A 60330-nucleotide genomic window follows, 5' to 3' on the forward strand; every position below is an offset into this window, starting at 1 on the left:
CCAAGCAGGAACATAGAAAAAAATCAAATAAAATTCTTAGACATAATACCCTAATACATTTTAAGTAGATTGTCATAAATTAGAACCAAATTTTTAAACTTGGTATGTTTCAGGAAATGACTATTTCCTAATTGAAAATAAATGTTAAGTATATTCACATCTGGTTTTTATTCTGATAATATTTTTCTATGTAGTTAATAACTAAGAAAATTTTGATGGTGTTGTTCTTATCATTGAGTTAAACACGTTTGTAATAGAATACTTTCAGTCTGAATATGTGGTTTTATTTTCTTGAGTTGCCCAACTTTAGTAATACCAATCCTTCCTTCAGATTAAAAAATAATTACCACCAAGGGATTCAGTTCACTGCTATAAGTACAAGCGACACTGAATGAATTCAAATAGGGGTGAAATTTCAAAGAAAACTCAGAGAGGAAATGGTGCTGCAATATCAACATCATAAGAAGAAAAAAAAACTCTTTATTTCCAGTCTATGAGGAAATTAGGTTTGAGTGAATTTAGAATTAGAAAAAGGGCATAAAAACGGTTACTTAACCTAGAATTGTTTAGTGAAGTGAAGCAATTAATGTTTTAGAATGGCTAGTGGTGTTTAAATGATGGTTACAAACATGGGGGAAAAGGGTGTTGAGAGAAAATGACAGATAGTTTCAGATCCCAAAAGGTTGAATATATACTTTTGACACAAGTGTGAACATCGACCAAAAGAAGTTTTGTTTACAAATGATTAGGAATTAGTATATTCTGAATAAATGCTAACAAGAGATTTACATGGCCTAAAGATGTTTTTTGACAAATTTTCTCAACTGCCTTGCAGGACAACTTTTGTCTCCTTTTTGTTTTTTGTTAGCATGTGACTATATAGCACTCTGGTTGCCGTTTTATCAATAGTGTAGCATGGATGAGTTGCAAGTATTAATGTGAAAATGTGCACATGTAGAACTTCAAAACATCAAAATAAAACATCATAAAGTCCTGCATTTTACAGAAAACTGACCAAGAATTTTAAAAGAAGTTAATTCAAAATTTTCCTTTTTCTTGATCACTCGTATTCATTCAATAGAATTTAAGTATTTTTTGACCACATGATTATAATTTCTGTTCAATTATTTTCTAGAAAAGAATGCTATCAATATATCAGATTTTATGGAACAGGTTTGAGTGACTAAGGTATTAGTCAATATTTCTATAATAAATAACTTCCTAGATTTTCAACCAAGATTCGAAATTTAGCATAAATTTATCTACCAGTTATTGGTCTTGGCTTTCGCACAACTTTTACCCTCTCTACTAGTCAACACAGAGAAGTAGATTCTCTTACTCTTTCTCTCTCTCCTTTTTCCATCCATCTTCCAGCGGTCATTCACAGATGATGTTGACTACTTACAAAATGCATTATAGAGCTAAAAATAATCTGTGTGCAACAACAACTCAAAGAAGTTGAATTTTACATTGTAACAATGAAAATAAAGGGCCATTTCAACTAGTGATTATTATTTTTCTTCCCCACATAGAGGAATTTTTTCTGTTTGGTTGCCAAGATTTCAAAATCAAAGTTTATCAAAAATTTTTTAATTTGATACATTAATGTAGTTTTTCAAGCTGAATTGCTGGAGGTATTTAACTTTTACCAGAAAAATTTGATAATATTCACCCATGTCAAGAAACAGGATTTAGATGCCGTCATTTAGTGCGTGACTGCACATTTTGTCAATGTCCTGAAAATGGCACATGTGTATTTATATGGTTTATTTTTATAAACTGTAAACAAATTACGCTCGACATTTAACTCCTCATAGTCATTTTATTTTTTGGAATTTTCAGAAAATTTTTGCCAATTTGTATTATGCACGCGGAAATTCATATGATTATGGAAAAAAGAATTATGGGGATGCGTGATTTAAGGCCTATTTAGTTGTCTTTTAGCTGTTATTTTTAGTACACCTCACAACCACCTCAATGGCGTAAAAAAAAAAACGAGTAGACATGTATTTTGTAGTTTTATGCATTCAATATACATTTAATGCAATAAACAGTGCATTATAAATTGAATATTTCTTAAGATAAGAAACTTATAACACAAACTTATATATAGGCGCAGGAGTGGCTGTGTGGTAAGTAGCTTGTCTACCAACCACATGGTTCCGGGTTCAGTCCCACTGCATGACACCTTGGGCAAGTGTCTTCTACTATAACCTCGGGCTGACCAAAGCCTTGTGAGTGGATTTGGTAGACGGAAACTGAAAGAAGCCTGTCGTATATATATATATATACATGTGTGTGTGTGTTTGTGTGTCTGTGTTTGTCCCCCTAGCATTGCTTGACAACCGATGCTAGTGTGTTTATGTCCCCGTTACTTAGTGGTTTGGCAAAAGAGACTGATAGAATAAGTGCTGGGCTTACAAAAGAATAAATCCCGGGGTCGATTTGCTCGATTAAAGGCGGTGCTCCAGCATGGCCGCAGTCAAATGACTGAAACAAGTAAAATAGTATGTATTCCAGCAGTGTGTCACGATTCCAACAAGGCACCACATAAAGAAAAACTAGTCTAGTTTCACGACACACTAGTGTGCTCAGTTATACTTACATCTTGAGAAAACTATTTCGTCTTCTCAACAATCTTCCCAGAACCACCATCCTTAACTAGTTGACGGAGCAGGTTCTCCGCACACACTTCCCTAACATAGCTGTTATGATCAACAGCTGTGCAATGACTCATCTCCAGTTTTTCAGCACAAAACTGGACTGAAGTCAATTCCTTAACCCATGAGTAAAGGAAAAGTACTACAATCCTAAGAGGAAGGAAGCCACCTTCAAACCACGTTTCTTTCCATACTGACACAGACTCCATGGATCCTCGGCATGAATATTGCTTATACATATTCCCACCACGTTCTTTTGTACTCATAAAATGTTTCTTCATTTTGCATAATTTTCTTTTAGGTATAACGCCCTTTTCTTGAAAGTACAAAACCGCATCCTCCTCTGGTGTGTGATTTAGGGCCTATTTGGCTGCTATTTTTAGCACATATGACAATCACCTCAATGACTGAACTATATTTGTTAATATGTCCTTTCTCGCAGACAAAAGAGTTCTCATGTTTGGCTTGTTACTATGGAAATAGGCATAAATGTGTGTATGGCTTGAGATTGATTAAAACTACCCCAAATTTTCAAACTTTAATAGTTAATAACTTTTTATTTATTGACTTATGGCGAAAATGATTTTCATGGCATTGATTAGTATATAAAAGTATATTGTTACACTGAATGAGAAATAAATTCGAATAGAAATTAAAGAGACAAAAAGAAAAGAAATTGGCAGACAAACAGGAAAGATCTCAGGGAGAATGACAATTATGAAAGCAACATCAGATACATTGAAAAGGAGAATTTCTTGGACTGTATGGCTGGGCAGGAAGCTGGTGGTGCCTTGCTGTCTGGTTAGTCTTTGAAGGGATTTTCGGTTAGCAGTGGAAAGTTTGAAGGGGACGTTGAAGAAAAGTGGGAGGATAATGGGTTCATTAGGTAAAATTTTATTTGTAAAATACAGATAGTGGGTTCATTAGGTAAAATTTTATTTGTAAAATACAGTTGCTTTGAATTTGCTTCAGAATGAGGTCTATGTTTGTGATGGTTAGTTAGGGGTGGGGGCACTAGGAATGCAGCTTGGGTGTCCAGAGGCGGCAGCCCGAAAAAGTCTGGGAACCACTGGTGTAAACAAACATGAGGTATATGTGTTTACTGTGTATGTGTTAGTGCCTTCTGTATACGGGTGTGTGAACGTATGTATATTCGTGTATTTATGTGTGCATTTGCCTGGAAAAAGATATGCGTACGTATTTTTATCTGGTGTATGCGTGTGTGTACACACACATACACAATAGAGTCAATGCTATCTTCATAAATATTTTCTCATGAATTATTTACCTCCCCCCCCCCACACACATCATTATTTCACGGATATTAAAGGTATGTCAGCATCCAAGTTCCCCAGTTTTATCCAGTGTATCAGTGAAATACTAAAAGATGTTAGCTTCACATTGATGGATATTGGTATGTTACCATTTATGTATAATAAAAAGAACATGGAGAAATTGACATATAAACATCAATTTATTAAAACAAATCCAATTTCGAACAATATCAAACTCATCATCATCATCGTTTAACGTCCGCTTTCCATGCTAGCATGGGTTGGATGGTTCAACTGGGGTCTGAAGGCTGCACCAGGCCAGTCAGATCTGGTGGTGTTTCTACAGCTGGATGCCCTTCCTAACGCCAACCACTCCGTGAGTGTAGAGGGTGCTTTTTATGTGCCACTGACACAGGTGCCAGACGAGGCTGGCGAACAGCCACGCTCGGATGGTGTTTTTACGTGCCACCGGCACGGAAGCCAGGCGAGGCTGGCACGGCCACGATCGGATGGTGTTTGTTACGTGCCACCAGCACGGAGGCCAGTTGATGCGGTGCTGGCTATGGCCACGTTCGGATGGTTCTCTTATGTGTCACCAGCACTGGTACCACAAACTACAAATTCTATTGATGTGGATCGATTTCGATTTGATTCTTTGATTTTCATTTTCACTTACCTCAGCAGGTCTTCACAAGTAGAGTTATGTGTCTCAAGAAGGAAGGTATGCACAGGTGGACTGTGCACAGGTAGGAGCCATGGGTTATGGCCTCACTTGCCCTCCTACAATTGTTTCCATGTCCAATCAATACAAATTAGAAAAATTAAATTAAAGATTCATATTGAAAAATAATTGATTGAACACTTCATCAGGGTCAGAACTTGATTGAAAAAGGAACTACATCCTAATGTGTTGATGTATCCTTGGTAAACTCGGCATTAAATTCAGATATGCACACTTCTGAATTCTAATGTATTAACCCTCCTCCCCCGTTAATTGTGTATATGCAACTTTGTTTTAATTTATTTTTACACCTGCGTTTGTTAAAGTGCTGAAAAACAAAGGAGCCGTTGGGTTGCCTAAACGATATCTTAATACAGTTAATTGTAATTAAAAACTTTTATTCCAAATTTTCAATACTACTTCTGAGCCAAGCAGCTACTATGTGTTGATGAAGAGCAATAATCCTGAAACTAGTCCACAGATGTTGTTTTGCGCTGGAGCGGGGATACTGAATTCCTGGTTCGAAAATATAAAGACAGATAATGGGTCAAATAGCCAGCTAGAAACGATGTTTTCTGGGGTCAATAAACAGTAACAACGTCCCTTACAAGACAGCCATTAAATTTTACTTTATATATATATGTATATAGTCATGCTTTTGGTATTTATGCGTGCAAACATGACAGATGTGTGTTACTGTGGTTGCAACAACGTCGCAGGGAAGGCGGGGTCGAGTGGAAATTTTACATTGGATCGAGGTTCAGTGGTGTTAGGAGGATAAAAAAGGAAAAGTATACTTACGTAGACGGATGTGTGTGTGCACACAACCATGTATATGGACGAGCGTAGGGAGTTACAGGGGATGCATAAGGCTGGAAACTCAGCCTATGTTCTGCATAAGCATCAGAAACCCTATCCTTGGTTGTGGGGCAGCCAGTGATTTGAAGTTTACAAGGAGGGTGTACCTCTGATGGCAGCAATAAGATAGTTCATATTTCCTGTTGAAAGGCAGGATGTGCCTAGAGGGCAGCTTGTAGGGTTTTAGCAATTACAGAGTGGAACGGAAATTGTAGGTGCATGTTCATGCAGTGGGACTGAACTTGAAACCTCATGGTAGGGAAGCAAACTTCCTACCACACAGCCACACCAACAAATTTTAGTAAATTTACTAAAATTATGAAAATTAAAATGTAGAAAACATATTTGAGTGAAATGTCTTTATTAATGCTTTAAATGAAAGTTTAGAAAAATAGAAATATTGACAGGAAGGAACAATATGTAAGTAATAGTGTTATAATATCACTACCAAGATAGCCAGTTAGACTTGCTGCAACATGAGTTTGTAATTATCATAAGAAAAATTCTTTTTCTGATAATATAGTAAATGTATTTTGAACACTATCAATGCAGTGAAATGTATATAAATAGCAATGGTAAAACAGCTGGGTATAATTGGAAGCCTCTTGAATGTATGCACATTTCTCCTTTCAATTTATATATATATATATATTTTAATAATTAGAACAGTTCAAGGCAGAAAATTAGCAGACTCATTAGCATATTTAGTAAAATGGTTAGCTTTATTTTGTCCGTCTTTATGTTCTGAGTTCAAATGCTGCTGAGACTGACTTTGCCTTTCATCCTTTCAGGGTTGTTAAAATAAGTACTAGTTTAGTACTGGGGTCAACAGTACTAAAGAGAGACTTACCCTCTCCCCCTAACTTGCTGGCTGTATGCCAAAACTGGAAATCAATAATGAAATTAGTTATAAATCTTAGCTATAATAATTTATTATAATTATTACTTCACTCATTTCACGAATCTTGAAAAGATAAAAGGCTAAACTGAATCATTTAATAGTCATGGAAATATATACACACACACACACAACATTAAAGGCCTAAATTTTACATAATCCATAGTTTAATTGTTTCATTATGATAAGCATCATGCAATGCATGACTGAATTAAATAAAATTCAATCAAGTCATGTTATGTTACTGGGTTAAATACATTGAGGCAGAAAAAAAAAAACTCTGAGGTAATTCAGTGCTTTGTGATACTAGAGAAAAAAAAGAAAACTTCTTATTTAACCTCAATAATTATGAGTTTTCTATATCCCCAATACTCCTTAAGAAAGTCCTTATCTTCACTAGAAAGATCTCCCCTTTAAGCATGACAGACTGGTATTATTTTAGCTGTTAAGAGTGCAATTCTATCCTGCAATGTTAATTATTGGAATTGAAAATTTGGATATAATTTTGATATCACTCACTATGAGCTAACCAAACTCAGCTCAGATAATTTAGATGGATTATTTATCTTATTTGAACTAGAAGCAAATTTTTGTGATTAGGCAGCAACTACATGATGACTCTCTCTCTCTTCACAATCACCAACTAATCTCTTTCTGAATTAGAAAATCTTTACTTAAATTTTTTTTTTTAAAATTATGATTTATGTATCATCATTGAAAAAAGTATTAAAATTGAAAAGTTCCTTGATCTGACAGTTTAAAATTTTATTTTTATTACCCCTCTCATAAATATAACGAAACTTTATATTACATATATATATATAAACATCTATTTATCCTAGATCCACAATAACTAGTTTAGCTAGAAAAATTTTAGAATGTTTTTAATCTTTTAGCTAAGGAAAAAAAAAGGTGGAGGCACATGGCTTAGTGGTTAGGGTGTTGGACTCATGATTGTAAGATTATGGTTTCAGTTCTTGGACTAAGTGATGCATTGTGTTCTTGAGTAAAATATTTCATTTCATGTTGTTTCAGTCCACTCAAAAATGAGTATTTCCTGGGATGGATTGACATCCCATACAGGGGGAGAAATATATGCACCATGAGTCTCTATGACTCAGGAAAATTTTTTATCCTTTATCCTAATGAAAAAAATCTTTAATGATAACTCAACTTACTATTAATGTTCTAATACAAAGTGGAGATGACAAAGTTAATAAAATATATCTGTAATGCAAAATTTCCAACAAAAATACAGTAAAGATTTCTTATTCGACTTACTCTTTTACTTGTTTCAGTCATTTGACTGCAGCCATGCTGGAGCACCGCCTTTAATCGAGCAACTCAACCCCGGGACTTATTCTTTGTAAGCCCAGTACTTATTCTATCAGTCTCTTTTGCTGAACCGCTAAGTGACGGGGACATAAACACAGACACACAAACATACACGCACACATATATACGACGGGCTTCTTTCAGTTTCCATCTACCAAATCCACTCACAAGGCTTTGGTTGACCCGAGGCTATAGTAGAAGACACTTGCCCAATGTGCCATGCAGTGGGACTGAACCCGGAACCATGTGGTTGGTAAACAAGCTACTTACCACACAGCCACTCCTGTGCCTAATTTCAAACAGATTATTGCTTCTTCTAATGCACACAAGCTAAATAAACTAGTGAACACCTTTCTACCAAGAACAGCAATCTCAGTAACATCAATAATTTACCACTCAACAAGAACTGTTTAGCTAGTACAGTCTATAAATTTACTGTTGACAAATCTTTATCCAGAGTCTATATTGGTATGACTTCAAACTTGTTCATATATAATCTAATTTGCACAGCAATTCCTTTAGACATTGCAACAGAGCTATCCAAACATCACTAGCTAAATATATCCATGCCATAAAAAGTAAATCTTTTCCTTATAACATCTAGTGGAATATCCTCACCAGAGCTAGACCCAATTCTGAAAAACCATGTGATTTTTGCGTATATGAAAGCTTGGAAATATTCTCTAAAAACAATTTTTTAAATAAAATAAACTCCATCTTGCATTCATAGAAAGCACCACAACCACTGCCCCTTGTCCTTGAGATCACTCTTTAATTGGCATGATTTCCATTACCATTTTTGCCAACAATCATCCATGCTTTCATTACTAACATTTGTTGCTTTTTACTGACATCCATCACACTCTTATCGCTGACAATTCCAACAGTTACTCTCACCACTTGCACTTAATTTTTGACTGGCAAATATGTAGCTGCCATTTACACCATGCCATCTTTATTTCCCTTTTTACAAATTTTCTTTATTACTACTCATTATTCTCTAGCACTAGCTCTCCAGTTTCTCACCCCTATTGTCAATGCTTTCCTTCTCTCCCTCTCATTCAAGTCAATGTAGAGCAGTGAAGATCCTGGTACAAGTACAAATATTACAATAAAGTACATTCAGAAAACTGTGAAGTGGTGGATGAACAACGGAGACATTGTATAGCAAAGAAGATAGTCTTGTCTTGTCAAGAGCTTAACAGCTTTTCTAGTGTTAGTGCCAGGAAAAAATGCACCTGGTACATTCAGTAAAGTGTCTGGTAAGGGCGGCAAGCTGGCAGAAACGTTAGCATGCCGGGCGAAGTGCTTAGCGGTATTTCGTCTGTCGTTACGCTGTGAGTTCAAATTCCGCCAAGGTCGACTTTGCCTTTCATCCTTTCGGGGTCGATAAATTAAGCACCAGTTACGCACTGGGGTCAATGTAATCGACTTAATAACTATGTCTGTCCTTGTTTGTCCCCTCTGTGTTTAGCCCCTTGTTGGTAATAAAGAAATAGGTATTAAATAAAGCATCCAATAGAAATGCTCAAATGAAAATGAATGAGTGAAGCATAGTTTTTGGTCATTCCTTGGAGAGAAGTAACTCCAAATAAGGGCTGACACAAACATTGATAACCTGTTCAACCCATGCCAGCATGGAAAGCAGATATAAAAAGGATGATGATGATGGTATATTTTATATGTCCCAGATTCTTGATTAAGCATTTTCCCAAGCTATTCTTCCCCAGGGTTGAAGCTTCCATTTACTGCCTTAATGTTTTCAGTTTGAGTGAGCTATTAAATAAAGTCTTAGGCACTGTCCTTACTCCCACGACTAATTGTTACAAAATAAATAATAAATACATATTTTTTTAGACGTGAGAACTGACGAATAAGTTGAAATCCATATTTTTTCAAAGTTAGAACCATTTTGTTCAAATAGGCTATTAATGCTTTTGCAAGAAGACAAGAACATTACTGAATCATGTTTCCTTCTTGTAAACATTGCAAGAAACAATCATTACTTGTGAGAAATTATTGTCATTATTATTATTATCACTGAGTTCTGATATAAGCACAAAGCTTATTATTACTATTGTTATAGTGGTTATATGTTGATATTTTCATGTTGATTTACCTTTGGTTCATTATAAGCATAAATTTTTGTATCAATGCAGAATAGCTTGAAAAGTTAACAAAAAATGTAAGGTTCATACTTCATACACTCAATCCCAATATCCAGCTGTTACTTATTAACTAACAGAGAAGATGAATGATTACAAAGAAGAAATTCTTTCTACTATAGGCATAAGGCCAGAAATATCGGGAGACAGGGCAAGACAATTACACTGACCCCAGTACTCAACTGGTACTTATTTTACGCTGGGCGAAATGCGTAGCCATATTTCGACTGCTGCTATGTTCTGAGTTCAAATTCCGCCAAGGTCGACTTTGCCTTTCATCCTTTTGGGGTCGATAAATTAAGTACCAGTTATGCACTGGGGTCGATGTAATCGACTTGATCCGTTTGTCTGTCCTTGTTTGTCCCTTCTGTGTTTAGCCCCTTGTGGGTAGTAAAGAAATAGGTACTTATTTTATCAATCCTGAAAGGAAGAAAGGCAAAGTTGACCTCGGCAGAATTTAAACTCAATGCTAAGATGGATGATATGCTGCTGAGCAATTCGCCTGGTGTGCTAACGATTCTGCCAGCTCAATGCCACCTTAGGATAACTAATAAAATATGACAAGTGTGGTGCTGGCAAACAACAGTTACAACCCCTTTACTTTTAATCACTTTGTGAAAGCTTTTACAAATGTCCAGAGATAGAGTGTTTTAAAAAGAAACAAAATTATTAAAAAATTGTTTCACTTCTCCTTTTTGAACACCTTCACATAGCATGGAGACAAGGATATTGATGTTGTCTTTCAGCTTGTAATTTCTTCTCACACTAAATCAGAGTCCATGAATGAATATTGGGGAAGGTTACAGCTTCTTTTGTATCTTATTACTTTTGAGAACTTCTTTCAAAGGTTTGTTGTTGTTGTTGTTTAATCCCAGCGCAAACCTTACTGTGTTGATCAATGATCAAAGATATTCTAGCCTTAATCAGTGTCTCAGGACACTATGCGATGTGTTTCTTCACTATCCATAATTCAAAACTTGTTTTTTTTCAAACTAAGCATTTCCAGTTTGTTCCTGATATTTTTATTTTGATTGTTATGCAAAATTAATAGAGTACTCAGAAAAATGTTGTGAGTACAAATTTTCTGAAAGCCAACTTGCTTTCCATCACTTCCAGGTTTATACAGGAGTTGAGAAATATATTAGGAAATCTCTCAAGGTGACTGTACTCTCATATATAAATTTGCAGTCTTTTCTGAAGTAAGGTATTAATATTTTAGTTGCTATCGCTTTAACTGTTGTAAATAGTTCTATGTAATAGGAAGAGAAAAAATATTGAAATATCTCAATGCTCTTTTTTTAAAATTTAATGATGCATAATATTAGGTTAAACATATGATCAATGAGGTTCCATCTGTGACCATCTGTCTGAATATTTAAGACGACAATGTAGTCAATATAAATAATCCCTGATGGTATCCTTTTTCATTTCAGGTGGTAGGATATGATGTAAGGGCAATTTGAGTATAATTTCAAGCAATGAATACATAGATGTTCCTCTCGCTGGTTGGCACAATATAATGAAGTAATGTGTGAAGGTGATTAGTATAGTGTAAGAGTGGAGAAATGTAGTAAAATACATTTTAGTATGTGCTTAGAATAATCAAAATAATTTCAGACTTGAATGGATATTTGAATTGAATGAAACAAATGAAAAAAAACCAAGTTACTAATATTAATTATTTCCTCATTTCTGGGACAAGGTCCAACATTAGTTGATAGAATCAAACTTAGCACATGCTTGGTATTTATTTTGTTGATGCTAGAAATATAAAGTTAACACTGCTACACTCTCGGAGTGGTTGGTGTTAGGAAGGGCATCCAGCTGTAGAAACTCTGCCAAATCAAGACTGGAGCCTGGTGCAGCCATCTGGTTCGCCAGTCCTCAGTCAAAATCGTCCAACCCATGCTAGCATGGAAAGCGGGCGTTAAACGATGATGATGATGATGGCTGACAGCTCAGAATCAAGGGTTGAAGGAAGAACAGCAACAGCTGAGAAGAGCTCAGTGTGGTTATGGGTGAAAAGGAATGGAATACAGAAAGCTGCTAACTGTAGGCGGAAAGAAAGTGCAAGTCTGTGTGGTGTTCTTTGCCGCTTAGCAATAAGCTCACTCAACGGTTCCGAGTTTAATCCCCATTAAAGGTGCATTTCAAAACAGTAGGACATTGAGGAGTCATGACAGGAATGAATGGGCCAACGGAGTTCTTTCTCTGAAGATTTCTCCTGTTAGCCCCATAAGTTTCCATTTACTAAACTCATAAACTTCTTTTCCCTATGTCACATCAAAATCCATAAATGAATACTGTGGAAGATTTTAACTTCTTTTGTAGCCAATTACATGCAAAGACATTTTGGTTGTTGTTCTTTAACACACTTCAGTCTTGGTTGCATAGACTAATGACCAAAGACATTCTAGCCTTAACTATTGTGCTTTTTCAAGGTTATTTAGGACTGTATCATCAAATGCCTTCTTTCTTTTTGAAGACAGTAGAAGTATTGTTTAAAGGAATTTAGCTGCTATTTTAAGCAGATTAAGTGACCATGAAGAGGCTGGCTCCCTCGTGTCTGTACTTGTGAGAAGAGAAACGGCATAAGCCATCTCAGCATTGAGAAATAGAAAATATCCATATTTTTACAATTTGGACCATGGTGCCCTATATTCTTGCTGTCACAAACCATAATTCAGATTGCTATCTTTCTTCATAAAAACATACAAATCAATACACAGGTTTTTATTTTTAGACTTTAATTTTATGCCAGATTGGTTGATGAATACTTTCCTGTTGTTATATAGTGCTTTGTCTACTCCTTTTCTGCAGTCAAAAAGGTAGCATACTGGACTAAAAACTTTACAGAAAATAATTTCATCATTGGGGGTAATCTTCTATCTGGACAGCTCCTGTCAACTGTCCTACCCATGCATGCATGGAAGACTGACATTAAAAGGAGATGACGATGATGATGATGATGATGATGCTGATGATGATATGCTATAAGTTCAAGTGCTGCTAAAACTGATTTTGTCTTTCATTCTTAAGAAATGATGAAATAAGTGCTAAGCATGAAATGAGATCATGAAAATCAATTACACTCCTTCCTATACTCTTTCACTTGTGCCAATGTATTAAAACTGATAAAAATAAGTGAAACCTTGATGCCAAATTCAGAACTTGGCACAAGGATAATTTTAAAATGTATACACAGAAAATGAGACAGTAACGCAAGAATAGTTAAGTGAAGGCACTTGCTTTGTAAAACTGCAAGCAATGTTCATCATCATACAGCTGACTTGCACAGAATCAATATTCAGGTGGTTTTTTTACCAAAACTATCGTAAGGATAAATTTATATCTAAAAATGACCTGTCTAAGTGTGTGTAAAGAGAGATAAAGAAAAGATGCTGGACATTTTGTATTCTGGTAAATGGTGAAATATAACTTGAAGTTGGTGGTAGTGCTTTTGAACAATGATTGCCATCACTAACAGCACCAACATGCCATTGAAAACATCTGTTTCACAGAAGAGTGAAAGTCAAAATGCACCCAATATTTTCAAGGTTGTGTGATAGTCACGTATTCATTATCCCGATTCCTGAAAGCAAAAGAAAAAAATATTTTAATATGCAGTAAGTTGAAAAAAGTATAAGAAAAAGACAATTTTGCTGTTATTTTAAAAGTTTATCACCATTTTTATTTTTAGAAAATTGAAGCTGAGCGTGATCATTACCAACGTCGCTTCATGCACCATTTGTGCATGATCGTTACCAACGTTGCTTCACTGGCACCTGTGCTGGTGACACGTATAAAAAGATTCGAGAGAGGTCATTGCCAGTACTGCCTGACTGGACCCCGGGCCGGTGGCACATAAAAGGCACCCACTACACTCTTGGAGTGGTTGGCATTAGGAAGGGCATCCAGCAGAAGAAACTCTGCCAGATCAAGATTGGAGACTGGTGCAGCCATCTGGTTTGCCAGCCCTCAGTCAAAATCGTCCAACCCATGCTAGCATGGAAAGCGGACATTAAACGATGATGATGATGATGATATACATACAAGATATTATTTAACTATCCTTGTTTTAGTTTCCTAATTTTATCAGTGAAACTATTATTTACTAGTGTATCCATGCCATCAGAAATGATGGCATGAAAATGATATGGAAAATAAAATTAAAATAAAAACATTACAATCTTTATCCCAGTAACTGCTTCAACACCATGTTTCTAGTGAAAACCCTACCAGCAATGAGTTCGCATTGTTTTCGATGGTCCTTTACCAACATTTTAATGTTATTATAACTTCTACTTCTATTCAATGCAACATAAAGTTGTCCATGGCTGAATACTGGTGATGGTAGGATGATACCAACATTATTGAAGTTCTGCCCTTGTGATTTGTTTATAGTCATTGCAAATGCTGGGATAACAGGAAGCTGTTGTCTACTCATACTAAAGGGAAGGATTGTCTCACTGTCATTGTCTGCGCTTCCATACAGTAGCCTGCTTATCGAATACATAACTGTACAGAATATCCGAATAATGCAAGTTCCATGCATTTTCATTTGTTTGATTCAGAAGATACCAAGCTGTTAGTGGTGTGTTCTTCTATGTTGTTCTCTCAAGTGCCTGTTTCTCTTGACCCTCCTCAAATTATTTAAGTTGCTCTTTTGGCTGATGGACAGGCAGACAAATAACTGAATGAGATCTGTCATGCATTTTATTCTCAAGCAGGTGCCACATAATTTCAGGAGCACTCACATACCTACCATTTACATAGTTGCATACTTCATCATGCTCAATATTTCAACATAAATGTGAGCAATGAATTTATGGCAGAGATATTTATTGTAGGGCACCACATATCAGTTGTCTATTGCATGGTTGTGAACTCAAACTAATGCCCCTCAACATCGTCTGTACAATGGATAACCATTTGGGTTTATCCATGTCTCTTGTTGATACTCCTTTGGAAATTCTTTAATTTCTTGTTATTTTCTATGCAGGGAGCAATAGGGTTGAGATCATAGGGCCCATGGATCATGCACCTTTTCACTGTTTCATGAAGTAATGGTTCAGTGACAGGATCCGGAATCTTGTCACAGACAATTTGATCAATTTTTTTTAAGATCATCCAATTTATCATCAGGGTGCAAAATGATCAACAGATGGGCATGTGGTAAGCCCTTCATTTGAAATTCAATGGTGTAGCAGTAAGCAATGACTCGTCCAAATATATGTTTCTTAGTGATGTCATTCAAGAGTTCATGCAGCTTTATACTGAATATATGGGCCACCAAGTCCGGTCTGTGTGATGAAGTTTGGCTGGGAAGTAAATTCTCTAATTTCTTGCCAATTAGGATTGCATGTTATTGTGAGGAAGATATCAGGAGGACCATATATGCGCACAATTGCCATGGCGTCTTGATAGCGCTCATGCATATTCCTAGGAGAACCTTGAAATGATGAAGGTAAGATAACTGTGTATCCTACTAGAGCATTTGCAGCATTCCGTAAATGATCAGCAAGACCATGGTACTGTTCAACTTTCAACCTGTGTTGATGGTTCTTCACAAAATTTATATTGTTACTTTAGACTTGCAGGTAAGAGTCTATTGCCCATTGCTGGAAGAGCTTCATGGATAACTGGGTTGAACTAACCATCTCTAACTGCTGCAAGAGATACTTTATGTTGAAGCATTGTAACATCTTGCCTTGAGTTTGCTCTATTTTATTATCAATAATATGTGGTTGCCAGCCTGGCTCTCTTTATGGAAAGAACAATACATACGTTATTGGGTTGAGGTTGGGGCTAAGAATGTTCAGACTGATCACAGGGACTTCACTGTTTCTTGGATAAATCTTGAAATCTCTGTTGAATGGTGACTTGCCGTCAGTATTGCTGAAGACCATAGCTATTTCATTAACTGTTGGTCTATTATATTCCCGCTCATAATAAATAGATTCAGCTCAGAACACATCTGTAACAAAATTAAGCCATTGCTGTTACGATTTCCCACGCCGTGTCTTCCAATCACACCCCATGTCTCATGATCTTTACCAACTCTAGCATTAAAATCGCCTAATATGATAATTTTATCCTTGTGTGGAATTTTGTCGATATTTTTTCATAGATGCATACTCACATATACACACACACAAATACATATTCACAAACATATATCTATACACACACACACACACACACAATTGATAATGCAATATGCAAACTACTATATACTTAAATGTATATTTATATACACAAGTCAACATGTGCACACACACACAAATATATACATGCATACACACACACATGGGTGCTGGTACCATGTAAAAAGCATCCAGTACACTCTGTAAAATAGTTAGCATTAGGAATGGCATGGCATCCAGCTGTAGAAACCACGCCAAAACAGACAATTAGAGCCCTGTACAGCTCTCTGGCTCGCCAGTTCCTGTCAAACTGTCCAACCCATGCCAGCATGGAAAACAGGTGATGATGACGATGGCACCTATACATAAACACACATAGCTTAACTGGCATTTTGTAGGTTATGACAATGAATGTTCCAGTTGATCTGATCGACAGAACAAGCTGGTCGTGAAATTGATGTGCAAGTGGATGAGCATCAGCCGGACATGTGTTCCCTTAATGTAGTTCCCAGGGAGATTCAGTATGACACGATGTGAAAAGGCTGGCCCTTCAAAATACAGGTACTACTAATTTTTGCCAGTTCAGTGAAATGGAACAATGTGAAATAAAGTGTCTTACTCAAAGACACAATGTGCCACCAGGAAATGAACTCATGACCTTTGGATCATGAGCTGAATACCATATCCATTAAGCCATAATTCATCATCATCGTTTAATGTCCGCTTTCCATGCTAGCATGGGTGAACAAACACATAGATATATACATACACCCACATAAATATACATACATACATTTATATGTATTCTCTTTTTCTCTTTTTACTTGTTTCAGTCATTTTGACTGCAGCCATGCTGGAGCACCACCTTTAATCGAGCAATTCGACCCCGGGACTTATTCTTTGTAAGCCCAGTACTTATTCTATCGGTCCCTTTTGCCGAACCGCTAAGTTACGGGGACATAACCACACCAGCATCGGTTGTCAAGCAATGTTAGGGGGACAAACACAGACACACAAACATACACGCACATACATATATATATACATGTATACGACGGGCTTCTTTCAGTTTCCGTCTACCAAATCCACTCACAAGGCTTTGGTCGGCCCGCGGCTATAGTAGAAGACACTTGCCCAAGGTGCCACGCAGTGGGACTGAAGCCGGAACCATGTGGTTGGTAAAAAAGCTACTTACCACACAGCCACTCCTGGGATTACCCTAGTTTCCACATTCTTAAAGTGCTTACACACATCCATGTACCCATGCAACTATACTCACACATAAATATACATAGAAAAAAAATTTACCATTCATTTAGTTGTATGCATATACACATACACAAGTGTGAGTGCATGTATGTATAAACATAATGTACCAGGTGTGTGTTATTTATTCATATTGTACTTATATCTCTTCTTATAGGATGTGATTGTTCTGGATAGTTTGTGTAAACAATTTGTGACTGTTTCTTTTTTGTTATTATGGTTTTTTTTTTTAAATTTTAGATCATTAAAATATTCAGAAAGCAATATCGTATGAGTGCCTCTTGAGTCAGAGATAGAATTTTTATGTGAACTGATTTTCTTTTTTATTCAATTCACACATGGATGCACATGTCAATTGAATAGATATGTGCATTTTGACTGCGGCCATGCTGGAGCACCACCTTTAATCGAGCAACTCGACCCCGGGACTTATTCTTAGTAAGCCCAGTACTTATTCTATCGGTCTCTTTTGCCGAACCGCTAAGTTACGAGGACATAACCACACCAGCATCGGTTGTCAAGCAATGTTAGGGGGACAAACACAGACACACAACACACACACACACACATACACATATATATATATATTATATATATATATATATATATATATATATATATATATATATATACATATATACGACGGGCTTCTTTCAGTTTCCATCTACCAAATCCACTCACAAGGCTTTGGTCGGCCCGAGGCTATAGTAGAAGACACTTGCCCAAGGTGCCACGCATTTTTATGTGAACTGATTTTCTTTTTTATTCACTTCACACATAGATGCACATGTCAATTGAATAGATATGATTGTGAAACAGAGATGTCATAAGTGTGTGTAGGCACTAGGAATTGTAGGTGCGTTTATGTTTTCTCATGACTGTATATGTTCATATGGGTAGCATGTGGAACTTTAATTGAAGTGTGTGTGTGTGTGTGTGTGTGTGTTAGTATGCATGATGTAGATAAGTGTGTCCATGTGTTAGCAGAGTGTATGTGTACACTGCTTAATGTGCTGGTGCGTACTCTGATGTGTATAAATATATATATATGCACGTATATATGTTCTTGACATCATAAAAATTTTATGAACTTTTGAGTGAATGTGACATAATTCTTATTTAGAATAATATATTTCAAAGCACACACATAAAGCTATAAATAATAGCATGTGAATAATGGGTTGAAAAACCCTTTTGAATAGAAAAAGGTGGACAGCTGCACACATGCTAATATTCTTTTATTCTTTTACTTGTTTCAGTCATCTGACTGTGGCCAAGCTGGAGCACTGCCTTAAGAGGTTTTAGTTGAAGAAATCGACCTCAGGACTAACCTTTTTTAAAACCTAGAACTTATTCTATCAGTCTCTTTTGCTGCACAGCTAAGTTACGGGGGATGTAAATACACCAATGCTGGTTGTTAAGTGGTGATGGGGAAACAAACACAGAAACAAAGACACACACACACACACATACATATATATCTCTATATATATAAATGGCAAAATGTCTGTGTGTGTGTGTGTGTGTGTATCCTTTATACAAATCCACAAATTTTCAGTTAGAGGGCTCGCACTTTCTATGGTCATTCAAAACTGTCCAAGGGTGGTCATGCACATCTTTACATTTCCCCAGTCACCCCACAAATCCATTAAAAAATCAATAGAAGTGACTTTTTTGTGAATTTTCTATCCAAAACCCAATCAAAATGCCTGAAACTTGATACGCCAATTGAATGCCAGCTAGCTGTATGTGATTGGTCGGAGATTTGGACAGTACTCGCGTGTATGTGCGCACACATGCAGCTGTATATGCATGCACTAGCACTATGACCTGGCTTTGCCGGGTCATAGTGCTAGTTGTATATACACCTGATGGACTTCTTTCAGTTTCAGTCTACCAAATCCACTCACAAGGCTTTGGTCGGCCCGAGGCTATAGTAGAAGACACTTGCCCAAGGTGCCACGCATTTTTATGTGAACTGATTTTCTTTTTTATTCACTTCACACATAGATGCACATGTCAATTGAATAGATATGATTGTGAAACAGAGATGTCATAAGTGTGTGTAGGCACTAGGAATTGTAGGTGCGTTATGTTTTCTCATGACTGTATATGTTCATATGGGTAGCATGTGGAACTTTAATTGAAGTGTGTGTGTGTGTGTGTGTGTTAGTATGCATGATGTAGATAAGTGTGTCCATGTGTTAGCAGAGTGTATGTGTACACTGCTTAATGTGCTGGTGCGTACTCTGATGTGTATAAATATATATATATGCACGTATATATGTTCTTGACATCATAAAAATTTTATGAACTTTTGAGTGAATGTGACATAATTCTTATTTAGAATAATATATTTCAAAGCACACACATAAAGCTATAAATAATAGCATGTGAATAATGGGTTGAAAAACCCTTTTGAATAGAAAAAGGTGGACAGCTGCACACATGCTAATATTCTTTTATTCTTTTACTTGTTTCAGTCATCTGACTGTGGCCATGCTGGAGCACTGCCTTAAGAGGTTTTAGTTGAAGAAATCGACCTCAGGACTAACCTTTTTTAAAACCTAGAACTTATTCTATCAGTCTCTTTTGCTGCACAGCTAAGTTACGGGGGATGTAAATACACCAATGCTGGTTGTTAAGTGGTGATGGGGAAACAAACACAGAAACAAAGACACACACACACACACATACATATATATCTCTATATATATAAATGGCAAAATGTCTGTGTGTGTGTGTGTGTGTATCCTTTATACAAATCCACAAATTTTCAGTTAGAGGGCTCGCACTTTCTATGGTCATTCAAAACTGTCCAAGGGTGGTCATGCACATCTTTACATTTCCCCAGTCACCCCACAAATCCATTAAAAAATCAATAGAAGTGACTTTTTTGTGAATTTTCTATCCAAAACCCAATCAAAATGCCTGAAACTTGATACGCCAATTGAATGCCAGCTAGCTGTATGTGATTGGTCGGAGATTTGGACAGTACTCGCATGTATGTGCGCACACATGCAGCTGTATATGCATGCACTAGCACTATGACCTGGCTTTGCCGGGTCATAGTGCTAGTTGTATATACACCTGATGGACTTCTTTCAGTTTCAGTCTACTAAATCCACTCACAAGGGTTTGGTTGGCCCAGGGATATAAAAGAATACACTAGCCCAAAGTGCCATGAAGTGGGATTGAACCTGGAACAAGCTTCTTACCACACAACAATGCCTGTGCCTATACATATAAACATATGTACATGCATGATCGTTGCCAGAGTGGCTATCTGGCCTCTGTGCTGGTGGCACGTAAAAGACACCATTCGAGCATGATCGTTACCAGCATCGCCTTACTGGCACCTATGCCAATGGCATGTGTAAAGGATTCGAGCGAGGTCGTTGCCAGTACCGCCTGACTGGCCCTGTGCTGGTGGCACGTAAAAGCACCCTCTACACTCTCGGAGTGGTTGGCATTAGGAAGGGCATCCAGCTGTAGAAATTCTGCCAGATCAAGATTGAAGCCTGGTGCAGCCATCTGGTTTGCCAGCCCTCAGTCATTCGTCCAACCCATGCTAGCATGATGATGATGCATATATACACATGCTCACCACACATAATGATGATGACCATTAACATTTTAATGTCTACATTGCCATGATTGCAAGGGTCAGATGGAAATCGTTTGAGCAAATTTTCTATGAAGCCTTACCTATTTCCATGCTATTATTAGACATGTTTTCACGGAAAAATTGGAATGAGCAACACTGCTTTGAAGACAGTGAATCTCATTTACAAATATCACAGTCAAAACAGTGAGAGAAACACACACACACATATGACAGGCTTTCAGGTATTGTCCACCAAATCCCCTTATAAGGCTTTCATTAACCTGGGCTTTAGTAGAAAACATTTGTCAAAGGTGCCACATAGTACGACTGAAGCCAAAACGATGTGGTTGAGAAGCAAACTTCTCAATCATACAACCTTGGCTGCACCTACCATTATGCCTCCTTCTGTGTGTGTGTGCATATGCATGCGTGCATGCATGTAACTGCATATATGTAATCAGGTACTGTAATACTATGTTCCTGTCACTGCTGATGATCTGTTAGATATTTTAATGAAGAAAATTAAAAGAGTAATTATTTTTTTTATACTCTAATAAAGTAGGATCATTTTCCATTTATCATTATCATTTCCACTAACCAATACTCTATATATTATGTTGTGTCTGGGGAGAGCCATTTTCTTTTTGTGCCTTATTATTTAACACACTCACTGGTAAAATTTCCACTTTTTTCCTTATTTTTATTGTCCTAAAATTTTTATTGCGTCTTGCAAACTTTTCAATAGTTTTGACTCTCAAAAATATAGAAAGGTTTGCAAGACGCAATGAAAATTTTAGGACAATAAAAATAAGAAAACAAGTGGAAATTTTACCGGTGAGTGTGTTAAATAATAAGGCACAAAAAGAAAATGACTCTCCCCAGACACAACAGAATATGCTTCATATAAAGAATCTTGCAAACCAAATCCAAACAAGAAATATATGATATTACTTATTTCAAGTATTATGTCAGATGTATTATTTTCTGAATTAACTAAGACTATTAAAACAAATCACAAACCAAGTGCATTGTTTAACTTACTTCACCTTCATCAAGTACATTGCAGGTGATGTGGGAGTAGTTGGTAAACTATCATTTGTTTCATACTTCTCAATCAGTTCTTTCAGATCTTCCAAAAGTTTAAATCCATCAGTTGCTAGATAGGGGAAAAGAAATATCATTTTGTTACTATTTTTTTGTTTCAATCTTCTGAGAAGATTTAGAGTGATGTTGAATAAGATTTGATATCTCACTGTAAATATTTTATTCATTATTTTATTTTCCTAAATGAAATTATTTTATTCTTAAAATCATTTTCCTAAGAGAAGAAAATGAAGCTTGCATAATAAAAATTAAAGAAAGATCTGTACATTAGATATCAGCTAAAGTTAAAGATATAATATAGCAATGATTTGATTAGGCAATTAGTAAATATAGAAAATTCAGAAGCAGAATAAGTTATTTTGCTGTGAGGAAGAAAAGTGACTGAGATTTTGGGCAGGCCTCACTCAGCAGAGAAGTGACAATGAAAGGCCCTGATATATCTTTCTTCTTTCAATAAAATAACTTATTCCACTTTGTGAACTAAAAATAATACAAATAATGGGTATTTATCAGAATAAAACTAATGTAGCTAAACAAGAATTCCCTCAATAAATGAGAAATATTTAAGAATATTAAGAATATATTTAACAAAATATAAGAATGTAAAAGCGTCTTTCTTTTTACCATGTCGTAACTGTAGGATCTCTAATTTTAAAGATGTATTCTCTTGGCGTAACTTCTTGAGTTCTGCTTGGCAGCTGCCATCACAAGTCAATTGATAGCTGCTATTATTGGTATTCTGAACTTCAGTTTTGCAGTTTGGTATGTTATCACCATTGCCAACACTATTAACAACACTATCAACGTCATGATTCAATATACCTTGAGTTACAGGTTTACACTGAAATGAGTTTTCATAGCAAGAAAAAATATATATTGTAAAAATAAATAATAGAATATTGTCCCAGTTTTAGAAATTCAAGATTGATTACCATATGCTTTTTTTCAGCATTAGTGCACATCGGTTATTTTGAACACAATGCATTTGCTCATTCTTATCTTGGAAACTGAAAGGGATTATGATCTTTTGAGCACTCAAGTGAATAAGCTATACCTTCTTAAAAACAAGATATGTAAAATACTAAAATTACCCTATTATTTTAAACAGGAACATCATCTTTTAACTTAAAAATGCAAATATGACAGAGAATGGAAGTTTTTTTCTTTCTATAAAATTGCAAATAGCAACTGTTTTCTAACTTGTATATAAATAGATTCTTTATAAAAATGATTTATTTACTAGATATATACTGTGGTTTTTATGGCATGGTAAACTGAAGGAATGAATCCTTGCATGATGTACATTAGTTGCGATGAAATCCTCCTAACCAAAGTAGTCTAGATGAGTCAGTTACATAGTAGGCAAAAAGAGAAAAATATTGAGAATACTTAAGTAAATTTTGTATTGGAAAATACCAGATCTTTGAGAGGCAGGACCTTATCCTGTTCCATGAAAAACCTGAAAGAGCACCTAATGCACATTCAGATCAACATGAAGCTTTAGATTCACATCTACAAGTCATGACTTTCGGGAGGGGGGGACATTTCTATTTCAAAAGATTTGCAAACACCCAATTGAAAGTGTTCAAGGAAAACAGAATAAGTAGTATTGAAGACAAACTAATGGAGAAGAATTTACAGGATTATGTGATAGTTGATAATGAAATCCTTCAAGTCAATCTACTCATGGGATTAAGCTCTTGTTGTATCTTGTAAACAAGGTTTCTGCTGCACACTCTTACAAACAGTGGCATTTTGTAAAGGAAAATTATTATGAGAATTGGTACATCAATGGATCATGTTATCTTTCGATTGGACGCCTGCTTCGAATGCTTAGAATAGAGTGAATTTAGCTAAAATTACCCAAGAGCAAGGTAGTGGTATTAAATGGGGTGATTCTTGAAAAAAAAGCTATGGTGGTTTATTGTAACAACAGCACTAAAGAAATTATATCATTGAACAAAGATCACAATCAGTACTGTTGACTAGAATTCAGGAGTAACTTGGACTTTTAGACGGGTTTTTTTTTCAATGTTGGGGTAGAAGTTATACCCCTCACAAGATGATTGTAAGTTTAGTAAGAGAAACTTCAATGTTAGTTATTTAAAAATTTATTGACTAAGTGATGATAAACTAAAGGTGATTGTGGTGGTATAGTTGCTGAAAGAAGAGTTGGTGTCAGTGTTGTGATGAGAGGTCAGCATACTGATTTGTATACTGAATCCATCTAATTAGGAGGGAAGATGAGATGTAAAAATTGACTATATTAAGTTTGGTAAAATAATGAAGGCATTTCCTGATCTGAAATAGTGCCATGTAAAAAGCATTGGTGCTGGTGCCACATAAAAAGCACTGGTGATGGTGCCATGTAAAAAGCATCCAGTACACTCTATAAAGTGGTTGGCATCAGGAAGAGCATCCAGCTGTAGAAACCAAGCCAAATCAGACTATGAAACCTGGTGTGATCCCTGGCCTGCCAGCTCCTGTCAAGCCATACAACCCATGCCAGCATGGAAAATGGATGTTAAATGATGATGATGATTAACATATTAAATGAATGGACAGCAAGGCTCACCAATGGAGAAGTTCTTAAGCAGATCAGGCCGAAAATATTGCTAGAAGCTAGGATCACCAAGCATAGATTGGCATATTTCGGTCATATTATGCGGAAAAAATCCCTGGAGAAGGACATCATGGTCAGTGGCAAGAGAGGAAGAGACCGACCAAGAACCCGCTGGCTCGACACCATCAAGAGGGATACCGGAATGGACATAGCCAATCTGAAAGAAGCGGCCCAGGATAGAACTGACTGGAGGACACTGATCCGAGTGACCAAGAGTCGACTTCGACTGAGCAGATAAAGAGAGAGTGAATTATATTCAAAATATTAGCTGTTATCATACCATGGACTTTTAGCTATAGAATAAAATATATTTACTGATATTCCAGACATAAATATGTCAGGTTCCTGCTCTCGTGGTTTATATTTACTTAAAATAAAAAGCAAAAAGTTCTGGTTAACTTACATCAGGTTTCAAGTATACAGATTCTGGGATAGCATCTGCTTGTGAAGTTATCAAGTCATTTCCAGAACTGTTAACAGAATGAGTAGCATCGAGACTAAAAAAATCCAGATTTCTGTTACCCACTTCATCTTTATGGTTGATTGGGTTCTTCCAGGCGACTACTGGTCCATTGTGACTGCCTTGTACTTTTACCCTCCACGTACCAATGGATGCAGAATACATGGACAGTTTCACTTGAAAAAAACATGAATGTCCACCAGTTACTCTTTCTGATTTTCTGGTACAGCCTAAATGGATAGATAGAGAGAAAGTGTGACAAACATATAGCTGGGTAGATAGACAGACATTCAGACAAATAGACAGGTGAGGGTTTTTGACAGGAAGAGCATTGGGCCAAAGAAAATTTGCATCAATAACTTTTGTCTGATCTATGCCAGAATGGAAAAGTGATGTTAAGACAAGAATGGTGATGATATATAACTTTATTTACTTTATTGGTCACTCACCTTATAAGGTATATAAGTTCTAAATTTCTGCTATCTTTCACTATCTCATCATAATTATAAACTATTTCAATTAGATCCATTATTTCTGTTACTATGATGTATCCTGAGTGTTCCATTTATTTTATATTGTTAATACATTATTTATGTGTTACAGAATACATATAAAAGCCTAAGTTACTCTCCCAGTAATTTACAAACCATGCAACGCCTATCCTTTTAGTGGTATTTCATTTACTCAATCTTCTACTTTCTTCCTCCTCAAACTTGAAGGCATCATCTTATTTAAGATAATTGCAGGAAAAAGGACAGCTCTTATACCTCCAATCTGAAACTCAAGCTGCAACTGCTAGAAAGACAGTAAAATATTGTCACAGTATCATTCAAAAGGAGAAAACGACAAACACACGCTGGAACAGCCCTCCATAATGTATAGTGTGGTATCCAATGTATACTTAGGGCAAGGCAGTTCTGCACAGAGTAGGTCCAATGTAAGACTAGGTTATAGCAATTCAACACTCAGTAATTACCCACCACAGTGATGACTTTGTTCTCTTCCCTACCTATTTGGAAATGACAATGTGGTTAACAATACAGGACGTCCTACCAAAGCTGGGTCTCTAGTGGATCCTAACTTGCATAGTGTTGGAAGGAAACGATACCCTGTTGGACAGAAAGAGAACAAGAAGGAAAAAACTAGTTTGAGACTAGATTAGAGGTCCTTTTCCAAAAAATCCTGAACATCTGGAAAAGATTCCATGTCTCATCCCTCTGCTAAATGAAACAGAGCTGCAAGTAACTGTGGAAGGCTGAGATGCCACTGTGTGGAAGAATCAACCATCTGATAGCCTATTTACCAAACAATGAAAACAGAAAAGGTGGAGTGGGGGTGGTGGAAATGGCTATCCTGCTGCTGACACCATAACAACAACAACATGAGTCATACGCAGAACGTGATTACTACTTTTTAGCACCCAAAAAACACCTTTTCTAGATAGCACCAACACAAGATCTATGTCCATACACTGTGAGCTAGGGAGGCTATGGCCCCCTTTCTAGTTGTAGTGATACCTGTAGACCACTGGTTTCTGGGTAATTTTCCTTCTTTGGTACAGGACAACTGCCAGATTGTCCTGAATTGGACTGCTACATTGTGATGGCAAATAGAATTTACTGTATGGTACTGTTACTACATATTTCTTGCTCAGAGATTTAAAACTAGTTGTCTTACTCTTTACAAGATCAGCGACTGTGTGTCACTGAGCAAGAACGAGTGACTGCTATCACTAGCTGGCAGTTGTCCTGTACCAAGGAAGGGAAATTACCCAGAAACCATTGGTCTATAGGTATTGCTACAGCAAGAAAGTGAGCAGTAAACACACCCATGTGCACTGTATATGGACATAGATCATGTATCAGTAGCCAGTGGAAGAGATGTTTTCTTGGGGCTAAAATGTTGTAACATCGTCCTGTATAGGACTGCGACATTGCATTGGCAAATTGACTTTACTGTACGGTACTGTTACATATTTCTCGTTCAGAGATTTAAACTAGCTACTTTTCTCTTTACAAGATCAGCAACTGTGTGTCACTTTAAAAGTATATGCTGTGAGGAAGAGCATGTGACTGCTCTCTCTAGCTGGCATTTCTCCTGTATTGAGGGAGGCAAATTATTCGGAAACAATTTGTCTACACATATTGCTTTGGCTACGAAGGGAGTGGTAGACACCCTTGCTCACAATATATGGATAAAGATCATGTGTTGGTAATCAGCTGTAGTAACATCATCCTGTGCAGGAGTACCATGTTGCTTTGGCAAATACTTTATTGTATAGTACTATTACTACAAATTTCTCACTCACAAGCTCAGTGAGACTGTGTCATATTATTAAAAGTATATACTGTGAGCAAGAGTGACTGACCGTTATCTCTATACCGAGGAAGGGAAATTACCCAGAAACCATTCAGTTATAGGTCTTGCTACGGCTAGAAAGGAAGTGGCAGAATCCCTTGCTCACAGTATATGGATCATGTGTTGGTAGCCAGAGGAAAAACATGTTTTCCTGAGGCAAAAAAAGTAGTAACACTGTCCTGTGCAAGTCTGCCATGTTGCATTGGCAAATAAACTTTACTGTGTGGTACTGTTACTGCATATTTCTCGCTCAGAGGTTTAAAACTAGTTGTTTTTCTCTTTATGAGATCAGCATGTATCACATTAAAAGTATATACTGTGACAAGAGTGAGTGACTGCTATTTCTAGCTGGTGGTTGTGCTGTACTGAGGAAGGGAAATTACCCAGAAACCATTGGTCTACATGTATCACTACAGGTAGAAAGGGAGCAGTAGACTCCTTTGCTCACAGTGTACAGACACAGATTATGTGTTGGTAGCCAGAGGGAAAAGATGTTTTGCTGGGGCGAAAAAGTAGGAACATCGCCCTGCGCAGGAGTGCCATGTTGGATTGGCAAATAGACTTTATTGTACAGTACTGTTACTACATATTTCTTGCTCAGAGATTTAATACTAGTTGTTTTTCCCTTTACGAGATTAGTGACTGTGTGTCTCTTTAAACATTTAATGTGATGTGACCAAGAGCGAGTGACTGTTATCCTTAGCCAGCAGTTATACTGAGCTGAGGAAGGGAAATTTCCCTGAAACCATTGGTCAGCAGCAGTGGTTCTCAACCGTTTTTTCTAACAGCACGCTTTGGAACACATGAAAAAATAGCGGCACACCTAACTAAATATATATAAAAAATATTTGAATTTTGCAAAATAAGAACATCGCAAGTCATAGACGGCATACAACCGTAGACACAGACTAATCATAGACACATAGAATGACTCAAACTTAATAAAGAAAAGCACAGCTATGAACTTACTTTATTGCAGTGTTTCAAATTTCATGAGTCAAATAAATAACTGGCTTCTTTAGTGAGAAATTTGTGTCTGGCTTTTATTCTTAATTTTCTCAATGCTTGGTTGAATATGAGATAGACATACCCTCATTTCTTCTTCTGTTGTACATAATCTCTCACACTTCTTGTTTTTGAAGTTGTTTAATGTTGAGAAGCCTAATTCACATATATAAGAAGTTGAAAAGTGTAATAAAATTACAAAAGCTCTTTTACAGAATATGTGATACTCCTCTTGAATTGAAATCCAAAATGAATCAATGGGCAGACTCAAATGTTTTAATTTTAACCCTCGGTCACTAGAAGGTGGCCAATTCTTCTTCTTCTTCCTGTAAATCAAGTTCTATGTTGGAAGAATGGTTTATGAAAAGATCTCTAATCCCATACTTTTCTGTCTTTAATTTTAGAAAGTAATTGTTGATGCTTTTGTCCAGGGCAGCCAGATGATTAAACACAATAGGGATCATTTCTCTAATGTAGGTAGAATGCAATAAAGGGACTATATCAAGATTACCAGTTATTGCTTTTTTTTTTTCTAAATCGCAATTTTCTTTTTGAGGGCAAGTTGAAGTCAGAACATTTCATTTTTACCTTGCATTCTACTGTTTGTTTTATTTAGTTCACTGAATATTTCTGTTAGGTATTCCATTTTAGACATCTAAAATTCAGAACTAAGGTATTCACAGAATTTCTCCTGCTTTTCCTTGAGAGAAAATGATAGTAATTCCATGTGCAGTTCGTGAACACGATTTAGTATTTTGCCTTTCAACAGATAGTGAACCTTTGTGTGCATTAATAACTTAACATACTGACAGTCCATCTCTTTGCACAGTTGTTCTAATAACCATGACTTCAACAGCCTACTTTTTATAAAATTGACCATTCCAACAACTTGATGTGACACAACCTTTAAATCTTCCTGCGGTATTTTTGAAACAAGAACTTCTCTATGTAGAAAGCGATGAGTACGAATGAGATTTGGATTTTCTTTCTCTATGAAGGATACAAATCCTGTAATACAGCCTGTTATGCATGGGAGCTCCATTGGTGCAAATGCCAACACAGGACCTCCGAGACAAATTCATTTCTTTGAGGTAGCCTGTTATCAAATCAAAAATATCTTGACATCTTGTAGTTGTGGACATTCCTTTACAGCACAAAAATTGATTACTCTTTTACTCTTTACTCTTTTACTTGTTTCAGTCATTTGACTGCGGCCATGCTGGAGCACCGCCTTTAGTCGAGCAAATCGACCCCGGGACTTATTCTTTGTAAGCCCAGTACTTATTCTATCGGTCTCTTTTGCCGAACTGCTAAGTTACGGGGACGTAAACACACCAGCATCGGTTGTCAAACACAGACACGCAAACACACACATACATATATATATACATATATACGACAGGCTTCTTTCAGTTTCCGTCTCCCAAATCCACTCACAAGGCATTGGTCGGCCCGGGGCTATAGCAGAAGACACTTGCCCAAGATGCCACACAGTGGGACTGAACCCGGAACCATGTGGTTGGTTAGCAAGCTACTTACCACACAGCCACTGTCAATAAAACGTACAAATGCAAGCAATTGACTATTATTACTGATGTCAATGGATTCATCCAAGGTTAAAGCAAAATTAGAATTCGTAAGCTTTTTCTGAATATTGTCTTCAATATTTTTCAATATATCTAGAATTCTTCTATGTATTGCATCATCTGAAGGCAGGATATTGTTCAATTCTTAACTATGTTAGATTATACACTCTTCACTCAGGAAACACTTTGCATTTTTAAGCATCTACCTATCTCGTTGCCTGGAGAGGAGGTACTCAACCTGGCTGGTAAGTGATTAGGTGGCTGGCTCATTTTTCTGAAGTTAGTGTTGCAGATCATGAGATCACTTGCATCACAGAACTCCAGCAGCCATGTTCCCTCCTTATTTCTAGGTCCAAAACCATAACACCCATGCCCTCCCTGGAATCCATAGGAATGCTGTCCAACATGTCCATTGAAGTCACCAGCCATAATAACAAAGTCTCTGTCATTTGTCGTTGAGGTGGTCTGCAAAGGGACCTCATAGAATTGATCCTTCTGCTCATCAGTCAGCCCAGGCTGAGGAGCATAGATAAATGTAACTGTTAATTTACTCATAATAATATATATATATATATATAAATAAAGAGAAAAGCAACTAGTTTTAAATCTCTGAGCGAGAAATACGTAGTAACAGTACCATACAGCTTATTTGCTATATATATATATATATATATATACACACACAAAAGGGATTCTTTTAGTCTCTACCTACTGAATCCACTCTCAAGGGTTTGGTTTGGTTTGGTTGGTCCAGGGTGATAGTAGAAGACATTTGCTCAATATATCACACAGTAGAATTGACCAGTGGTTGGGAAGCAAAGTTACAGCCACACAGCTATATATATATAGAAATTCAACATCAATGGAAATTGCAGTTGTGATACCAGTGCCGGTGGCACGTAAGACAACCATCCGAACGTGGCCGTTGCCAGCGCCGCCCCGACTGGCCTCATGCTGGTGGCACGTAAAAAGCACCATCCGATCGTGGCTGTTTGCCAGCCTCGTCTGGCACCTGTGCCGGTGGCACGTAAAAAGCACCCACTACACTCACGGAGTGGTTGGTGTTAGGAAGGGCATCCGGCTGTAGAAACATTGCCATATCATCAGACTGGGCCTGGTGCAGCCTTCTGGCTTCCCAGACCCCAGTTGAACCGTCCAACCCATGCTAGCATGGAAAGCAGACGCTAAACGATGATGATGATGATGATATATATATACAGTAATCCTTCACCACGTCGCAGTTCACTATTTAAGCTTGTGTTAATATTTTCATGGTGTTGTTTTGCATTTATAATAAAATAAATATATACAAATTATAAAAAAAAAGAAAATATACAGTACAATATTGTCTCTACTTCTTGAATTTTCACTTACTGCAAGGAGGTTTGGAACATAACATCCACGATAGCTGAGGGATTACTATGTACATGGCTGTGTGGTAGGAAGTTTTTTATATATATATACTTTATTTAAAAGCAGCAGAAATATAAATAACAAAAGCTGTTACTCACAGTTTGGACAGTTTTGTTAAAATACACACACACACATATATATATATATATATATATATACACACACACACACACAGTTGATCGTTACCAACGTCGCTTCACTGGCACCTGTGCCGGTGGCATGTGTAAAAAGATTCAAGCGAGGTCATTGCCAGTACCGCCTGACTGGCCCCTGTGCTGGTGGCACGTAAAAAGTACCCACTACACTCTCGGGGTGGCTGGCGTTAGGAAGGGCATCCAGCCGTAGAAACTCTGCCAGATCAAGATTGGAGCCTGGTGCAGCCATCTGGTTCGCTGGCCCTCAGTCAAAATCGTCCAACCCATGCTAGTATGGAAAGCAGACGTTAAACGATGAATGATGATGACACACACACACACGTATATATATATATATATATATATATATAATATATATATATATATATATAAATATAAAGGAACACAAATGGGGTTTAAAATTTACAAGAGCTGTTTTGGTAGAATTTTATAGATTATTTATAGACTACATCATAGCACATAATCTTCCATCTTTAGGTAAGATGTTAAACAAGTACAAATATAATATCTTGACAAATTGAACCAACATTTCTGGATAAGTGCTATCTTAAAAAATTACATTTGAATTTATAGGGAAATTAGGAGTGGCTATAACAGGCATGCAAGAAGCAAAGAGATGAAACTACTCAAATTTCAAAAGAGTTATCTTAATTACTTTATAGCCAAAAATGACTGTGTGGACATACAAGAAACACAGGCATGTTTGTTACTGTATTTATTTTGTGATGCTCTGTGTTTCTTTCAATTACTTTAAATATAACAAAGAATTTAGTAAAATAACTTAGTTATCATTCAGCTAGTGTTAGGAACATAAATTGTGACTAAGGTTTGGTGGAAGATTTTAATATAAAATTTATGAAAACAAGACATTTGTACTACAGAGCCAGAGCCGGTTTCAGCCGGGTTGGTAATGAAAGGGTTAAAGCCAGGAAGATACTGTGTCCATTAAGTGAGATAAAAGAATGCAAGCCTCAGTGCAGCAGAAAGTCACAAAACTATCATCACCTTTTCATGCATACACACACACACACAAATATGTGTACCTACATACATACATGTACATATACATATAAGAACAGGAATGGGCTGAAGTTCACTACAACTGTTTTAGACATGTTTTTATTCTTATTGATGCCTTTAGCTAGGCAACTTGCCTAATCATAATCTAAGATCCAAAAACACTGACTATATAATCATTCAATGTGTGTACACATTTTGTTAAGGGCACCCTGTATGTGTACATATACAGACACAACTTTCATTTCACCCACTCTTTGACCAAACAGCACAAAAAAAAAACAAAACAAAACATTTACTTCAGGTGAATAAGAAATTTAAACCTGAAATTTAACACTTAAGATTAAGTTCACAATAGGTATAATTTTTGTGATGATCAGAAAAAGAAAAATTATTTCTCTGTTATAAGCTGAATCTTAAATGCTAAATTTTAGATTTAAATTTTTATTCATCTGAAGAAAATAGTTTTTATTTCGTGATGTTATTGATTTGTTCATCAACAAAACACGTATCTGAAACCCATTTGTGTTCTTATTTTACACCAAACTTGGAACCTTTCCCACATTAGGATTTGGAATTTAAAGTGGACTGTGAAACCACATACCAGAGTATGTCAGTATGTGATTTTACATATACACGTACAGTTATATTGATAAGTATATTGATCTGTTCATGTGCATGTGTATGTAAGTGGTAAGGCAAGTCCATATATACATTATTAAATACATGAGTGTCCATATATATACTGTTGATACATGGATAAGCTATTCTTGACCCAAATTTCAGATTGTTCACTTATTACACATTTTTGTTCTTGAACATTACATTTGCTTATTTTCATGTAGCATTTACTATTGAATGCATTTTTGTTCATCATGAACACTGTCTTGTTTTGATACCACAAATTAAACATTTTGTATAACTATACTGAAGTTTGTTTCAGGCATGGCTGTATAGTAAGAAGTTTCCTTCTCCACTACATGGTTCTGGGTTCAGTCCCACTGCGTGACACTTTGGGCCTTTATAAACCTCTGACCATTGTCATACCTATCTCTATTTGTCTCTCACTTTTCCTTAGCCTCATCTCCACATCACCCATCCCTTCATTGTTCCCCAACTACTGTATCAATCTGCAGCTTATTACTCTAACTGTATCACCAGTCAGCACCTCCACTTCCCCGAGCCACTTCTGCTGATATCCTTCAGTTTTACCACACACCCCTTACTTATATTTACCATTTATTGCCCTTGTTCACCATTCACTATATTCATCCCACTGTGAGCTGGCAGAAATGTTAGCACGCCGGGCGAAATGCGTAGCCATATTTCGTCTGTCGTTTCGTTCCGAGTTCAAATTCCGCCGAGGTCGACTTTGCCTTTCATCCTCTCAGGGTCGATAAATTAAGTACCAGTTACGCACTGGGGTTGATATAATTGACTTAATCCCTTTGTCTGTCCTTGTTTGTCCCCTCTGTGTTTAGCCCTTTGTGGGTAGTAATGAAATATATATTCATCCCATCCTTATTTCTAACCATTTCCCACTTTCCCCTAACACTTTTGCAATCTTTGCCTGCTCTGTCTTTCGGTCTCCATTCTCTCTTCTAATCATCTTCTACTTTGAGGATACACGCTCACACCTCATCCCCAGTCTTCCCTCTAAGCCATATGCTTGTGTGCATGCATGTTTTACAACTAGTACAGAGTGGAAAACTTGTGCACACAGAGTTTTTGAGATGAAATTGAATTTTTTTTAATTGAAGATTACTTATACTTTGCAAAGAAAGACAAAATTTGCTCACAAGCAAATTTCCATAGTAAGATACCAACTAAAAACCAAGACAAAAGATGGTTTTCTGATCCGTTGGATCCTGCCAAATCATCCAACCCATGCTAGCATGGAATATTGATGTCAGGTGATGATGATATCTTTTGACAATTTGTCTCAGCAAAGGAAGAAAACATGAGCAACTGAACAAAATAAAATGAATTGGACTCTGAGCAAAGTCTCGGGTAATATTTGTTTCACAAGTTAAACATTCCTTGTTTATGTTGCCATTGGAAATGCTGTAAATCAATGACTGGCCTACTGGAAACCTGTAGATAATGATTCAACTGCAATACAAATTAAGTTGCACTTAGGATAAAAATATATTGATGTTCAAATTAGATGTAGGCATATTTCGTTAGAACTAAGGAAACTACCTACCAAACAAGAGGTCAAAACAGTTTTATATCAAACTTTCTGATATCATTCAAAACAAGTTTATCTCAAGAAATCTCAAACAGAGTTATTTCTAAAACAATTTCTAATACATTCATATTATCAAATCATTTTTATCTTGTTAATTTCAAATTGTAGGGAGTTTAATGTAGCGAAATCAGCTAAGTAACTTGTAAAGGTTATCACTAATAAATTATATTTTCAGTTATTTATTTAGATAAATTTGTTTACCTCTTTCCTTATAGAAGGTCATATAATATTTGTATAGCATATTTGCATTATTTAGATGAGATATTAGAGATCCTAGAATTTTATGTGTCATGGGTTAAATAATTTGACTTTTTTTCTTTAAATAATAGAAATTTTTTACATTTTGTTTTTGTCAACAAAGTAACCCTTTAACATAAATTTGATCTAGATGAACATTCAGGAACCTAGCTCAGCAACCTTGGTCATGACTAGTTAAACATAAGCCTTTAGCATTTAAACTGGCCCTTGTTTTAAGTTCAAACTGGCCTAACCCTCTCACACCTACCCTACAATGTCATCCTAAAAATAGATAACACCATTGAAATCTCAAAGCTATGATCAATTCAAAGCAATGTGAGTAAATAAGCTTTACATTTGGCAGAGTAATTTGAATGCTAAAGAGCTAAAAGTTAGCATAGCAAATATCAAAGTACTTATTAGTAACTGAGAACAGAAAAACCCACTGTCACCTGGAAAGTGACCTTGCTCATAACAAAATGCAATGTCATCTTGCCTGAAAGGCAGAGCACAAGTATTTGAGAGAACAATTTATTATTAAATACATCCGTACCCGTGGCACATAAAAGAGCACCATTCGAGCGTGACTGTTACCAATATCCCTTCACTGGCACCTGTGCTGGTGGCACGTGTAAAAAGATTTGAGCGAGGTCATTGCCAGTACCGCCTGACTGGCCCCCGTGCCGGTGGCATGTAAAAAGCACCTACTACACTCTCGGAGTGGTTGGCGTTAGGAAGGGCATCCAGCTGTAGAAACTCTGCCAGATCAAGATTGGAGCCTGGTGCAGCCATCTGGTTTGCCAGTCCTCAGTCAAAATCGTCCAACCCATGCTAGCATGAAAAGCGGACGTTAAACGATGATGATGATGATGATGATGGTATGCATGTATATATACATGTAGATGTACGTACGTACATATATGTATGTATATATGCATCTGCTTTATTTTTTAATTTGTTGTTATACGACAGAACGCACGCATCCATTTCTAAGTAAGTTTGTTCTATATATATATATATATATATGAAGTAGTGCAGACTTTGTGTCTTGCTGAGAGTGTAGTTTAGTTTCAGAAATGAAATACAAATTCATAACACTTCAGTCTTACACATTATCACATGATAACTATGATAATATACTTAAGTATATCTCTACATGTACATATACATGCATATATGGGTACAGGACACCAAAAAAAAGTCGAACACAATGAGAAATGAAAACATAAACACAAAACCAAGGAAATGGACATTTTCCTTGTATTCTATGTCCTGTACTCTATTTTATCATTGTTTAAGAAAAATGTCCATTTCCTTGGTTTTGTGTTTATGTTTTCGTTTCTCATTGAGTTCGACGTTTTTTTGGTGTCCTGTACCCATATATGCATGTATATATATACATGTAGATGTAGGTACATACATATATGTATGTATACATGCATGTTTTATTTTTTAATTTGTATGTATATATATGGGTTTTTTCTTTGTGTTAATTGTCCTGTACTCTATTTTTTTGTTGTTTAAAAAAATGTCCAGTTCCTTTGGTTTGTGTCTATGTTTTCGTTTCTCATTGTGTTCGACGTCCTTTTGGTGTCCTGTACTCATATATGCGTGTATATGTACATGTAGAGGTAGGTACGTACATATATATTATATATATGCATATGTTTTATTTTATTTATTAATATATATATATATAATATATATATATATATATATATATAGAGAGAGAGAGAGAGAGAGAGAGAGAGAGAAGAGAGTGAGGGGGGTGGGGCACAGAGATCAGAACTAATTTAACAGAAAATGGATAGGTAATTTGTTGATTTATTGCAGTGATTACCATCTTATCTCAAATGCCAATGCTGCCTAGACTGGCTTCCATGCCAGTGGCACATAAAAAGCACCAATCTGATCGTGGCCGTTGCCAGCTTCGCCTGGCACCTGTGCCGGTGGCACGTAAAAAGCACCCACTACACTCACGGAGTGGTTGGAGTTAGGAAGGGCATCCAGCTGTAGAAACACTGCCAGATCAGACTGGAGCCTGGTGCAGCCTTCTGGCTTCCCAGATTCCCAGTCAGACCGTCCAACCCATGCTAGCATGGAGAACGGACGTTAAACGATGATGATGATTGAACAGGGTAAACTGAAGCAACTAGATAAAACATTGTTTAATAATGAAATATAACTTACCTTCTACACAATGTCCTCTACCTCCACAGGCACGCAAACAGTTTCCACGCCCATTACAATAAAGAGTTTCTCTTACAACAATTATGTTTCGTTGTGGAGTTGTTGCTGTGTTATAAAACATGTCTCTTAAGTAATTTTCACCTTTGACAACATGAACGTAACCTGATTTAACACAACGACCACCTCTGACAATATTAGTATGATGAAAGTCTGGAATCGACTCGAGGAACAACTGTAAGTCCTCTTGCTTCACTTGCCCTATATCTACATCTCTAGGAGAAGATTGCATTTGATAGTCATCGGGCAATATTGGAACTTCGGATGTAAGTAATCTTGATGGTGATTGATCTGTTTTTGAAGATGAATACACATTTGAGTTTAAATTTGAATGATTAGAATTTGCCATTTCTGCTGCAACTGCAGCTGATGCTGCAGCCGTGGCTGCTTCAACATGAGCTTCTAAGGTTGCAGGGTCCATACATTCATCATGAAATTCAGATGACTTTTGTTTTTTAGAAGTTCTTTTATAGATATGAGGATCGACATACGGTTGATTCTGATGGTAATACTGACCATGTTGTTTCAGTTTCATTTTGGATTTCCGACCTTGCCCTTTACTTTTAGCAGGAGACATTGATTTGTAAAATAAAAGTCACAAAAATTTTGTATTCTATTGACACCATTAAAGCTTAACTTCTTTTTGACATCATATTTTGTATTACATTTCTAAGATTTTTATTTTGAATTAAAATAATATTTAAGGAAAATCCGTTATGTTGCCTTTATAATTTATTGTATATCTGCATTCATTCAGTGTGACTGGCAACAGAGCATGTAATCACAATAAGGAATCTGAAAGAAATACAAATATATCATTAAGTATGTATTTTAAAAGCACAAAGTATAGAATATTTTGTCAGATAAAAGTCTCTCATTTTCACAAAATTAACACTAACATTTGCAAGTTAAAACATAATCTTGGATATACATGTTACTCTTTTACTTGTTTCAGTCATTTGACTGCGGCCATGCTGGAGCACCGCCTTTAGTCGAGCAATTCGACCCTGGGACTTATTCTTTGTAAGCCCAGTACTTATTCTATCAGTCTCTTTTGCCGAACCGCTAAGTGATGGGGACGTAAACACACCAGCATTGGTTGTCAAGCGATGTTGGGGGGGACAAACACAGACACACATATATATATATATATATATATATATGTATATATATATATATATATATATATATATACATATATACGACAGGCTTCTTTCAGTTTCCGTCTACCAAATCCACTCACAAGGCATTGGTCGGCCCGGGGCTATAGTAGAAGACGCTTGCCCAAGATGCCACGCAGTGGGACTGAACCCGGAACCATGTGGTTAGTTAGCAAGCTACTTAACACACAGCCACTCCGGAAATAGATGTTTTTCTACGATGTTACGAGTTTTACAGTGTCAAACAAGAGCTTTCTTAATCTTTTTGTTACCATATTTATGTTGAAATACACTGCCTTTGTTTCACTTGATTTTGAAAATAATGAGGAATTCTGTAAAATAAGTTTATTATTAATGTGGCATTTGGAAGATGTATTGAAACATTTTGAAGGGAGGTTTTAATTTAGATATTTTTATAACATGAAATTGGGATATGAAATGTTAAGTGAAAGCATAACACTTGGCACAGCTTGGCTGACCAAATACTGTTAAGAATGCAAATGTCCAATTCTATCACATTATTATTATTATGAGGGTACCCATTAAACGATGTGTAGTTTAACGTCCTGTTTTTTCTCATGTATACCGAAAAGTAATTGAAAGTATCAATAACCAGTTTTACATATATTTACTTAAATATATATATATATATATATATATATATACATAGAAAAATATATTGTACATTTAAACACAAAAGAGATGACCATAATAGGACATCTGACTCACTAGAAAGAGCAGTTCAACTCCAAACCACTAATAGTTGTAATTCTGAAAGGGAATGAGAAATAAAAACGTTTACCCTATCTTTCCTGGACTATGGAGTTTAACTGCTTTTTCTAGTGAGTCAGATGCCCTATTATGGTCATCTCTTATGTGTTTAAATGTACACTGTATTTTTCTATGAATAATATATAGTCTATTGACTAATTTTTCCTTCTTGCTAGACCGTGAATAGCAAAGAATTTTTCTAAAATTTTTTTTTGCTACCCTAAGATTTATTAAATATATAGGAGTGGCTGTGTGGTAAGTAGCTTGTTTACCATCCACATGGTTCCGGGTTCAGTCCCACTGTATGGAACCTTGGGCAAGTGTCTTCTACTATAGCCTCGGGCCGACCAAAGCCTTGTGAATGGATTTGGTAGACAGAAACTGAAAGAAGCCCGTCATATATATATGCATGTGTGTGTTTGTGTTTGTCCCCCGAGCATTGCTTGACAACCGATGCTGGTGTGTTTATGTCCCCGTTACTTAGCGGTTCGGCAAAAGAGACCGATAGAGTAAGTACTGGGCTTACAAAAGAATAAGTCCCAGGGTCGAGTTGCTCGATTAAAGGTGGTGCTCCAGCATGGCCGCAGTCAAATAACTGAAACATGTAAAAGAGTATATATTTATATATATATGTATTATACAATTTTATTAAAAATTTTATACACACAGGATAAATCCATGATAAAAATTAAATAACAAATATAAATAATAATCAGCAGCTGCTCAAGAACAACTGAGTGCATTTGCAGCCAGTGCAAAAATTGCTAATGCATACCTGGCTTTGATACGACACTCTCCTGATTCCAAGCAGTTACATTTGAAAATAAAATGGAAATAGAATGTGTATTTATTAAAACTCATCTTTAAACTGCTTGCTTTGAATAATTAATCTGAAAATCTCCATATAACAAATAAATATTACAATATCTATACACTGAACGTGTACAATTTATACAGGGAGGTTTTTACAATTAGACAACTTCAGTATATACAACATTTCTAGTTAGATTTTGTATATCATGATGGTCCCGATGTCTTGGATTTGAATTGTAACTGAGGAACTCATTTTGGTCAGCATAAATTCTTATCTTGTTTGGGTCTCTGACCCTGCTTATAGCAATGTATAATTGACTGTGAGTGAAAACTGGGTTTGGTAAGTAAATGCTGCATTTTCACAGACTCTGTTCTTGGCTTTAATTTATGGAAATTGCAAAAGCCTGTCTTATTGGAAATTGGCGTTTTTGTAATGTGAAGCGTAAGTCAGAACCAGAAGGCATTAAACTGATCCAATTTGTCCCACATCAACTGCAGTCAATTTTTTTGCAGTTACAATTTTATACCTTGTGCCATAGCATGGTACTTATTCTATCAGTGTCTTCTTGTCAAACCAGTAACTTATGGGGATGTAAATAAACAAACAGCAGTTGTGAAGCAGTGATGAGGGAAAAACACAGAGACAAAGACAGACACATACATTTAGATATATACATACATATATATACCATTGATTTCTTTCAGTTTCTGTCTATGAAATCCATATATATATATATATATATATAAGTAAATAAATGGAGTTGAACGCAGGTGTTGTTGCTACATCCTTGTTACCTGTGTAAATTTTGCTACCCTGGTAACTGTTTATTGAATTTTCCATATTAACTGGAAACAAAGGATAATTCATTCATCCATTTATTTATATATATATATATATATATATATATCATCATCATCATTTAACGTCCGCTTTCCATGCTGGCATGGGTTGGACGGTTCAACTGGGGTCTGGGAAGCCAGAAGGCTGCACCAGGCCCAGTCTGATCTGGCAATGTTTCTACAGCTGGATGCCCTTCCTAACGCCAACCACTCCGTGAGTGTAGTGGGTGCTTTTTACATGCAACCGGCACAGGTGCCAGACGAGGCTGGCAAACGGCCACGATCGGATGGTGCTTTTTACGTGCCACCGGTACGGGGGCCAGGCGAGGCTGGCAACGGCCACGAACGGATGGTGCTTTTTACGTGCCACATAAAATCCGTTCTGTCTGTGTCTTCTAGGATCTTGGGCGTCCTCCATCTGATTGTGCTCAAATTTGATATATAGATACCAACGGTATCAGGGCATGTATAAGTCTTGATAAAATTACAAAAATCAATTCCAGGTGAGAATGTGATCGATAAAGCTGTGGGAACGTGCATTTGTACAAGCAAGTACATCAGTTGTTGCAATCGATACTACGCATACGCGAGAAAAATGCATGTGCAGTTTGCGCAAAAAAGCCGGCTGGCTTGAAATAATGCCACAAAATGCAGTATATTTAAGAGACCAAAAAAGTAATTCTTTGGTGTTGGCAGCAAGGGACTGCGTTATTGATATTTTATTATAGAAGGCAAGTAGAAGAGGCTGGGCAACAATTGTGAACAGTGCAGTGGCAGCCAAAAGAAACTGGTAGATGACCATGAAAAGTATGGTGACATCCAAGAGAGACAGCTACATCAGGGAAGGCAAATCTGATGGCTATGGTGAGCAAAAACCAGCTCCTTTGAGGTACTGGTTATAAGCATCGTTTAGGGTAGTATGAAGTTGTGTAATAGAGCTTAGAGAGACGGCATAGTTTTTTTTATTGTTTTATTTGTTTCAGTTATGTGACTACAGCCATGCTGGAGCACCACTGCTGGGCAAAGAAATTGACCACAGGATTTGTTCTATTTAAGTCTAAGTACTTATTCTATCAGTAGCTTTTGCCGAACCACTAAGTTATGGGAACATAAACGCAGCAACATCGGTTGTCAAGCAATGGTGGGTACAAACTCAGACACACACACACAAACAAATATACACATATATATACGACAGTTATCTTTCAGTTTCTGTATATGAAATCCATTCACAAGGCTATGTTGTCTAAGAATTGTGTACAGGCTACTCCACACAATTCTTAGACACCATAAACATATGCACCTTACTTTATACCATAGCCAATCCTTAAAACCCCACCTACCTCACTCTATCTACCTCTTTTCCTATTTATTTTATATTCTTTACTTTTACCAATTCATAGTCACCTCCACTACCATTCTGTTATTAAACATTGATATGTTTGCGTCTTTTTCTTGGGATCTCTACCATATCAGGATTTTAACCAGCATGCATATACACAGGATTGCACCCAAGGACTCATGCTCTGGTGTCTATAACTTTGGAAAGTTGAACTATGAACTTTTAGGCTTCTTTTCTCTTCTTTCTTTCAATCTCTTTATTCTTTTACTCCCTTCCTCTATGTTATCATCTTATTAATATATAGCATTCTCATTTTCCTTATTTTCCCCCTATTTATCTCTGACAACGGAATATCCCATACTCGGGGATGTCTCAGAAACAGCTATAAGATTTTGAATTTCTTCCTGTAATAATATTGTATATGAATTGAGATATTTGCCTTGCCTTAATGTTTGATGTCCCGTTTAACAATTGCTTATCCACTGCATCGGAAATCTACAATGGCTCCATAACTACCATCTCGGCTATAACCTTGGAGCCCCAGTAATCCATTACAGCACTTACCTAGCATACCTTATCACCTGTGAACTAACCCCCCATACTTTATATATCTATCTATCTATCTATCTATACACACACACACACTCACACATATATATACATATGCATTAAATAGATATATGTATATATATGTACGCATTATATATACATATGTATACACATTATATATATATAGATATGTAGACTTAATATTTATATATACACACATTATATACATGAATTATATATATGAATTATATATATTTATATGCATTATATATATATATACACACATACACACACACACATATATATATATATATAAATTAACACAATAAATATCAAATTAATAATATCTGTTATCATGATTGTGTGCTGCTGGTGGGTGATAATAATTCACTATTCTAAAAGCTCTGTGGCGGGAATATTTAAACGTTAAGAGAGTGAAATGTATTTTCGACACAATATAATTAATTACTATTCTATTCCTCATTTGATTTGGTTGTTATTTCTAGAACATAGAGGAAAACTGGCAGCTGCCATTGCTTTCTCTCTATAGATACAGACCGACGTACAGAGAGAGAGAGTGGAAGCTGTCAGATGCTGTTGTAGAGGCAGAGTGAAGGGAAGAGAGGCTGATAGGTAGAAAGTGAGGACAAACAAGTCAAAGTCCATTTTAAAGATGAGGAATTTTGCCCTAGCGGCCACACCTTTCAAGTGAGCAAACTCAAAGTTGCCACGCATATGCCCCACACTTTTAACATAGGTGAGCAAATTTTCAGGTCAATCCGACCACATTTACTAACACTTTTGCCTGCACAACTGCTTATGAGACAATGTCCGCCCTTTTTACAAATATATATTAGATTATTACATTTCATACCCTGTAGTCTGGCTGACTGTTGGGGCACCATTGATGACTTTGCAATCAGATCCCTCCACCCGTCTCTCTTCTACCTCTCTCATCTTTAGGCCTGTCCACTCACATATTTTCCCACCTCTTTCTCTGTCTTCCACCTTTGCCTGTTCCCTGTATGATTGTTTTGGTCATCCCTGATGAGCAAGTGACATGTCCAAACCACCTGAGCTTGTGTTTATATACTGTGGTAAGAAGTTCCTCATAAGGCCCTATTGCCTGCTTTATTCTTCTTTTCACTTCCTCATTTGTGACATGATCTCTATATGATATTCCTAAAAGTCTCCTGAAACATTTCATCTCTGTCACCTGGATTCTTCTTTCGTTTTCTGCTGTCAGTATCCATATCTCATAGTGTACAGGAATATCAAGATCACTAGTGATCTCATTAACCTAATTTTGGAGCTCAGTGAGATATTTCTGTCTTTCCACAATGCTCAAAATTTGGTCATTGATGTTGTTATTTTGGCAATGTAGGATATCACTTCAGGCTTGGAGCCTTGGCCACTCACTACCACCCAAGATGTTTTAAGTTTTCAACTTGTTCAAGCTCAACTCCATTGATGCTTATGTTGGTACAGATTCCGTTTGTCATAACTTTTGTTTTCTCTGTACTTATCTCCATGCCAAATTCATTGGTGATCTTATCTAGGCGCCTTACCAGTCGTTTCAATTCTTGTTCTGAGTCTGCCAGTCCGACAATGCCATCATATATATATATACTCTTTTACTTGTTTCAGTCATTTTGACTGCGGCCATGCTGGAGCACCGCCTTTAATCGAGCAACTCGACCCCGGGACTTATTCTTTTGAAAGCCCAGTACTTATTCTATCGGTCTCTTTTGCCGAACGGCTAAGTAACGGGGGACATAAACACACCAGCATCGGTTGTCAAGCAATGCTAGGGGGACAAACACACACACGCATATATATATATATACATATATATATACGACGGGCTTCTTTCAGTTTCCGTCTACCAAATCCACTCACAAGGCTTTGGTCGGCCCGAGGCTATAGTAGAAGACACTTACCCAAGGTGTCACACAGTGGGACTGAACCCGGAACCATGTGGTTGGTAAACAAGCTACTTACCACACAGCCACTCCTATATATATATATGTACAGAGAGAGAGAGAGAGACACATGTATTTAAAAAGGTACAGTATGTTTATGTGTGTACATATTTATCTTGCTTATTTCCTGCTAAAGAGTCAGGTAAAATGCTTTTGTAGTAAATCTTTCGACTTAACATTCTGACAGCAACATCTACTACGACACGAGAGCTAAGCCGTATCAGCCAAGCCTGTCGACTTTCTCTTGGAAAACATTGGTAGCAAGAAGGTAGACTAGCATGCATGAGCAACTACCAATTTTCCAAAAGATCATCTTGCCCAGGCCAGTGACGTTCATGAGATGTATGGTGAATCTTGCACGGTTTATATCTGAGTGAATTATTCACTAAGTTTATTTAGGACGATTTACACCATATATTTAATATATTCGTAACATATACCCATCTATGTATAAACAGAATCTCTATAAACAGAATAATTCGAATGAATGCTTATAACTTTTGGTAAAACAGAAGTTTATACAATATTAGCATATGTCAATTACATATGGGATAACTGTGCCTCAAAGGGGGAAAAAACGATACGGAAGTGGGAGAGAGGGTAAAAATATATTAAAAAAAACATTTTTGGAAGGTAAAGAATACGCATACCACTCGTTTTCGGCCTAACCCTAACCCTAAACACCGGGTGTGCGTATTCTTTACCTTCGCCTGGTTTATATATATATATATATATATATATATATATATATATATATGTGTGTAATCGTAATTTCCGTTGAATAAAACACGAGAATGCTAAAAAAAATGTAGGGGAAAACTGTACCCTTTTACTTTTCATGAGGGATGGAACTTCAAGGGACAGCTAGTACGAAACTCCACCAAAGAACGTGGTATAGTGAATATACTAGGTGTTTATACTAATATGTTTTTGGAAACTACTGTATAAGCGCGAGTTCGCCAATTTCACCAAAATGAACGATCGTAGGTCCCATCTGTTTAAAAATTTATTGAGTTCTAGAACATCTCCCTAAATAATTACACTTTTATTCTAAATAATATATTTCACCGATGAGAAATATGCAAATGAAATTGCTCTCAACACGAGCAACTTTAAATACACGTTAATAAACAATAATCTTCATTGTAGTATTTACCTTTAACAGTTGTTATTACTTAATATGATATTTAATATTTAAAAATAACAGGACCCACATTGTCGATTTTAGGATTGATCTTTCTTACCTGAGATGTGTGGATACGACGCTGTCACTTACAAATATTATAGTATTTCGCTTGATTATGTTTGTCTTCGTATAAAAACTAGTCTCAGAACGAGGCTGTACTTCGATGTACGTTGCAAAGCAGTGAAAGCTGTGTTAGTTAGCATTAGTTATTAATTAGTGGTGTTAGTTAGCATTAGTATTAATTAGCTAGTTTGAAATAGTCATTAAAAAAAAAAAAATCACTTTTCCTTTACTCATAAATGTGTTCAGTGAAATGATATGTAGTCTGTGAATATTTTTAATGACTGCAAGTAAATGTAGAAATATATGTGTATTTTTTAAAAATAATTTTCTATTGTAAACTTTCTGCATTCACATGGAAACACTTATGACAAATAATTTAGCTTTTCCTTGGAAAATGCAGTATCAAAGTACGTCTCAGTCAGACACAAACTTAAATGCATAGATTCTTTTTTTGCACCCCACCACCCATGCAAATTTTGAAAACAAAAAATATTAAATGAAATTAAGAAAAACTACCGGATACATTTCAAGAAAGTGTTTTTTTTTTTTATATATATGGGGGTTTGGGGTGGGAGAAAAGGGTTTCTGTTATCTTCAGAAATGTAAACAAAGCCACTTCCGGTACTTCCGGTACCTATACCGAAGGATCGCCGTTGAATGTTATTAGTATTTGAATTTATTTTGTTTGCACTAAAAATCTGAAAAAAAAAAAAAATATATATATATACTGCTATGTATGTGCATATTTTTCTGTAGACTTTTGTATTTTAAGTAACACAATCTATATTTTTTGTTAAACCCTCATCTCGCGCACTTTGACACGTGAATTGGGTCTATTGTTTATACCTTATATCGTATCAAAAAGAGCATTTCGAAAAAAAGAACTTTTTACCGAATGTTAGTTAATAAACGGTAATTTTATTGTAAATATTACTTTAAAAACATTTCAAAATAGTTGTTTTTTGTGATTCATTGTGTTATTAGTTTGTTTGAAAGTTAGTTTTTTCAAGAACAAAACGAAAGATTAGCTTTTCCCGGCATCCTTCGGTTGTCTTCGGCATGCAGGATGCTATCATTGTTATTATATTTTCACTCAATATAGTTTATTTTCAGTAAATTTTCTTATTCTACCAATTTTTCAATAGCAAAATTTGAAGAAGGCAGCGTTCCCGCAACTTATTTAAATATAAATATTTCATTTATTGGTCCGATTATCTAAAAATTTCTACACAGGTGTAGCCTTTGCAGGCCAGATAAGGAAAGCTCAACCATTTGTGGAGATTTTAATAAAGTTGTGAACCTTCGGAGATTAAAATTTCGACGATCTTTCGCCTATGGTTTCACGATTATCAATTTTTACAGTTGGTTGTTCGGCAATTTCCGTAAAAATTTTTTATTTATTTACTTTTGTCCTATTGAAGGCGACATTTGCTTTGAAGTCGTCGAGATAGGTGAAAAGTGAAACAGACAGTAGCGCGCGTGCACACACACACACACACATACTCTGCCTCTCTCTCTCTCTCACACACACACTCTCTCTGTCTCTGTCTTTCTCTCATACACAATGACTTTCATGTTCATGAGTTTAATAGTGAAACACTGTCGCACAATGTATGTATGTATGAATGTGTAGTGGATGCGTGGATGTATTAATAAATACATAAGTGCTTTGTAATAAATTAAAGATTTATTATCACTACATCAATTTGTAAGCAATGTTACACATCGCTTGTACAAAATGCATATCAAATAGTGGTTGCAAATAATACATTTTAAAGGAATGCATAATACAGGATACACATTAAAGCAGAATATGTTTGATGGTGTGTGTGTGTGTGTGTGTGTGTGTAAATCATGCAGTACAGAGTCACCTTTCTGAATATTCTTTCGTCGTCCTCATAAATGCGTGACGTTCTCTTAAATGTTGGTTCGGCTTCTCTCTAGATACCTATTTCTCCGTTCTATTTATAACATCTCAAATAGCCAGAAAAATAGATATACCGCAAGAGTGTTATTGCGTACAGTAGGTCGCTGGTCGTCCTGTTAAACTTCGCCTGACCTGCTCGGGTCAGAGGTCGAAGGGAGACGATCCATCATTTTTTGTCAGAACAAAGAGATTCTGATTTCGCGCCTTTTTGTGCATTGGTATTTTACGACCAATGATTCTTGGGTCTGATTTCGAATCCAAGCTTTGAGAAGGAAGTGCTAATTCTTTTCACACCAACACAATGTATGTATGCATATATTTATGTATGTACATATATTTTCTTTTTCTTTTTCTTTTTACTTGTTTCAGTCATTTTGACTGCGGCCATGCTGGAGCACCGCCTTTAATCAGGCAAACTCGACCCCGGGACTTATTCTTTGTAAGCCCAGTACTTATTCTATCGGTCTATTTTGTCGAACCGCTAAGTAACGGGGACATAAACACACCAGCATCAGTTGTCAAGCAATGCTAGGGGGACAAACACAGACACAAACGGACACGCACATACATATATATGCATATATACGACGGGCTTCTTTCAGTTTCCGTCTATCAAATCCACTCACAAGGCATTGGTCGGCCCGAGGCTATAGCAGAAGACACTTGCCCAAGGTGCCACGCAGTGGGACTAAACCCGGAACCTTGTGGTTGGTAAACAAGCTACTTACCACAGCCACTCCTGCGCCTATATGAAAGATAATGGGTGTACGTGTAAGTGTACAAATAAATGGGTGTACAAATAAATAAAGGTGAACACACTCGCACCTCCTTCCATTATATTTCATATACACGTACATGCATAAATACACACATTTATTGTACAAGTGTGTGAGAGTGAATACAGATACATAGAGCTGAACCCGCTCATCGCGCGTGCACACATACACTTCCCCATTATCGTTCATATACCCGTACATACATACATTTTATTCATTTTATCTAGTTTCAGCTCACGAAATGTGGCCATGCTGGGGCACCGCCATTAAAGGTGTGGCGAAAGATTACAACAGGGGTCGCCACAACCCCCTGCCGGTGCCTCGTGGAGCTTTTTTAAGGTGTTTTCACTCAATAAACACACACAACGCCCGGTCTGGTAATCGAAACTGCGATCCACCGACCGCGTGTGTCTGCTACCCTAACCACTGGGCCATTGCGTTTCCATACATACATACATTGTGCAAGTGTGTTTGTGTGCGAGTGAATACAAATGCATGGAGCTGAATACGCGCGCGAACACATACACACACGTACACCCATTACCTTTCATATTTAGATACATACATACATGCATACTGCCTGCATACATTGTACGAGTGTGTATTTCACGATTCAATGTGTGTGTGTACACGCGCTAGTGCGTGTTTCACTTGACATCAAAACAGATGTTGCTATCAACAGGACATGAAAACAAAAGAAAATAAAAATTCTTTACGGAAATTACCGAACAACCAGCTGTAAAAATTGATAATCGTGAGACCATAGGCGAAAGATTGTCATTAGTAATCTTAGTCTATCAGATCTAGCCACTCAATTTCGAAGTTAGGGAAACCCTCGAATTGTTATTTTCATGTTTCCATAGTAACCAATTGAAACTATACTCTTACTCTTTACTCTTTTACTTGTTTCAGTCATTTGACTGCGGCCATGCTGGAGCACCGCCTTAAATCGAGCAACTCGACCCCGGGACTTATTCTTTTGTAAGCCCAGTACTTATTCTATCGGTCTCTTTTGCCGAACCGCTAGGTAACGGGGACATAAACACACCAGCATCGGTTGTCAAGCAATGCTAGGGGGACAAGCACATTCACACAAACACACACACGTATATATATATACATATATACGACGGGCTTCTTTCAGTTTCCGTCTACCAAATCCACTCACAAGGCATTGGTCGGCCCGAGGCTATAGTAGAAGACACTTGCCCAAAGTGCCACGCAGTGGGACTGAACCCGGAACCATGTGGTTGGTTAGCAAGCTACTTACCACACAGCCACTCCTGCGCCTATCATGGCATTAGGATTAAAGTCTGCAGTGCATCGCAAAAATTTTCAATTTTCTTTCATTTAAAATTTTCGGTTAACCTCCAGTATTTGACCCGAGGAGCAAGATAAATGAAAATAAAATTAGTGTTGTTGGTGTAAAAAAAAAAAACATGTAGAAAACGAATATGAAAACAAAACAAAACAAATGTGCGCTGGCGAACGGGAGTGGGGGAGACGATTCGGAAAATTGACATCGGAAGTTTTCCGAGGGATCTTTTCGGTATGAACGGCAGTTTTTTCTAGCGGTGTCATATGAAATTGTCACCCATAATTATGACCCTAGTATCGATCTATTGCATTTCTATCTGTTTTAGGGTTAGGGGTGGGGGGAAGAGTATCTTTTTTTTCTACACAAATGTAAATAAACCCAATCTGTTTCTTAAACGAGGGACATATTCATACGGCAGAGAATGCTTTTTACCTCAATAGACGTAATTGATTGGTTGAAATTGCAGAAATTGAAGAAAAAGAACAACAAATATCTTACAAACTATAGAATTTTCTCAATAAAGCCAAGAGAAAAAGATGTTTTATAAACACATTCTACCAGTATACGAAGTTTAAATGTTTTTAGTTACCTAGAAATTATGTTAAAAACTGCCGTTCAAACCGAAAAGGTCCGATATTTGTTGTTTTTCTTCTTCAATTTCTGCAATTTCAACCAATCAATGGCGTCTATTGAGGTAAAAAAATTCTGTGCCGCATGAATATGTCCTCGTTTAAGAAACAGATTGGGTTTATTTACATTTGTGAAGAAAAAAAGATACCCTTCCCCCACCCCTAACCCTAACCCTAAAACAGATTGAAATGACTAGGGTCATAATTATGGGTGACAATTTCATATGACACCACTAGAAAAAACTGCCGTTCAAACCGAAAAGATCCCCAAATTTTCATCTTTAAAGGTATTGTAATTTTTTTATTGTTAATTTCTCAAAAAAATATAAGTTGTTGATTTCATACCTCGCGTCAAAGAAAAAACAATAAACACAAAAACTAAAATGGCGTTTTCGATAACCTCTCCTCAATGTATAGAGACCAGAGGAATATGAAAACACATACAATTACAAAAGACGTCACCAACTTTCTTTCCAAATGGCTATGTTTTTGTCTGAGAATTTTCAAGAAAGTGGGACCCTGTGCGTTAAACAAGGAAGTTTACATTTATTTTATGTACTTCATGAAAATTAATACTAAGCAGAAAGCTGAACCTTGTTTCATTTGCACACCCATTATCACTCATGTCCATCAGTTGAATAGTGAAACAGACCCTTGCACAATGTATGTATATATGTCTGTACGGGTACATGAGAGATAATGGGTGTACGTACGTGTATGTGTGTGTGTTCAGATTTATGTATTTGCAGGCTCTCACACACAAACACACGTACACCCGAAATACACTTGCATAATGTATATATGTATATATTTAAGATAACCCTTCTGAGGATCTTCCCGGCAACACACATTAGGGATACATCTCTATGGTTGTCACATTCAAATTTTTTGTCTTTGTGCTTATAAAGATGGACAATAGAAGCGTGTTTAAACTCCTGTAGGACTGATTCTGATTCCCAACTTAAGGAGAAAAGTTCACATAACTTGTTCAGCAGGAGACTGTTACCACATTAATATATCTCGGCTGGTATGTCATCGTTCTCTGACAACTTTCCATTTGTGAACTGTTTTATGGCCTTTTCAGCGTTTGTTGGAGCAACTGAAAGTTTTTCTAGGACAGGACTCTGCGGTAGGTTGTTGATCTGTTCTTCATCAACAGTTGAATTCATATTCAACCACGCGGCAATGCTCTTTGGAAACACACAAATATGCAAGCTCAAGGACAACACAAAGTTGGACGTAGAATTCCCTTCTGTTTGTTATTTCCATGTGTTTGTATATGTACATTCGTTTGCCTTGCTCAGGGGCTTAATGCCTTTAGCCTAAGCCCTTGGCCCAAATGGTTTTGAGTAGTATCGGAGAGAATTGGACGAAACTACGTGGACATTCCAGATTCCGACCGAAGAAGCAATTGGCTACGTATGATCCGTGTATCTTGTTTGTCCTGTTTGTCGTTGTGCCATCGACTTTTTCCTGCTTGCTATGTTTTGACGATTTCCGTTTTTTGTGTTTTTTTTACCTTTGATTTACACACACACACACACACACATATATATAAGTTGAGGTTATAAGAGATAATGGTGTCATTGAGACCCAAAGGTGTCAGGTAATGCTGAATAAGTGCTATAGACAGACCATAGTTAAGTTTCAGATTCAGTAATATTGCGAATAAAGGGTTCAACGTTGGTTCTATGTCAGCGCGTGTATATAAGAATTTTTTGCGTAATGAGATAAAAAAACTAAGGCTGTATAGATATTAGAGCATATATATGTACACACATATATATACATACACATAGTGTACAGAGTACATCTTTTTTAGTTTGTATTGCCTCCCATGGCTCAAATCTTCCCCAGGGAGTCAAATGCCTCAAGCTTAAGAACCAGTGTTTTAACATGTAACACTTAAGTCTTGTTTCGACATGCCAGATGCTACGTTCTTTTATTGTCTCTTATATAAATATATTTACATGTTAGCTTTTCATTCGTAATCTCTCTAATCTTACTGCTTGACATTTCTTTTTACTTCCCTCTTTCCTTTTCATATTTTATGACATACTAAGACGATGTAAATAAGCACCTGTGACCTACCATAGCGTCTCCAAGACTGAAAGAGATTTGTGGAAATCAGTACAACACAGTAACATATCAAGTATCATAACCCCAGCAATCTTATCCAAAAATGTGCAACAGAATATACTCCTTTAAATACTGCCAAGGTGCAAAAGATCGAATTATATCTGGTGACCAATAGCAGCATTGTAGTAAATATTAGTGAGTGGCACCTACAAACGCAGCGAAGGACCCCGGTCTAGAGTTAATCCAAAGTGCAAACAATCAATCCAGTAAGACGACTTTTCTAGCGCTGGAATCACGACGAATCCCGGTTCAACATCACGACTAGGTACTTGGATGTCTAGTAACATTCAAACTATTGCATGAAATTAGACAAGATCTCTAATTTGAGCTTCCGACTGCGCATCACTTCGTATACACTTTCACAACAGACACAGGTGTAATGCTTCGAAGTAGAGGCTCTCCATCAAATCTGATAGTTACCTGGTCCTATTTGTAATGACCCGAGAAGCTATCTACTCAAATGACGCATATTTTCTTATCCTCTTGCCTCTTAGTCAAGGATTGATGTTCCAGTGAGCACAGGATTCCGTGAGGTCTATACATTTATTTGGCTGCATATAGAAATCGAAATATCGGTAATCTGTAAAACTTAAGTCCTGTCTGCATTTTACGAAACAATTGCAACTTCACAACAGTGATATCCACTCAGCAATTTTTCTTTCTCTGTGCTCACATCCGTGTACTTCAGTCCAAAGCAGATCTAACCCGTTGGACAGTCAACGAGGGCCCTTCTTTCGACCAACATTGCCCTTAAGAGTCGGTAGGATAAATGCTCGTAGCCTGGAGTCAACCTGGATGCAGGGTCGCCTGTTCAATGACCTCGGGTGCTAGGTGTGGAAGTGATAACCGTCAGCAAGACTAGGATTTCCGATACACGCGACTCCGCACCAAATTTTGGCGATTCTAAAATCTTTTAATCTCTCATTTGATCCGGAATGAAGAGTGAAGTCACGGTGATGTTCTGGAAAGGCCTGGGCCTTCTGATACAGTTGATCTTTCTGGGCCTGGACGGTAAGTTGGTGTTTTGGACGTGAACGGCCAGGGAGATGGTGCCTTTAGACGCTTTGTTGTACATACCCAACTAGGCAGCATTTTTATTGAGGCGTTTGGAGGTTTTCCTAAAGATATCTTGCTCTCTGGTGTTAGTGGGCGATTGGAACGCCATCTTGTATGCACCTCTGGATTGTGTGGGGCTAGTTGGCAAAATATGAGGGGCGATGAAGGGTTACACGATGGAGAAATTGTCGAGGCTGGATGATATGCCTTGTGCATTTTATCATTTGCCAGACTTGTTCAGAAGCCTTTTGGCAGATGTCTACTGCAACTGAGAGCAGAACGGGTGAATTCTGTTTCGCGAAAAGCGGTATAGTGCTGCTGATGAGAAAGGACCCGAACAAGGGCAATGCTGTTAACAATTTTCGGCTAAAAAATCTGCTAAATGCAGAGTTATTGATGTTAGCCGAGATGTTAGCCAAGAGGTTAGTGCTTGTCGTCGATACTCTGGTAGGTGAGGCACAGAGATGCGCCATACTAAACAGATCCATCCACAACTTCCATCTCACGTGACACATCATAAAAAGGTTAGGTAAAGAACCTGGAATGGGCGGGGCTCTCATCAATTTAGATCAATAAAAAGCATTTGGTAGGATCGACTATTGATACCTGGCGGCTGTCTTCAAAGCGGTCGGTTTCGGGCCTATTTGCAAGGGAAAGCAAGAGCGGAGAAGAAGGTACTGTGACCCAGTAAATTTGTTGAAAGGTGAGTGAATGCAATGAGAATGATTCGAGCATGCGCCAGTAGACTGGAATTTACAGATGAAAGAGAGAGAGGAGTACTTACCTATAGGGCATTTGATGAGCGGATAGACTCGGGGTCAGTGGGGTTTCTTAGTTGCTCCTGGGGAATTTCATTGCTTACAATTTTATTGTTGTTATTGTTTTATTGTTTGCACGTGTTTTATGTGAACCACCGCTGTCCTTTGTTTTGTACCGTCCTTTTGTTTTGTGTGTGGCTCTTGTGGCTAATAACGAAGTTATTATTATTCGACTTAAATCAGGTTTAGTCCTACTCCTGGTAAAATTATGTAGATTACCTGTAATAATCCTTCTGGTAAGTAACGGGTTACTACCTGTAGTAATCCTTCAAGTGCTCAAATCTCCAATGTTTCTAAGAGACATTAATCTTTACTGTTTCGAAGAGATAAACTTTCCCTAGAAGATCTGCAGGACATTCCAATCCAATCTCCTTCAACCATTTCTCTACTCCATTACCCACAGTTACTAAGGTACCAATTATTACAAGCACAACTTTTACAGTTTTCACACATCAAATTTTCACAATTTAAAATTTATTAAGAGATTATATTTAAAAAATTTTTCATCTTTCTTTCTTTTCAATCCTTGAATCAAATGGACATGATGAATAAATTAATAAGAAACTTCGCTTTTCCTTGTCTATTATTGTTATGTTTGGTCTATCATTTTCTAGCTTCTTGTTGTTTGAAGAGGAAAATCAAAATTTTGTATTTATTCGACTAAAGCATTCTCTCAACTTAATGGTTACACCAAATACTTCAAGCTTCAACACCCTCATTTCTGACTAAGTTTCCAGTGCAAAACTTTCACAGCTTGGCAATGCCTCCATTTTGTTATATTCTCCCTGAGTCAACTTGGAGACACTCTGTATCAATGTGTGCCACTGTTTCATACCAGAATCCTCACACTTTGCATTCTGCTGACACCTTCCCATATGCATATTTTCTCATTTTGTTTGTTTTAACACTTGATCTTGAGCTGCTGTAATAAGGCTCTCTTTGTCCAATCAACAAAAGCTGCTGTGTATCTAAGTAATGATACTGCCCAAGTATTTACAGCCTTCACTAGATTCGGACCGTTTAGCTTTGACTTCATTAGCTTCGTCACCCTTCTAATGTACTCCTTCTTATGTACCACTTCTTATGTGGTAGTAGTAATAGTAGTAAGCCTCAGATAGTTCCTGGTTGAGTAGACTAAAGATCAAAAGGGTCCCATACATAATCCGGTCTTTTTATCAAAGCTTAATTTGTCCTTGCTTTTGTAAGTCGGTAAATGGTGAGCTAAGGAAGATTTGCTTGCTATTTCTTGCAAAGTCGACTGACCACGTAAATGCTTCTTGTGCAGAAGATGTTCAAAGAGAGGATGTATTGAGAAAAATGTTCATTATTTAATGGCTGAATGATCTTATAGGTGTAGAACCCGAGGTGGCGCTGGAAAGCGCTTATGTTTAAATGACTGCGTGCTAGATTCTGTCATCGGACAGAGAGAATTCTGAACCACCGTCTTCACACACACACACGTATATGCATGCATACTTGTATATATGTATGTAGAAGGGGCATCTACGAAGTTTCTGTCTATCAAAGTTTTCTCATCTTAGTGAATCAGAGTCTAAAATAGAAAACACTTGTGCAAGGTACTGCGCAATGTTATGGAACCCTGAAATACGTATTTGCAAAATATAATGTTTAGCCACACAGCCATGCTAAACCCGAATGAATGCAACTGAAAATCTTAAGGAAGACTTCCTACAAATAAAATTTTGAAACGAAGGTTTAACTGTGTTGTGTATTTCACCAACCAGTTTTGGTTCACGGATTCCTAGCAGTGAAAGGTGCCCCTAAGTGACGCATTTGACTTTCTAGAAATAGTAGCCAAATTACCCTCAAATCACACTCCACGGATATATGAAAAGAGCATATTAGATAATGTAGTTCTAGATATCACCTTGATCACCGTGACCGACCAGGCTATCTGATGTTGCTACACATCGCTGGTCACAATGCGCTTCGCATTGTTTTAGCCTTCAAATGACGCCACCCCGCTGGCTAAGCGAGCAGGCCAACAGAAGAAAGAGTGAGAGAAAGTTGTGGCGAAAGAGTACGGCAGGGATCGCCACTACCCCCTGCCAGAGCCTCGTGGAGCTTTTAGGTGTTTTCGCTCAATAAACACTCACAAGGCCCGGTCTGGGAATCGAAACCGCGATCCTACAACCGCGAGTCCGCTGCCCTAACCACTGGGCCATTACACCTCCACAGTTCTAGATAAATTATCTGAAAATAAGCTGAGATTGTCATCGTAGAAATGTCTTTGGTCTTAGGTCTGGTCGATCCAGACTGATCTAGGATGAAACAATAACAATGGGAGGCGAAGGTGAAGAATTTTAGAACTGTGTCTTTATTTTTAATTTACAGCGTCATCTCAGATTACTAATATGGAGAAAACAACAAAACCAAACATCTTCCCTCAAAGAAAAATATAATGTAATTTTACATTATACCCGTGGGCTGCGGGATCACTCCGAAAAGCTCTATCTACGACAATTTCATGTCAATCGAAGGAGAGGGGCTTTCTCCGTCCGGGTTGCGGATCCGTGGAATAAGCTGCCGGATGAGATAGTGAAGATGCCGACGACCGCTCGGTTCAAAGTCTCTCTTGACCAGAAATGGCCTGAACTCTTTGTATGACCACCCTCCCTGTACATAACTCCCCGTCCCCCTACATCGCTTTGCTTTTTGCTTTTTGAGCCAATAAAATTAAATTTTAAAACAATTTTTTAAAAAAAATTTACTGTTTTCGCCGCCAAATGAAGTTTCTCTCAAATCATGAAACAGAAAGCTTTGTTAGCTTCGGTAGTCGTCAACAGAGAAGGAGTCGAAGCTGAACGGAATAAACTTTAACGTTAGGGAATCCTTATTTGCGGCTTTCATGAAGAATTTTACAAATAAGAGACCACATTATGGAAACGTTTCGTTATTTCACTCCAAAAACAAGTTTTAAAATGCAGTCCACACACATGCACATACACACATACACACACACACGCACACACACACACACACACGCATACACACACACACAACACGCACACACGCACACACACGCACACAACACGCACACACACACAACACACTCACACACGCACGCACGTACGATGGCATACACACACCACACACACACACACGCATGCATACACACACCACTCACACACATACACACGCACACACACACACACACATACGCGCACGCACGATGGCATACACACACCACACACACACACACACACACATACACGATTCAAGATTTAAAAATATACAATATGTGTGTGTATGTGAGCGTGTGTATGTGTGTGTGTGTGTGTGTGTGTGTGTCTATGTGCGTGCGCGTGCGTGTGTAAATGATAAACGGCGATTAAGTTTCCGGGAATGCTTCTCGTTTGATTGGCCTTTCAACCGGTAGCAGTAGCGAGTTGAAAATAACTGATAAAGAATGATTGATAGTGATATGTCTGCACTTATGTCAGACACCGGGAGAGGTCCGTTTTGAAATACTCGAAGAAGAACTCAGATATGCACAGACATGCTGAACGAGTTCACTTTTTAAAAAGTTGAAGATTGAGATTGGATGGGGGATGACAAAAGTTACAGCATTCTGATCCATTCCTAAATGTCTTAACTAAAACTGCCCATATCTCTTTTCTCTCTTTTACTTGTTTCATTGATCTGACTGCGGCCATGCTGGAGCACCGCCTTTAATCGAGCAACTCGACTCCGGGACTTATTTATTCTTTTGTAAGCCCAGTACTTATTCTATCGGTCTCTTTTGTCGAACCGCTAAGTAACGGGGACATAAACACACCAGCATCGGTTGTCAAGCAATGCTAGGGGGACAAACACAGACACACAAACACACACGCATATATATATATATATATATATATACATATATACGACGGGCTTCTTTCAGTTTCCGTCTACCAAATCCACTCACAAGGCTTTGGTCGGCCCGAGGCTATAGTAGAAGACACTTGCCCAAGGTGCCACGCAGTGGGACTGAACCCGGGACCATGTGGTTGGTAAACAAGCTACTTACCACACAGCCACTCCTGCGCCCATGATGCTGACTATCACACTTTGGTCTCTCAATTTTCAAATATACCTTGGAAGCTGTTTATGGTATTTTCCAAGTGCGACGACAGAATGAGCTCTTTTATTCGGGCAGTGACTTACAGAGTACTTTGTAAGCCTTTTATGTAGCTTATTAGTATATTGGTGGAAGGCGGCGAGCTGGCAGAAACGTTAGCACGCCGGGCGAAAAGCGTAGCCGTATTTCGTCTGAACCATCGTTACGTTCTGAGTTCAAATTCCGCCGAGGTCGACTTTGCCTTTCATCCTTTCGGGGTCGATAAATTAAGTACCAGTTACGCACTGGGGTCGATATAATCGACTTAATCCGTTTGCCTGTCCTTGTTTATCCTCTCTGTGTTTAGCCCCTTGTGGGTAGTAAAGAAATATATTAGTATATTGGTGGTGAAAACGTTAGCGTAATATACGATGCTCTTTATGACAGGAGACCCTATATTTCTGCAATTGGTTGTCAGCTCCTATCTCTTTATGCTTGTCATTAGAGATATTTTTTTTATGTAGGTGTACCTCGCATTAAGGGTGATATTATTGGTTACATTGCTGGTGAAATTTATGGCCGCCAGTAAATGTTTCCCGGTTAGAGATAAGAAATATATTAGTATACTAGCAGTATCGCCCGGCGTTGCTCGGGTTTGTAAGGGAAATAACTATATAAGCATTTTAGTGAGTTATAGCAAAAAAATAGCAAAAAAATGCATTAAAAATGGAATAAAAAATGATGGTAATTTTGGTGTCTTCAAGCCATGAAGTCGTTGTTCTAAAAGAACGCTGGTCTCCTTGACAATGCTTTACGACGTTGATTTCCTTACACTCCCTTCCCCACAGCTTCACGAGGGAGGGAAGAAGGGAGAGAAGCAACACAGGTGCAGGTGTGACCATGGACGCCAACTCCGCCGCCATCGACACACGAAACAATATGCGTTAAAATGTAAAAAAAAATAATGTTAAATTATTTTTAAAATCGTAGACTCATCGTAGACGCGCACTAATACCCAGACGGGCTCGATATGAATCACGACTATAAGATACCCGAATTTGGTTAAACTGCACCGCAAAATGTGGGAGTAGTTAGGAATGTAAATCGTAGGAGACAGACACTCACACAACTACAGTTTTATATATATAGATTGGTGGTGAAAACGTTAGCGTAATATACGATGCTCTTTATGACAGGAGACCTATATTTCGGCAAGTGATCGTCAGCTCCTATCTCTTTATGCTTGTCATTAGAGATATTTTTTAAATTTAGGTGTACCTCGCATTAAGGGTGATATTATTGGTTACATTGCTGGTGAAATTTATGGCCGCCAGTAAATGTTTCTCGGTTAGAGATAAGAAATGTTTAGCACCACTTTTTTGTTGCTCCTGGATACACCATATAACGTTTCACAACCTGATGTTTTTAGAGCAGTTACAGATGGTAAATACATGATTCCTTCTTAGTATCTTCTATGCAACAGTGCTTTGCTGAAGTAATCTGCAGCCTTAT

General features: G+C 37.2%; 1 protein-coding gene and 1 long non-coding RNA gene across 6 annotated transcripts; both read right to left on the reverse strand.

Moving 5' to 3' along the window:
• Nucleotides 1-7102: 7102 nt before the first annotated feature.
• Nucleotides 7103-10188, reverse strand: LOC118765967. Its single transcript, XR_005001879.1, has 2 exons — nt 8028-10188; nt 7103-7691 (listed from the first exon to the last, which is right to left on the reverse strand). It is a non-coding gene; the product is annotated as an uncharacterized LOC118765967 (long non-coding RNA).
• Nucleotides 10189-12641: 2453 nt separating this feature from the next.
• On the reverse strand, nt 12642-46220 carry LOC115219172. Of its 5 annotated transcripts, XR_005001878.1 has the most exons (7): nt 46088-46219; nt 37330-38181; nt 25061-25347; nt 22659-22875; nt 21972-22086; nt 13063-13503; nt 12642-13022 (listed from the first exon to the last, which is right to left on the reverse strand). XR_005001878.1 is itself a non-coding variant. In XM_036508901.1 (6 exons), exons 2-6 carry the CDS (start codon nt 37961-37963, stop codon nt 13492-13494), a joined length of 1257 nt encoding a protein of 418 aa, XP_036364794.1. In that variant the 5' UTR covers nt 37964-38181; nt 46088-46220; the 3' UTR covers nt 12642-13491. The 5 variants fall into 5 exon arrangements, 4 of the variants coding, with proteins under 4 accessions (XP_036364794.1, XP_036364793.1, XP_029645140.1 ...); XM_036508901.1 differs by having other exon boundaries at nt 12642-13503; nt 21977-22083; nt 46088-46220; XM_036508900.1 differs by having other exon boundaries at nt 12642-13503; nt 21972-22083; nt 46088-46220.
• Between the last annotated feature and the right edge of the window lie 14110 nt (nt 46221-60330).

Source organism: Octopus sinensis, linkage group LG14 (genome assembly GCF_006345805.1).
Source record: "Octopus sinensis linkage group LG14, ASM634580v1, whole genome shotgun sequence".
NCBI classification, from domain to species: domain Eukaryota; kingdom Metazoa; phylum Mollusca; class Cephalopoda; order Octopoda; family Octopodidae; genus Octopus; species Octopus sinensis.

Bases quoted from the DNA above. Each gene is read 5' to 3' on its own strand.
- LOC115219172 (XM_029789279.2), bottom strand. From the start codon at position 37,963: ATGTCTCCTGCTAAAAGTAAAGGGCAAGGTCGGAAATCCAAAATGAAA. The intron at 25,348-37,329 runs GTAAGTTATATT...CTATCCATTTAG, and splicing joins TAGAGGACATTGTGTAGAAG to GCTGTACCAGAAAATCAGAA. The intron at 22,087-22,658 runs GTAAAAAGAAAG...TCCCCTATCTAG, and splicing joins GATCCTACAGTTACGACATG to CAACTGATGGATTTAAACTT.